This window comes from Pelecanus crispus, chromosome 6 (genome assembly GCF_030463565.1).
Source record: "Pelecanus crispus isolate bPelCri1 chromosome 6, bPelCri1.pri, whole genome shotgun sequence".
Taxonomy (NCBI): domain Eukaryota; kingdom Metazoa; phylum Chordata; class Aves; order Pelecaniformes; family Pelecanidae; genus Pelecanus; species Pelecanus crispus.
The window spans coordinates 56,788,971-56,860,560 of record NC_134648.1 but is presented as its reverse complement, the minus strand read 5'-3'; the positions used below and the strand labels follow the sequence as shown (position 1 = coordinate 56,860,560).

The 71,590-nt window shown below is 45.4% G+C and overlaps 2 protein-coding genes across 2 annotated transcripts; one reads left to right on the top strand and one right to left on the bottom strand.

Annotated features, from left to right (window-relative positions):
• Positions 1-25,748: 25,748 nt before the first annotated feature.
• Positions 25,749-48,771, top strand: ASB2 (ankyrin repeat and SOCS box containing 2). Its single transcript, XM_075713009.1, has 9 exons — positions 25,749-26,008; positions 27,593-27,697; positions 32,797-32,963; positions 33,641-33,796; positions 35,789-36,034; positions 38,316-38,487; positions 43,628-44,189; positions 47,723-47,876; positions 48,635-48,771. Exons 1-9 carry the CDS (start codon positions 25,764-25,766, stop codon positions 48,769-48,771), a joined length of 1,944 nt encoding a protein of 647 aa, XP_075569124.1. The 5' UTR covers positions 25,749-25,763.
• Positions 48,772-55,140: 6,369 nt separating this feature from the next.
• FAM181A (family with sequence similarity 181 member A) lies at positions 55,141-56,010 on the bottom strand. Its single transcript, XM_075713151.1, has one exon. It carries the CDS (start codon positions 56,008-56,010, stop codon positions 55,141-55,143), a length of 870 nt encoding a protein of 289 aa, XP_075569266.1.
• Between the last annotated feature and the right edge of the window lie 15,580 nt (positions 56,011-71,590).

Genomic DNA, 71,590 nt, shown 5'->3' with positions numbered 1-71,590 from the left:
TCTAATTTCTGGAAAACATGGTGATAAGGATGGGAAGGAGGAAAACTCTTCACCAAGTAAGGTGTTGCTCCATGAATAGAGAATGAATATAGCCAGAGCCTGTACTGACCCAACAAGGAAATTAATCCAGAGACTTCACACCAATGAATGAAATGGGCTTTTAAGAGAACCTGTGTGTTTTGGGTTTGGGTTTGGGTTTTGTGTTGGGTTTTTTTGTTTGTTTGTTTTGGTGGTTGTTTTTTTTTAAAGTCTGCATGGGGACTTCTGTGTCCTTTAAGCAGGCTATTCCTTCAAACAGACTTGACCTCACAGTGAAAGCAAGCCAGTGACTTTTCATGGCTCAAGGTCTAAATGTTGCCAAGAGATAAGCTATTTATAGGCTTAACATCTGACTAGGTGTCAAATAGCTCTTGCTGATAAACCTTTTGGTGCAGAATTATCACTTCAGACTGAGACTGGACTGAAAACCCAAAGACCTGGAATATTTGAAAGGATTCAGGTAGGATTTAAGATGCATTTAAGAAAGTGCATTTAATGCATCTTCTGTAACGTATGTGTAACTTAGCAGGATTAGAGACTTTGGTAATGATAGACAGGTGCTTTACCTGTACGTAAACAACATATCAGTGAATTTACTTAAAAGAAAATCACCTAAGTGTTTAAATGCAGCATTAAAACACAAATGGGTTTATCTATACCAAATGAGCCTTCTGCAAGCTGGATCTATGTCTAACAGCCTCCACTGGGTGGTGGCCCCCCTCGCTCTAATACAAATATTCCCTTGACCCTGGCATATTTGTTATAAAAGCAAGAGAAAAAAGTATCAAAGCTTGTTGGACTGACTTGCTTGTTTGGAGAAACTGACAGAGCGTACTTGACCTTAGACATGTGGGGGGGGTCAGGGAGCAGGACTGTATTAATTTTATAGTGTAATAAATGTTTCAACATATCACAACCCCCTTGGTTGCCTTGCATGGGGCTACAGGGATCACAACCAACTTGCTGAAAAACACTGAGCTATAAAACAGTCTGGAGCCTGTTCTACTGCAACTCTAATCCTCTAATAAATAAGTGGAGAAAAACAGAGTGTCGCTCACAAAAAGGTGGAAGCAGAAGTTCAGAGCTGTCTCCCATCCACACTGCTCCCATGCAAGCATGTGCTCTGGAGCCATTTTAGGGCAAAGTCCACAGTCACCCGGAGGGAAAGAATCCAACCATGGTCAAAACCTAAGTCCCGGAGGCCGAGGATGTGCCTGTGTGTTCTGAGAAAAGTGTTAAGCAAGGCAAACAGGCTGCAATTTGTCCAGGCAGGTTTCTTCAGGTTGGCTCTACCCAAGTGTTGTATGGTTGTGTGGAGCCAGGAGCACAACAGAGCTAACAGTCAACGACAGAAATGAGAAACAAGGGGGTCGGGAGGCTCGGGGTACTTATAACCACTTTCATTCCAGCCTGTGCTTGCAGTGATGCTGTGGTGGAGCTGTCCAAGCATCACCTGCCCTCTTCGTCAGGCACAGCAGCCCTGCTGACTGTGGTACATGGTTGGAGTCTGCAGGTCTAAGAGCTCCCTGTGCAAGAGGCATGCTTTAGAGCCCACCTTCAATAGCAGACAAGCTCAGCAAGGCAGAAATGAAACACATACTTTGTGAATCCTTTCAGCAACTTCATGTCATCTTGGCCTAACCCAATTCCCGAGCAAACAACATCATCAATTAATTGCTGTGATGCTGCTAAGCTGCACTATGCAGTCCTAACTTACTTTCTTCCCAAGCACAGTTGTATCGGTAAGCTGAAGATTTCTCTCTCTTGTGCTAGGGTCAGCTGGAGAAACATGTGCTCCTCGTTCCCAGCCATAAGGCTATGGTCAAACTGGGCTGCAGCTATTACAGAAGGGATCTGGCTCCCTTGTCCTCTACCTACAGCTTGACAGTGCTGACAGGCTCAGCCCCAGGAAAGTGGGTCTGGCTTGTTCCCTGCTGTTCCTGCCATCAGCTGCCAGCTACACCACCAGCACACCTCTCTGCACAGCTGATTGCTGGTGGCTGCATTTACCAGACTACAGCTCAGGAGCAAAGGGTGGCAACGGCAGTTACAGTAAAAGACCCAGCAGGTGCCTTAGAGTAACACTCACTGTCAGGCAATTTGTCACTGGTTTTCAGTAGGAAATCTTCATATACTTGGTATTTAGCAACCTTCCTCTCTAGCTTTTGCTGCCTGCAAAGAAAATGAAGAAATACACAAGACTATTTTAGAAGAGTTAGTTCAAACGGTGAGAATGAAATATGTTGTTAAAGGGATCCTTTGGTGTCAAATTTAATTGTGCTATGCCACACAAAGAGGATTTCCATGATGTTGGAGGAGTATATAAAAACAATTGTCCTTTGAGGGGGAAATCTGGCTGTTTTGACAGTTCAGCCTCCCAATGGCCTCTTGAAATAACAGGAATGCTAATAATCATAATACTTAATAAGTAATTATTAATGTCCTGTGGTACTAGGCATTAATGAGATCTACTGCGAAATACTGTGTGCAGTGTTCGTGAAAGGCAGACTGGGACCAGACAGGCAGAGAGAGCTGAGCAGAGCAGGGGAACCGAGAGCCTGTCTGGGACAAGGGGAACCTGGCTGGTTTAATGCTAGTGAGAAAGTGTCCCAGAGTAGAAACCAGTGCTTTCTATAAATAAAGCAAGGGCATAACACCAGGGAGAACGAAGAGCCAGTAGCTTAAAGGACAGAGTGGGCAGCAAAAGAAATAAAGGGCCATGGGTCAATTAGGAGAAAGTTTGTAATCAAAGGAGAGAGGTTTTGAACAATATATTGCTGGGTGTAATGGGAACTGGGGCTAGAGCCATGTTGGACACTGTCCCTTTGCATACTGTCATTGCAAGCTACAGCGTCTTGAAAGCCCTCTAATGCTGGAGGTGCCTAAATGGCTTAGCATTCTCCCATAGGCATTGAGAGTCTCCTGGGAGCTGCAAGCTCTGTATCCCCATCCACCCAGCACTGCTCAGGCTGAGCAGCTTCATGCTTTCGCTCACACCTGAGTGCCATCAGAAGTGGCTGATCATCAGCTGATGTCCGGGGGGTTAAACCTGGAGGGCTCCTCACTGTGGGGTTGCAGTGGGCTGTCAGGTCCAAGCCCCTAGCAATATTCATCAAGAGCCACCGTGTTTTAAACATGACTAGAGGAGGGGGAGGCACTGCTCCACTACCCACATTTTCACACAGCTTGTTTATTGACAGCCAGGCCAGATAACAGGGGCTAATCCCCACTGACTGCAGAAAGAACCTGAGCTCCCAAATCTCGAGTCCCCTTTGGCTATAAATCAGGATGTGCACTGCCCAGCTCAGCAGTTCTTGCAGCCCCTTACTGTGTCTAGCCCAGATTTCCTTGCTTGTTTTTGATGGGTCTTGTTATATTCTGAATGAGGATTGTACATAATGTTCGCTAACAACAGCAGGGGACAAGACTTAAAGATGCAATGGGTCCCCTTTTAGTACGTTGCTCCTATTACCAATACTGTACTATCATGCTAATTTGTTTTATTAAGTGAGTAATTGGAACAATGGAGATACATGAAGTTGGATGAGACCGTGTGCAGACAGAGGCAGCACTGTGTTACACTGTCTGATATTGTGGCAGGGGGAGCTTGGCTCTTATCTGACTCAGTTTTTCAAGCTCTGCTCCCAGTTTATTTTTCTCTCCCTCTTGTCATTTCATTCAACTCTATTTCTGCTTGGTAGTTTGCATTGCTGATTTCCTCTTCACACCGTTAGCCTTAAAAAACTTACCAAACTTAAAAGCTTGATTCCCGTTCTGGCACAAAAGAAATGAAATGGTGCATTTAACAGGTGAATGAGGCACCCCATTCAGGGACTTGGTAAACTGCCAGATTATCCAGTGTCCTGGATAGATTTATTAGCTTCCACCAGATCAAGTCCCAAATGATTGAAGTATCTACACTGGGAATGGAGCATGGGGGAAGACACTCATGTAATAACTGGCCCCAGTGTCATTGCTGAACCTAACCCAAAGAATTTTGCAGCACAAGCAAAGACCTAGGCTTCAGTCTATGCAGGCTGCAGCACCGACTCATGGGTCATGGTAAAACACGAAAGTCACTCCTGCCACTGCATATGGGATGTGCACTTGTGAGAAAGGGAGAGAGACAGTGAGCACACTACTCTGCCTTTGAGAAAGATTATCATTTGCAGCTTTTCCCTAGCTTCAATGGACTATGCCTGCTGCTTAAATTTTGTGCTGATTGCAACATGTGTGAATGTGCAAACATTCCCCATGAACAGCCAGAAGAGGGTCATCGAGGGATGAAGGAGGACTAAACCCTGATGCCAGGGCTCTCCTAGCACAGAGTGAGAAGGTCGCTTACATGTCGTTGCACTTGGCGGCCCACCTCTGCTCTCCACTGGGATGCAGCTTCCATCCTCACTTTAGTTTCTTGCCTCTTGACAACAAGCTCTGCTGTGACATGATTGACTTCGACCTCTCTCTTTAGAAATGGAGTCTCCTGGAGTGTGTTTGCACTGCTTTCCAGAGTCTTGCTGGGGGCCTACCAACAGAACTGGCTTTGCAGGTCGGTAGAGGCACACAGCAAATCCCTTTGCACTTGCATAAAGCCAAGTCAGAGAACAATAACTCTTTGTTCTAAAGCTGGCCAAACTCTCAAGTTCTACTCCTTCACCCTTGCAGTACAGGCATACACTTTACGTGGTGACCCCAAACCAGAACAAGAGTGTGACAGTTTTAAGAAGTTCCCATTTTGTCAAAATAAATCATGAGATCTCCTCAGGCCATGCTAGGAGCTATGACCCAGGGTCCCATCCTGCCACAGCCCCCAAGAAGCATAAAGTAGGAAGAAACCCTTCAATCAGGGGTGCAGCGAAGCAGCAGCAAAGGGGATGGCAGTGGGCTGGGCTGTACTTACACCGTTATGACTGGTGAGGCTGGTGGGATGCTACCATGTGGGTCTGAGCAGCCCTTGGAGTCTCTGACGTCTATGGAGCTGGCTGAGTCAAGCTGGGAAATACCCAGACTGTAGCCAAACCTCACTCAGTGCTGGTTTTATGCTGGTTTTGGTGCACGTTGATTTAAATGAATAGTAAGTTGTCGCACACTGGCTGGTGTGAGACAAACCTGCTAGATATGGGTCTAACCTCCAGAAAGATGTAACCTTGTGTGGCACTTTTAATTGAGTAGAGGGCACCCTGGTTATCTCGAAGAGGTGCCAAAGTTAGAAGATTAACCAACTCTGAAGCTGATGAACAAAAATAAACATCCTGAGAGGTCAGTGCAGTCCACCCAAGCCCTGCAGTGCCCAAGGAGGTACCATCTCTCTCTCTCCCATGATTCAGGAGGGTGTAAAGTGATGAGACTGTGGGGCATTGTGCAGTGCCTACAGTTACGTGGGATGAATCCGGACAAAGGAGCTGGGCAGGTGCCGAGGCATGTCCTGCTTTCTGCACAGAGGAGGGGGTACCTGAGGTAGGACTTGAAACATGTCATGAACCAAACAGGAGTTGTCCGTAACTACAGATGCTATTGTAGAAGACTTGGAACTAAGATTTATTTCCTTGACACAGTCTGGTTTTCTTCTTTGGTTGCATTCCTGATTTGTTACCTTTTTCTCATAATGAGTAACTGCTTTTGGGTTGCTATATGTATAAAAAAATGCATAATCTTTGGATGTATGGTTTTCTTTGAGGGAAGTCCATACAAAAATGTGGCTCAGCTCAAATTTGAACAGACACTTTGAATCTACTGTATGCTTGGCTTCCTGCACTCATGACACCTCCTCACCTCAACTGTCCATACACCGTACTAAGGCATTTTTCCTGAAGAACAGAGTGCCACAGGCTCACTTCTCTAGGGGCCCAAACTTGGATCCAAATGACAACAGACAAATAGCTGGAAACATCTGGGTTGAGCTTGGCTGACACACACACTGTGCACTGAGAGGGCAGCGGTTTATTTAAGAGTTAAGAGTTTTCTTTGATTTAAGGAGAGAATGCCGTTCCCTGAGATTCTCTGACATACATATGAATAGGCAAAGAGATTTGTCCGACCTCATGGATGATGGAGATGTGAGTGACACCTTTGTCTTCCTCTTCCCTGGGAAAATACACAACAGTCAATCAAATCAACCAAAGCATCACCCAAATCATGAATTTCTTACTCAGTGTTCACTTACCTGTGCATGGTGAAATGGCCTTTAGTTCAGCAGGCATTTTGCTGTCAGACAAGAGTTCATAGCTGACCTTCTCTGTGTAAAGCTGTTAAAGAAGACAGTCACCCAAGGATATGCAGAAAAAGCTGAATGTCATGCAGAACTGCCAATCCTTCTGGCCTCATACCCACACTATTAGAGTAATGAAAGCAAGACCCATCCTTCATCTCTCAGAGAGGGTTGGAGGTGATCACTTCTCCTCCCCTCCCCTGGGGACCAGAGGAAGGGACTGACCATATGTTAGTACTGATGATGCTGTATATCACCTAGGCCATGCAGGGCACAATTGTAGGTTGCCTTGGTTATTTTCATTCCAGACTTGGACTCTCTCTGCTGGCAGGTAACACCACCAATGTGGGACAAGGTGTTTGCATCCACCAGGAAATTACTCAATTGACACGTTTTTAAAAAATTAGCATTGTTTATTTGCCAGAAAAGACTGGTCAGGCAACAACTTTCATCAGGTTTCTTTTGATAATATTTCTAGTTACTGATTTCCTGTTGAGACCAATTTTTTAATTATTTGGCCAAGTCATAAGCTTAATAATGCTGATGTAAATTGTAAGGGAATCAGTTGTATTCATTGGTGTTATAATCAGGTAAGTTAGAAGAGCTGAGGGCAGGATGCATCTCCTTGTCTCTAGTAGATTTGCCATCAGCATACTGAATGCAGTGATGGTTTGAAAAGGTCTTTAAGAATTTATAAATTGATGACAAGAAAAGTTTAATATTCTGATTTTTATAAAGCTTGATTGGTTTCAAAAGCAATTACACTACTTGGAAAATTTTATTTTATGAAGCAAGGTCATTTCAGTGATTTTTGTTATTTCAACATTTCTTTCAGGTTCAATATTAAGTTAAATGGAAATGTAACAAGAAATCTGATGTATTTTATTAGCTTTTGCTTTTTGAAGAAAGAATACACTGCATGTTTACAAACAGATCAAGAATTTGATTCTGGAATCAGACCTTGTATGAGAAATATCAGCTTGCAGTGATAAGATTTTTTCCTAATACATTTCTTAACCCTGATAATAGTAATGATACGTGGTGCGTTGTCGTGACATACAATCACACAGCTCTGCTCGGTAGTGCATGATAGCAAAGATGAGAAAGGCTTGTGTTGAGACAAAGAAAAGAGTCTCTTTCACTGCGCTGGCATCAGCACTTTCAATGCCAAAGGGGTTTTGGTCTGAGCGTTTACAGAGATGACTGTACTTTGAAATGTTCTGCATACAAAATGAATGGGTGTTTTTATAAATATATATATCCATATGGGCAGGGCTCCTTATGAGGACAAAGTGGACTAAATACAGACTGAGGGAATATAAAACAGACCTGTCCAGCTTCTTGACAAGTTGGTGCAAAGTTATACTTTAGTACTGCACTCAGGGGCCAGGCAGCAAATACATTGCATCACATTGCACAATGGAGAAAGGCATTCAGGAGGCAGGCGGGTTTTCCAACAGGAAGATCCAACCCAGAAATTACCAACACAACAGCATTTATATAACTTTTCTCTTTTAACATCAATGTTTAACTCTGAAGATTTGAAATTTTATAAATCTGCGAGCCCAGATCTTACAGGCAAGTGTGACATATATTTATCAGTATCATTCAGAGTGCGATGGTCTTTTGAATGGATCGTTCTGTACAGATGGATGCTAAACAGCTCCTGAGGATTTTCTGCAGATGAAATGTTTGTCCTGCCACCTCTGCAGAGATTAATTCTGTGGACGCGACTGCTGGAGTCTTGGAGGAATTACCTGGTCTCATAGGTTTTACAAATGGGAAAATGAGATATGGTCCCAGCTACTAGTTTTCCACTGGGCACAGATAAGCCTGGCAGATATGAGATGAAAAATGAGGCTTCTGTTCCAGGATTAGTCCCATTCAAAATGTCTTAAGTGATCTTATGCATTTGATTTGTTTATGGTTAGAAATTTTGGTAGTCTAGAGTCTTTTATTACTGAGGGTGGAGGTCTTTGAGGGCAAGCTGCAAGAGAATGGTCTTGAAATGTGCAAAACTAATAGGCATGTCTGGTATGTTGCTGATTCTTCTGAGGACGTACTCTATCGGAAAGACGTGGGAAGGACTGTGCCCCTCAGATCTTTTGCACCATTTTGAGAAGGCTGGTGGGCAAGTCAACTAGATGTAGGCAGCTAGGCAAGTAGGTTTGGGCAGCAATTTAGATAAAGCAGGTCAGAGTTCTGTGGTATGTAAATAGACACCACAGTGGTGGGCACATTATGGTTGAAGGATGGATTAGATGGACTCACACGTGAGCAGCAGCTACACATACTCAGCTTCCCAGATCTGTCCTAGGCTTTTCTGGGGCTGAGTCAACCAGTTGTGCACATATGTGTCATATTATGCATGGTGTTGTTCTGTCTTTTTATTTTTATTGACTCCATATTATCTGCTATAAATTCTGATTTTGCAATAATGAATCATCTCACTGTCTTCTACAATCTCCCTTTCTTATGTTGTAAGACAGATTTAAGTTCAGTCAGTGCCTACTGACATCATCCAAGTTTGTTTTTTTTTTTTGTGGGATGCCACCCTTAAATGCACAGCACTATGTTTACAGATAGAGCTGTTTTACATGTACAGGAAAGTTACTACTCAGTCATTCTTCCTTTTATGTCCTAAATTCTTTAGAAACGCTGCTGTTTCTGAAAATCTCCAACCAGCATGGTCCCCATAAATGTTTCTTCTTTTAAATTCAAGGGTATGGTGGGGTTTGAAATTAAGTCACCTACCTGTATTCACCCAACTGGGTCAGCAAAACATTTCTTTTGCTGTTCTGCAGCTGCAGCAAATGCCTCAAGTGAGACTGCTGGGGACACCCAGTCACTCGTGATGAGTTGGGAGCACAGTAGGTGTCTTTCCTGACATGCAGTGCTCTATGCACTAAGCTGCATGTATTTTGATCACTTCTGCAAAGGGAAGGAGCAGAGCTGGGGTAGAAAAGTTTTTAACAGGCCCTGCCTGCATGAACGCAATCCAACCTCCTCTGTTTTAATTATACCAAGCTATGATTTGGAGCAATATAAATTTCAAGATGGATGCAAATCTCCTGCCGATCTCCGCTGAGCTGGGGGAGAGCTTTGGGGAGCTGCATTCCCGGCCATGGCTGCAGCCCCTGCTCCCCTAGCAGCCTTGGCTGTGTCCAGGCAGAGATGGTGGGGCAGGTGATCACAGGCCTTGAGGTTTGCCCTGGCAAATATTTCCTCTGCATGCCACTATGCAGAGGTCTGCCAAGTCATGTTAACACCCTTATCTGGGAAAATGTCCCTTCCTTGCCACACATAACACCTCGGGGAAATTTCAGCCTGAAAGCTTCAAAATCAATTGCAAAAAATTCAGTATAATCAGTTCCCAGGATACCTCCAAAATACAAATGCAAACAGAATTGGAGGGTTAGGGTTAGATTTCTTTGATTTTTCAGAAGCTGCTTGACTTGCTTGGTGCTGTCTCTTTTTACACACAGTTCCCAGTCCTCTCGTTGCATCTGTGTGTGCATGCGTGTATATCTACTGCAGTGTATGCAGATACACAAATTTTATGTTTTTTTTATCTTCCTCCAAACTGCAGTTCTCTCAGCACTATTTTGTTCGACTTGCACAGCAAAGTGTGTTTTTCATCTATGAAATAAGCAAAAGTTGAAGAGTCCCATGCTTATATCTGGGTTATGCCATTTTAGTTATATGTAATTCTAGCTTTATTTTTATGTAACTTCTTTTGGTTCTCTGCTAATATGCATACTGTGCTGCTAATCTTTATGACAATTTTTTCCTTAGCCAGTACAGAACTCTGACCTGTCCACCCACGATGGTAGACATATACTTCCTAAGACAACCTCTTCTTTCTGCTTGCTCCAATTCAGCCTAACCATCTGCATAATGCACACCTATTTTTTATATTTCATCGATGCTGTGCTTAGACAGAGTGGTGGACTCTGTGCACAAGTACGTCACCAGGTCCTTTCCAGCTCTATTTGCAATGGCGGTTGTCAGCAAATTACCCTGAACCATATGGGATCAGCAGAGAGCTTTTCATTAATCTCCAAAGAGCCTGAAGTCTTATTGTTTGTTTCTTACCAGACATAGGATATCACTCTGAAGTTCAAAAAGGAAAAGTGTTAATGTGTCATGAGAACTTCATATGGCAAGTCAGTGTATGCCATTTGCGTGTCACGTTATTTCACAGATCTGAGACACAATTTTAAAAATCTCTTGATTGAACGTACATGCCTCTCCCTGAAGTGCTTCTTGTGCGCCTCAGCCTGAGCTGCACCTTCTTTGGAAACAAGTAAGTACAGTTCCACTAAAATAAACAGGAATATAGTGATTTCTAGTAGCTAAAGGTCTTCTAGTTCTTTATATAAACAAATGCAAAATACTGCATTCCCTGGCCTCATCTGTCAGTTTTGCAGCATACAGTGAAGAACTTAAGGACAGATGGAAAGCACCTGGAAGTAGAGTTTTAGCTATATGAAGGAATTCTTTATCGGAAGACAGCTGGAGAAAGCCCACACCTTCTGCAGTATTTTCCCCAGCTACTCTCTTGCCACACTAATTTGTACCTGTAATGGATATCTCAGGTAAAGGACTTCACCCTCTTCACCCAACTATAGCAGATTTCCAGTCAGATATCTGTACACGTGAACATGTACATGTGAAGAGAGAGAGTGCTTATTCATGCGAATGTTCTGCATGACAGGAGGGTCAGAAGAGATGATAATGATTTGTCATAAATAATAAAACATAATTAAATTAGGGAAAGAAAAGGTTGGTAATACCTGGTTGATCTGTTCTTTCTTTCATATTTATGTGTGTTATTTCCAGCGTGTTATGAGAACTTAGTGGGTTTTGACTGATTGCTTTGTCCTCACTTACCCCAGTGTGACTCCAACAGCTTCTCTGGTACTGAACCAATATACCTGAGCATACCACTAAAGGAATGTTGGTTCCCATGCTTTGTTCTACAGATGTGATGCAGAGCAGAAACAAACTGATCCTGAGGCTAAACATGTGGTATGGATTGTGGTTACAAAGATCAGTGATGACGACAGCACCCTCCGATTACTCCAGTGGTTTCTGATAAATCTTTCCTTTTTTTCCCCCTTTTTTTAAAAAAAAAATTGTTAATAAAATGATTATGAAGCACTCCATTCATATTCACATCCTGAGCACTGAACCAATAGCCAGAGACATTTCATAACACTGGTGAAAATTTACACTATCGATCACTTTTTTGGGTCTTGCCAGACATGAATGTGTCTAAAGCTCTGCTGGTGCCATGTGCTGCACAAGCTGCCCCAGTGAGTGTGCTGGCAAGTTCATCAAAAGCTGCTGCCTGCAAAAGTGAAGTCTTAATGCATGTATGGCGTTTGGGACTTTTTTTTTTCTTTGACTATGTTTTACAGCTAGCCACAGTTTCCTGTGCAACATGAACTCAGTGTTCGCAGTATACCCCAATGTCATTTTGGTGTGACTCAAAGTGTCAAAAGCTAGGTTGTTGCATGCAGCCTTGCTTTCCCCTAGTGCCTGGCTCACAGTGCCAGCATCCATCAGTGATGGAGGTCCCTGCTCCTGGCGTTCAAAGCCACATGTGGGTCTCTGCTGGTACACAGCAAGAGGTTGTCAGAAGTTTGACAACAATAGCGCAGAAATGTGCTATTTGAGGCTCTGGGACTCATTGCTTCAAAATGTCACGGAGATAAAAAATTTAGCAAGATTCAAATTTGGGTTCAGCATTACATGAAAACGGGACTGCTGAGAAGTAAATAATCAGAAAAATATTTGGAAATATTGCAAAGCGCCAAGTTTTGAAGATTTAAACCAGTATTTATGAGCTGGCAGGATGTCTCTAAGGGGAACAATTTATCCTGCCAGAAGTTTCTTGCAAATGCTCCTAAACCTCCACTGTCAGAGTCAGCCTACGGGGTCTACTTAAGATGACCACTGGTCTGATGGATTTTTAGGTACCAAACAACAGAAAATAAGATTATATCAGAGATTAATCCATGATACATAACCGTGACCACAACTAATGTGACAGACATGATGTGCAATCGCAGCACAGAAAGCAAAACCATTTTCATGAAAAATAGAATGTGCTAACCAAGAAGTGACTCAGTCTTTGCAGCATTTCAATACAAATATCTTTGACACTCTGCATGCACCCACCTACACTCATGTATAGTGTGAGTAGCTTAAGACGTCTAAACTTGTCGCACAATCTCAGGTCAAAAGGAAATCACTCATTAAAGGAAAAAATGGTAAATGTTTTAAGTACTTTTGAAAGGCATTGAGCTGGCATGCCCTCATAGAAAAGTGCTTTGGTATCTGGAGAGCAAACACAAAGTGGATGGATAGATTTTCCTACACTGACATGGTAAGGTGCCTCACTCTAGTCCCAAAAGACTGTCCCACCTTGAGGTTGAGTTTTTTGGCTGAGGGGACCAGGCGGTAGCCACTGTAGCCCATGATGTGATTGATCATCCTGCCCCCACACCCAGACCAAGCCTGCGGGTGCTCCCATCAGCTACTGGGCAACTGTCAGACATTGGTCCCCTCCATTTGGGCAGGACCAGCTTTAGCCTAGTGACCCAGGGAGCTGTTTGTACCCCATTTCTAATGCCTTGAAAAAAACCCTCTCCTTGCTCAGCTGCCACAGGGGTGTCAGTTCCCTACACTCTCCCAGTGCTTGCTCAGCAGCACTGCACGCTGCCTTGGCGCTCTCAGTGCACCCTGATAAACAAGTTGATTTGCACATTACAGCTGTTGGCCACTCCGTTTCATGGCCAGCAGCCTTCAGCATTTTCTGTCTCATCCCGGTGACCCTCCCTCTGCCAGGCTGTAGCTCCAGGGGCATGGGTGGATGGGGACCCTGTGCACCATCTGGGCATCTACGAGGACATCTCCACAGCAAGGAGCCACAGAGGCTGCCAGATCCTCACACCAGAGGAGAGCTCGGCATTGATGGCCATCGCCCACACATGGCCAGAGCGCCTACAGCCCTGCTATCCAAGGCCTGGTGAAAACACCCTAACCTTTCCTATCAGCAACGTGGGCCTAGATAAATGCCAAAGGACAGACGCACAGCAGCCACTCAAATGGAGAAAATACGTCCTGCTTATCATTACAGCTCTCAGTAACATCAAGGCAGCTTGGCTGAAGTTCAGCTCTTTACTCCAGCCTTCATCCATGCTGTCGTGCTTGTTCTCATCTTATCCGTAAAGGTGTTAAACAGATTTTCCATCTCACTTTGTGGTTTTGACACTTGTATAACAGTTTTTTTTTCCTGTGCTCAGGTTTTCCCTGGAGCTATGATCTCCAAACACAGCTCAGGAAGCTAATGATGCTTAGTTTGAAGATCTGGGTCTCCCTGCCTCACCCACACTGACTGGTGCCATCTAGCCCTGTTGTAGCTGAGGAAAACATGTCTGTAGTAATCTTAACTGTAAAAGAATCTGTCCTCTTCTAGGCTTAGGTGGGAGTTTTAACAGCATTTAACTCTGCTCTTGAAGAATCAGAGATATCTCACTTTGGTGGGAAAAAACTCTACAATTCTTTTCACAATTCCGCTCTAATTTACGTATACATATCCTTTTTTAAGATAACCTAGACTGTCATACATAAAGTGCTATGGGACAGTAATTACTACTTAATAAAAAAAAAAGAACAAATACAGAAAAATATTTTTTTCCCATCTTCTTGCTTTTAGTGATGTCTCTTCCCTCAGTATACTTGCGACTCTTATTATTGCACTGTCTGCTTACCAGCTCAGTAGATAAAGTCCAGAAGCCTGCTGAATTAGGTAAGTGTATGGTTATTTTTAACCGAGTTGAGCGTTACATGTTTGTATGGCATGTTGTGCAACAGATATACACTGGTGTCACATGACATTCTGTCCAGACACTTGTCCTCAATTTAGCTCTAAATTTAACCTGAGAGATGTAGGGCAAATAATTAAATGTCAGCCCTGCAAAACAAACCTGTTGCATTGTGATTTGAACTTAAAGGAGGCATAAACCTCTGGTCCTCTCTCCTGCATGCTCAAAGCAGTCAGTGCAGGACAACAAAGTTTTCTCAGTGGTAGTATAAAGGACAGCTCATTTGATCAGGGCTTCAGATATTGTATTTATTACATATGAATTTGACCACACAGCAAAAACAGCACTGGGTAAATAGAGACGATGGGGCACTGTCCTTTTGGTTCTTTCGCTGCTCTCGTCTGCACAGCAACCAATGAAGTCCCAGGCCTGGCCATCTCATCATGGGGAGGAGGCCAGCGTAGCATGGCAGGAGTCAATGTGGATGACAGTTTGTCCCCCTGCTCTGAGTTCCTGTGTCCCATGGCAGCAAACTCACTTCCAGTTGGGGTGGCCAAAAGCCACCCGCATTCATCCCAAACCAGGCAGGAACCAAAACCACCCACTTCTCCCTGGAGCTGTGCACAGGAAAGGCTGCTCTCACTTGCCATTCCGGTAGCACCTGCTAGCCTTAGTTTTAACTCCAAGCATATAGAAAGCTGTAATTCCTTGAACTTCATTGTGCTCAAAGTTACAGACAACTTTAGGTAGGGGCATCTTGTGTTTTCCAAGGGCTGTTTATCTGTGGCAATAGTAAAGCAAAGACAGATGTGTATCTAGAAAGCCTGTTGTTCTCCTGTGATTGAGGGAAGGGAAGGAGAGCAATGCAACAGGTCTTGTTGCATACAGCAGGCACAACAGTTAGAAACAAATCAGTCTTAAAGGAATTAGAGGGTACAGGAGAAACGCATCAAAAGAGACTTTTTCAAAACTTAGCCTATGGTATTGAATGTAGAGTTAAACACCCATTGGACATTTCCAAAGACTGCTTTAAAAAAATCTGTGGAAGGGTTGTTTCCCATCAAAATTGATTTCACTTTTCCATCACTGCTGTTTTGGAGTCGCTGTTTTTCCCAGGACCTTTGCTATCCACAGCAGCTTGTGTCTCTTGTTGCCGTTCTCATCCTCCTGCTCCCCTGCAAGAGCCTCAGAGCAATGGAGTTGCAGCAACGTCTCTGAATTTTGTGGATTTTGTAAAGGTCAAGAAAAAGACAAGTCTTTCATTAGAATTCTTACTAACATACATTATAACATAAGATAAATGATATTTGCACAGCAAAGAGTAACAAGAAGATAATGTTTATGCTTTTCCTCTTCCTCCAAGGAACATATATTTGTTTATATAGTCCTTGGGTTGTGTTCGCTTCGTATTAGCATTTCATGTTCCCTCTGACTGATTCCTCTTTCAGTTTGAGTCAGTGGATGTGACCTTATGATGACATTTGCAGAGAGGCAGTGACTGCAGTAGCTGTGTGCTCTTCCAAAGCTCACTGGCAGGGCAGGTCCAGGCTGAGTCATCAGATACCTGAAATGGGGCCTAGGACCCCGGATGCTGGGTGTTCCCCTTTGTGCTCATATCATATTTCCAGAGGAGCGAGGACTCCTTTTTGTTTGTATCTGAAATCTAAAAATTTTCTGTGAGGAGCCACTGTGCAGAGGTGGAAGTTGTACACTGAGCTGAAGTCCACCCTGACTGGGGGGTGTAAGCCGGGAGCCATTAGCGTGGGATAAATTCCTCCAGAAAGGGGAATTATGTTCTGAGTAGAGTGATCTTGAAACAACTGCTTCTTTGCAGCACTGAAGTATTTCAGCAGCAGATTCAGCAACAAGTAATGTGTATTGTATTCCCTACCCCTAGGCATGCGTGACACCCTGCACCTTTTCCCATACAAGTGCCTCTGGCTCCTTGCCTTTCTCAGGGTACTGGGGCCAAAGCAATCATTGGTTCTTGCAAAGGAAATTGAAACCATCTTCCCCTGTGGAGGTTTCTATCTTGTTGTTATTTGAACGTGGGTTGTATAGCAGGAGGCACAGGAGGGTTGCTTTTGGTTCTGGTGTTTGCGTTCAGTCTTTGGGAGTGTCTGATGGAAGCACCGCATGGCAACACTGAATGCAAAGCTCTGCTCACTGGCATATGATTGCAAAAGGTATAGAGATGTGTGCCCTAGGTCTATGCTCTCAGTGAAATATGCCACCCAAAACATCTTGCTGTCTTTCTATGGTAAAAAAGTTCAGACAAGATATAAGTAACAAGGGAACAGTTCCAGGTAATTGGTGCACAAAGCAGTATGCTGTTCTGTGGCAAAGTATTATGAGGATTTTCTATGCAGGGACTGTTACTGTCACAACTAATCAGTATTTTCTTCCTTTCAGAACAGCCACCCATGAGCCAAGTGTTTGAGTGCAGTAGAGTTAGTCGATGGTAGTTACAGGCTATGGGCAAGAATACAGTTTGTGCTAATGCCCGTTCTCACCTGCATTTCATCATGTGATGGCACAGCTAAGGCAGCTCTGCACACAGAATGACTCTGTAACAAGCTCATCGGTCTCCCGGGATGCAAAATGAACATTGTTTTTCACCAACCTCAGTTGCCTGATTCAGTTTTGCCTTGAAACAAAACAGCACTTAGTAGAGCTGAAGGGCTACTTAATTCAGCTAATGGAAGTACAGACTCTGAACAAACCCAAAAATTAAGGAAATGTTAAATGTGCTTTCTTAACCTGACTTCTGCTCGCTATTTTGAGGAAACATGAAGGATAAAGCAAATCTTGCTGTTTATTTTGCCATTTGTTATTTTCATGTGGTCATCCTTCTTTGTCTTCTCTCTCTCTGATTCAAATCTCTTTTATTGCGCCCTGTTTGTGAGACCCGAGCTGACTCCTCCATCAGCATGAGTTGGCTATTGCCATCATTTTCTATTTAAAGAGAAAGCAAACAGATCTCATATGCAGTGTCTGAGTTTGAAATCTGTCCCGGAAAATGGTGTAAATTTATGTATTTATTTTTGCAGGTGACATTTTGTAATCTTTTGGAATCTCTTGGGGTTAAACTGAAAATGCAGATCCATAACTGTGCGTGCCCCAGGGGAAATATTAACAAATCTGATGAAATGCTAATAAATCATAATGATTGTTACTATTACGCTTTGAATATGTTGTAATAAAGACACGGCATTTTTTTTACGGAAAAAAAAGTCAACCTCCCAATGTATGATTTCATTCCTGTAGAGTAATATTTCTGTAATTAATATTTCAAATTTCTATGAGGTCTTCCTCTGAGGGTACCAAAGTATTTCACAGATACTAATTAAATAAGGTCTTACTCGGCAATCTTTATCCATATAAGTATTGTTGGTTTCCCATCTGCAAGGAATTTTGGACTCTTCTCTAAAATGAATACGTTTGATTAATTCCATTTCACTAATGTAGAAAATGAGACACAGAGGAGTTAAATGATTTACTCAAGACAAAAGAGAGAGTTAGTGGTATCTGAAAATAGATCTTCTGAAGCAGAGTCCTGCGCTTTTATCAGAAAATGGTGCAGCAGCGTTCACAGAGCGCAAAATACATCAAAGTGGTGCATGCAGCTTTGCAAGGAAAACCAGGAGTATGGGAGGGAAGGGAACGGCACTGTGCTTGGTATGCATGGCATGGGGAACCACCTGCAATGTTCATAGCTGATGGCACCTTGAACCCCAGTATCATTTTATAATCAAACAGTTCATCCTGGAAGACATAGGCACCCTTGCCTCTGTCAATTGTGAATCTGCATCACATAATTTTTCCTTGAGTTCAGTGGGACATCAAGCCAGTCATAAGAGTGCCAAGGGTGCGGATCCAATGGGAGACTGCCAAAAGGCAAGCAGAAGTGTTAAATGTGGGAGATATTCACTCTTGGTTTTAAGCCAAGGCTGGTTACAATCTTAAAGTAATATTAGGAAAAAACGTGCTGGGTGTTGTTTAAAAGTCACGGAGGGTTTAAAAGTCACTCTGTTTTCAAGGGTGTAGGAGTTTCACACCCTCGTGGTGACGACATCCAGGGCTCCTTTGCCTGACACAGTAACTGCTGAATGTCCTTAACTTTGGACAAAACAACAGCCCTAGCACTAGTTATGAGGGGCAGATGGTTTTGCAGGCAGCAGAGAGGGTGGACGTGTCAGATACTGGCCAACCTGTCATGCTGGAGCAAGTCGGACCAAGGAGCAAGCATGGAGAGGGAATGACATTGGGCCTGAAAGACCCTAAAAGCAAAGCAGGTGAGTTCGAAGGAATCACGTATTAGCGGATGATAGGGTGTTGCTAAATTGGTTTCCTTCAAGATTGCTCTTGTTAAGCCTTAGACAGGGGGTGTTTATGCACTGACAGGGTGAGTACAGCTAGCCTGAGCCTCAACAAGGTGCTCGGAAAGGAAACCAGACCCAGTGCAATCTAGGCTTTATTGTCTTTATATGCAATGTTTTGCCACAGGAATCAGTGAAGCAGGAGCTAAAGGAGAATGCATAAGGAGAATGCATAGGCATCATTTTGATACTGTATTATACTGTTTCCCTTCATTCATTGTATTAGCTGGACAAATACATAGAAACCTTCCCACACTGGGTATTATCCCCATGTTCCAGCTAATCCAACAGTGACAATTCTCCTGTATGTGCCTGGCTGTTTTCTTCTAGCTCACCCCTGGATCAGTGCTCTCTCTCCCTTGGCCAGCTTGCCCTCTGCCAGATGTGGGGGAGATGGCTACCATTTCATATTTATGGCCTTGAGGAGTCTGAGAGAGGGTCTGTCATTCACGTTTACGTGGTACGAGAGAAGTTCTTTCCCAGTAGTAAGCTCTTACAAATACTACTTGGAACAGGTTCACAGCTGCTTTTGTCATCTTTTGGAATCCTGAAGTCTCAAACTTGCAGCCTTAAAAATATACGAACCACTCTAAAACTTCAATAAATACCCACGTAATATTTGCCTGTTTTGTTTAACAAGCAGCAGCTAAAAGAAAAGTAAATTGCACTCCCTTCTCCCCAAGTAAATAAAACTCTCCAGGACAACATATCTTACTTCAAAATTATAAGGCTTTTTTTTTTCTCTTTAGGTTCCAGAAACATGTCCATATATGGTCTACTTGTCAGGGACAATAAATAATGATGTAATAGAAAGGTCAACTTTGTGTCATTTAGCTACAGGATGTTTGATGAAGTGAAGTTCTTCAGATAATGCAACAAAGAAGAACTTTAGGATGGGTAGAAGTTTCTGCCGTGCATCTTCAAACAGGAAATCTGAGATACAGAACAACTTATATTTTGGCTTGTATTCGCTGATCATGGGGTGATCCAGAAATAAACTCCAGGCTTCAAAGCGAGAGCGTTTCAAAGCTGTCCTGCAGTTGATCGAAACATCCAGGCAAAGCAGGGAGATGAATACCAGCAAGGATTTTCTGAATTAAGACCTAATCAAGGAGATAACCCATTTCAACAGTATTGTTACCCTTTTATTACAGAACAAAAAGGTAATGCAAAAATGCATGTGTTTAACTTATTTATCAACTTATTTATCACTTATTTATCAGTTTCCTATGTCTATGCAAATATTTATTCCTATAGCAGTTTGTAATCTAACACCCTAACACAATCTTGGGAGTTTTTGTGGTTTGCTTTTGGGTTTTTTTTTTTCTTCAAATAAGCCATAAAACACTCATGGGTGTTAAGCAGAACTGTAGCTCTGCCATTTCCTTATTTTTCTTTTAGTTACAGGTGATGCTTATATCTTTGTTCCTAGAATAGCTTGCTCAGAAATAATTGTCGCTGTTGTGACAACATGCTAAGGTACAACGTAGCGTGCAAGGCACAGTGTGAAGGAAAAATAATGACATCAGCAAATTATTTATTTCATTTATAAATTTCCAGCTGGTATGACATAAAGCTAACATTGCACTGATTGCTGTGTGAACTAATGCTTTCTGAGAAGAAATACAAGCTTGCAGGTGTATGCATTTCCAGTAAAGTATTTGCAGAGAGTCACAATTTGATGGCATCGTAACATATGCCAGACTGATAGGTGACCTGTTTTGACAGCTGGGGCTGGACAAGGAGATTTGTTTACTTGCAGGATTCTTTTGGGAACCCTGGCTTTGCTCCTTCAGCACTGGGCTAGAACTTGAGCAGTTTGCATAAGCTGTCGTTACAAAATATATTTGCCTGTTGCCACAGCTGGACAGCATGAGGCATCATTCTTCTAACATCCCAGCTCTGGCAGATCTGATGGGCACTGAAATCTTTCTGTTTTTAAAAAATCATTTGCTTCCCAGCAGTAGTTATCCAATGTAATATCCTTTGAGAACTGCAAAGATTTATCTGGAAACTGACCTAAAATACAGCAAAATAGTTATACTTTAAGTGCTGCAAATGGGTCTGGTTTCCTTTGCCAGCAGAAACTGGCCTGAAAAGTGCCACAGTAAGAGCTAAAGCGGAGGCTTGGTTTACTGTGAAGACTTCCAGCCACGTTTACCTTCCCCTGTGTGTGCTCAGAAGTAAAAAGGCAAACACATGGAAAGGCAAACACGTATCTGCAGAAGCTGGGGCTCAATCATTCCTTGCAAAAAGCAAAACGAGCAAGCTGCCCCTGCTCCCTCTCTTTTGCAGCCTCCAAAGACTTGTTTTTGTTTTTAGAAACGTGGTTTATCGCACGCTGAGCCATAAATACTGAGGTCCTGTATTGAGTTACAAGCTGACTGGGGTAAACTCAGTGCAAAGGCAGGCAAAGTCCCTGGCTCTGCTCCCTTAATGACCTTGTCACTCACCTGCCACCCTCCTCTGACAGCAATAAGTAATTCTGCTAATTCTGCTGCCTGGCATCTATTGAAGGAGGACAGGCAGCCTTGCTAAGCTTTTCTTTAAGGAAGTGCTATCAATGGGGACCAGTTGTTTCAGATGCTAATGGTATTGAATAGCACGGTTCTGCATGTTCAAAGCCAGCTGTAATCCTTGTTGTTTATTTATGTTGCATCAGGGATCAGAGGCCCATTCTCCCAAACACTGTATGTTGACAGAGCTTGTAGTCCAAATATAATAGCAACCTAACTGTGTTTGTCTGTGGCTTTTACCATGACGTGAGTCGTTGCTAATAGTCGCCCTGGTGAGCAGTACCTTTGGTTTCGAAGATCTGCCAGGTACAGCTGCCCATTAACGCAGGGCAGAGTGTCACAGCCTGGCCCTGGCACAAGCATTTCATTTCTAATCTTACCTTCTGGTCACTGGAAGCATCTAAGTTACCTCTGCATGGCACAGGCCTGATTTCTACATCTAAATAAAACAAACTCACACTGAAATAGGGATGGCAAAATTAAGAATCAGGATCAGGCCCTATGCGCAAATGATGATAGATTTAGATCCAGAAGATCTTGTCAGACTGAGCTATTAAATGGCAGCACAGGCAGCAGTATCCTAAGACGTCTCTGCCGAGAGAGATCACTAATGAAGCCATTCAGACCTGAAGGTAAAGCGGTAATGAATAATAAGGGCTCTATACCCACAGCTTTAAAAATCAGGTTCTGCTTTTACAGCGCATGCAATGCTGTGTGCTACCCACGTGTGAGGATGGGCTCTTGGGCTGCCAGACAAATGCAGGGGACAGCCAAACATTAAAACCTCCCCCAAAAACCTGAAGTTAGGGTGAACAGTAAACTCAACATTTAACTTGTAAATCTGATTCCAATATTTAAATCTACAGCAAGCAGGCTTAGAGCAAGTTGCATTTAGAAAGACCACTTTGGCCAGATCTTACTTACTTATCCAAACTGGTTCAACCTTTCCTAGCAACAAAGATTGATTTTTTTTTCACACCTTTGTTACAGAAGCTTATAGTCTAGTGGGCTTTCATAAGGTTGTGGAAGTTCACCACTGGCCACAGATGGGGTTACCTTAGCCCTGCTGTGTCAGCTGAGCCAGGGTCAGTCCCGGCGGGTGCTGCAGCGCCAGGCGATGCCACCGAGGTCAGCTGCAGTGAAGGAAGGTTAAACTGAATCAGGCTGCATTGCGTTAGCCTCCAGCTGAGGGCATGCGCTCGGCCTGTTACCGCAGCTCAGCTGGCTCACTGTGGCTTGTTACAGAAATAACTCGAGCCAGTCCCTGATCCTTGTGGCTCTGCAGCTTCAGACAAAAACATCTCCAGGTGGAAGGGGAGGGTGGTGGCTCTGCTCTGCTCTGCTCTGCTCGGGGCCGTCGCACAGGGAGCTGTACGGAGGAGGCACGTGTCGTACCTCCTGCCAAACTCAGACGTACCACGCAGGTCAGTCTGAGGTAGGGGAGAGAGGTGGAGGCAAGCAAGAACAGCTTGAAGCCCAACTGGAACCATCTTGGCTCGGGGTCAGGACAGCCAAGGCTGCTGTCCTTGGCTATGAGAACCAACCCAAAAGCTCCTGCAGCCCCAGGATGTGACCCTCGCACCTTCATTGGGGTTGTGCCAGTTAGATGAGCAGAACTGAAAGCTTTTTCTATTCTGGGCCCCATGACGTTTCTTCCTGCAGGATGAGTCAGTGGTGGGAGCTGCAGCCAGCACTGTTGTTTCTGCACTCCGTGGGACTCCTGTCAAAATATTTAGATTAGTGAGGACCACCAATCTACAGTGGAGGTTCTCCCTTTTCTCTGAGAGTGGGTGGGACCCAGTTAACCCATACAAAGAACAAGAGGGTGAAGTAGGAGTGATCCCCAAACTCAAAATCTTCCTTTTCCCTCCCTGTGCCTCAACGAGGTGTGAAACAAAACAAGGAGGGAGTGGAAGATGTCCAGAAATGGCCTTTATACCTAAACCCATTGGGAATTTAGTGCGGCACCTAAACCAGTTAGCTCCTCTATGCCAGAGTGCGGAGTCACATTGGCAGTGGTCTCCTGCGCACTCCTCAAAGCCCTGACTGTCCACGAAGGGACTCCAACACCTGGCTCAGAAGCATGGTGAGGCTGGACCCACTGCCTGCTCTGCCTTCTGTGCTGTCAGGATGCTGGCGGTGGCACTGGGGAGGATAAAGAGGAGGGATCTGTGCCCCATGCTCCACTGGCACAGGTTGCCCTCGGAGAGGAGCACTTTCGTCTCCATCCTTGCCTCCTCCAAAGAGTCATTGTGCATCACCTCCATTATGAGCTTACAATCAGATCCTGCCCTCTCCATTAACTGCGTGGTTTAGGTCTCTGAGTCACCACCAGGGCCAGGTCCCTACATTTAGGCATTGCAGTGCTGGATGCTGCAGACAAGTCCTCTGACTCCAGCCCGTGGGTTTCACTCATCTGCAGCGCACCAGTTACTGAGTGAGTACGTAGGCTGACGGACTATGAAAGTTCTGCCCAGCGTGCCAGGAGTTGAGCAAGCCAGGCAGCAGAGAAGCTGCTAGGAAAACAAACCAGTGTCATGGTTCTTGGCCAGGCGCAGGCTGGAGCACAGCCAAGGACAGGTACTGGAGCGGCTGGGGCACGGGGCAGGCAGCAGCTCCGTATGGGAGCTACCAGCAGTTTGATGCCTGGGCTTGGTTCCTTTGGGACAGTGAGGGTCATAGCAGAGCTCAGGCACACCAGCTCTCACTGGAGAAAGTAACCAGCAGCAGCCATGAGAGATCTGACTGAAAATAAAAAAAGAGAGCCAAACAAAATTGGGTTGCATTATTTACAGCAACAGAAGGTTTTGTTTTGGCAGTTTTCATGGCTGTAAAATACATACTTCATTGTTTAAAGTCATGATCAATCTGAAATCTGCTGGGCTTCCTTTAACCCTGAACTTTTCCCAATTCTTCTGGGGTGTGCTTGGAGTCTGAGGTGGCTGTGGATGTGGGATATATCACCATTTCTGAGGTGAAAAGTGTAAATCCAAGATTTTATGTTACTTACGGCTTGATTCATGCTCTTGCAATGTCTTCAAACTGTATTTTTTTTTTTTTAATTACGGTTAAAGAAACAAACATGAGTGTCTTGACATGCATAGATACAGCTCTGTTGCCATTTGGGGAGCTACCATTTCCTCCAGGTCAGGACCATCTCTTGGCCGTGCACACAGCAGCGAGGACTGCTAGAGCCGGGCAGTCTCCTGGTGCAAGGCTCGTGGCATGCTGGACCCCGCTGCCATCAATGTGGGTGCAAGTCCCTGGGAAGCCAGGCTGCCCTGGGCACTCGGTGAGCCGAGGGCAGCGCCGCAGCCTGCTGGAGAGAGCAGCCCTGCAAGGAAGGGGAGATGAAGGTGTTGCTGCCAGTGGTGCCCGCTGTGGCTGGAGGCAGGTCCCGAGCAGCTGGAGGCCGGGTGGCTCTGCCAGCCTCATGCGTGTGGCTCTGCCGGGGGGCCCAGCTCCACACGACCCATGGCCAGGCAGGGCAGGGCTGTGGGGAGCTGGAGACCAGCCCTGCTGTGGCATTGCTGGGGCAGGGACTGACAGCCCCAGGGTGGGGGGCAGGCAGCTGTGATGGCAACCACACTGGTGTGCTCAGCTGGCCCCTCGCCTCTCCTTCCCCAGGGCACATGGCTCCACAGTACCTTTCTGCTGGCTCCCTATCCTCCCCTGCCCTGCCCACAGGCAGCTTATACTCATTGCTCCTCGTCCCAGTGTTCTCCATTATTTTACACAGTTCTCGCTCACTGGTGTGCTTATAAAAAGCAAACCTATTACCCCTTGGCTTCATCTTCTTAACAGAGGCAAGCTTTCCCATCTCCTCCCATGAAATTACCCCTTGGCTCTTGAACACTGGTAGCCAGCGTATTCTCTGGCATCCGGATGAGATCCTGATAGAGCATCGAACCATTAGTACTTCCCTATCACTGCTGGAAATACCACAGTATTTTGGATTGTCTTTGCCTTTTTTGAGTCTACACTGCGGTGATGGTTCACAGTCATTCTGTGATTGCTGAGTGTGCCCTGATGTTACCCCCTTCTCTCATTTCCAGCTCTCAACCACTAGTTCTTAGAAGAGAGTTTGACCATAAGTCTTAAAGCTCATGACCCTGAAGTTTGTTCTGTGAAAAGCAAAAAAAAGAAGTGAAACTGAGCAGTGTCGTGTTGCTTTCCTAGCTGAGTGAAACAAAGAAAGTAACTTCAAAGAATAGCTTTGCATGTTGCTTGAGAGATCTCCAGATAAGGTGGAAAAAATTACTCCACGAAGTCTCTTTATGCTTCATGATGGAGTATCTGCCCTTGCGGAAAATCATCAAACAGACAGACAAACCTCTTCCCTTAATTTTCTGCAATTAAAGCAAGAAATAAAAAATAACCCAACAAAAAGAGATGTCCATTGACGTTCTCCTAAATAAATTCATTTCAAAGCTGTAGCTCTTTAATTTTACGGGGATTTCTTTTACCTATTTTTCTCTTGAACTGCGGTGACCAGAATAGGTAGATAAAAACCGGCCTTGCTTGCAGCGGCTCCCTTCCCTTTTTTAAACACCAGCTAAATCAGTTACTTCTATGTGATAGAAAGGAGTTAGTTCATTAAGTTTACATGCAGATTTTAGCTGATAATGTTCTCTCCCTGGTGAAGGATTTCTGAAGGGTTTTCTGGTGGGTCTAATCAAAAGGCAGAGCTGATCAAAAGCACAAGATAGTTGAGTTTCTTTCATTTTCCAGATTTTGATGATCACAATTTCCTTTTACAGGAAAGCAAAGAAAAAAAAAATAAAAAATGGCTACAACAGCAGCAAATACTCAAAGACAAACGATAGGCTGTGAGGAATACAGTCTGTACAGTAGCTTGAGCGAAGACGAGCTTGTAAAGATGGCCATCCAGCAGAGCTTGGAAGAGGACCCCACGGGTCAGCCAGCTGCCCAGAGCCACCAGAAGTCGATGGTGGCTGGTCCCAGCGAGGCGGCCGCCCCCAGCCGCCCCGGCAGCCACAACCCGCCCTACCGCATCTACCCGTGGCAAAGGTGAGTAAGTGCCTGCCTGAGCTGCGCCGTCCCAAAAAACACCCTGCCTGGGAAGAGCAAAGCAGCTTCCCCTGTCTGAACACGTGCTTTCTAATTAGCTTTGCCGAGCGGCTGCTCTGCGAGTCTGTCATTAGTTTCAAAGCCAGAGTCTGCTGTAAATCCCATGAGGTCATTTATGCCCTCACAGCAAAATGAGAATTTGCTTGATGTTGTCTGTTTTAAGCAACAGATAAAATAAGAAAAGGGGCACTGCTACAAGCTTTCCTGAACGACAGAAGCCCTGCGGAAGCCAGTGGCTCCTTTCACCCCACTGGCACACACGGTGCGCAGAGCTTAGGTTCTGCCAGACAGGGAGCACAGCATTTGTTATGGGAAAACGTAGAAGACAGGCTGAAAATAGGTATATAAGCCGGCGTGAACTGGCTACCTTTTAGATGCTGCAGTCTTCAGAGGACGTAGTTACTTCAGATCAGAGTCTGACCTGGAGCACACCACTCTCAGCCAAGAGCGGCTCCAGACACCGAAGCGTGGCAGCGTCCCCCCCCGCGATGCTGGGCTGTGGGTTACAGAGACCTGCTAACAGTTTCAAACGCAGACGTGTTCTCCTTTCATTTTTTAAAAGGCAGATTTCTCAAGGAGGGAGGGAAGAGGCTACAAAGTCACCCCAAACCAAGGAAAAATATCCTTTTACACTAATTTTTTTTTTTAATAAGCTGGGAGTAACTGAAGCTTTGTTCCTCCTTCTTTCTCATAACTCCACTGTCCTCTGGTGCCTCACTCATTACCACCTGTGATTGTTTGGTTTCCAAGGCTGGGAAAATGGGGACAATCTGATTAGCAGTAAGTGTGTTTCATAGCTGCGGAATCAGGATGGTGTACAGCAGGCAGTTCTGCTCCCGTCAAAGGTCGTGGCTTCTCAGTGTCATTACTGTGCGCTTGTACTGTCAGCTCTGCTGCAGGGACCCGATGCAGGGGAGAATAAGGGCTTCCCTGGCCATTTCATCCTGTCCTCCTTGGGGGTCCTTCAACACCTGCTATTTTGGCAAAAGGCAGCATCTGCAGTTCTGTGCGTTAACCTGTCCTGCCTTTGCCTCAGCCCAGCAGCTTTTGACCTCCCACTGGAGGGAAAACCTTTGCAGCTTGTAGCTCCAGATCCGTAGCATTGCCGAACTCTTCTGCCACCTGGGAGAGCTGAGCTGGAAACAGAGCCAGCACCCGGGGGCCCTGGGTCCTCCTCTGCCCCCACCTCCGACCTGCTTGCGTGACACTTCAGAGGTGATGAATGTCACCTCGCCTCGTGCCTGCTTCCTGTGTGGTGGTGGTAGGGTTAACCTCACTGTTGTCTTATATGGTCATTTGAATCCCCTGACACTTCCTCAGAGGGCCAAAAATAATCTCGAGCTGAGCGAGCAGCTGAATCCAGTGCAGAGCAAGCCGTGGCCATCTGCTTTTATTCAAAGCCCCGACCGGCAGGCTTTCTCGCTCCGTCTCTGTGGATGTGTGTCTCTGTTTCTGCCTCAACATGACCTGTTTCTCCTATTCGGAGTACTTCTCTTTATTTCATTCATGTCATCGCCACTCCAGATTGGCGGCCCAGCCGAGAGGCCGTGCTCAGCCGTCCAGCTCAGGGGCAGCCTGGGGGGTCAGGCGAAGGTACGACGGCAGCCTGTTCAGCACATCCCAGCCTGTGTAAGTGCCTCCCTCTCCCGCTTTCCCCCGCGGTCTAAACAAGTCTTGCTACCCACTCTCCCGCTAAGCCAGCTCTTCTGGGCAGTGATAGGGTCTAGTGGGGGGAAATGGTGGTGTTCGTCTGGAGGAGCTCATGAACTGCTTAGAGGGGTCTTGCTGATACCTGCACCGCACCCTCGCCGCCTTCCCACTCTTCCTTGCGACCTTCCAGCTGCCCCGGACCATGCCCAGGGTCTTGCGGGTGACCCATCTCAAACCTCCCTTATTCTCTTCTCCCCCTTCATCCCTCTCCACCCCTCCAGTGCATGTGTCCTGGGGAGTCTGGGTCGTTTGGTAGCTCTGAGGTGACAAGGACAGCAGGCAAGGGATGCCTGCGTTGTGGTTTATTTATATAGGCTGGCTCCCACATCAACACATTAGATGAGGCAGGCAGGTACTGATAGTAACTGCACTGGTATTAAGTTCATGGTTCAACAGTGGGAAAGAGTGGGGAAAACAAACATTTTATCACAGTATGTAAACAGGGTGAGAAAGTCCAGTTGTTCAAAGGAAATATTTTATAAATGATCCCAAGATGCCGTGCCTGTTCCCAGCAATAACTGCACGGTCCTGCCACACTGAGGAGGGCTACACATCTTGCCTGCCCAAGGAGGAAACCAGCTTGACTGACTTTGATCCTCCTGGCCATGTTTTGCTGTTGGCAGAGACTCTAAATAAGCTTAGGTGAACACAGTCATGGATGAGGAAAGCGGACAGGCAAGGGGGTGGCCCAAGCTCTGCCCCTGTGCGTGTAGTGGAAGTGTCTGGACCATGATGGGTTTATTACAGCTCTCTGGGGGGCAGAGTAGATGCAGGCACCTGCCTTTAGCTATCAGATGAAGACAGGAAAGTGTTGTAGGCAGCACTTCTGTGTCCTGCAGAAAACTCTTCCCTGCCTTTTTTGTCTGCCCAGTTCAAATCCACTTTGTTTTATCCACTTTGTTTTATCCAGGTCCTTCCCTGGATGCACAGTTGCAGTGACTACCCCTCCACCACTCTTATTCCTTTCATCTCTCACCCAGCTCTACATTCTCCCCCCACCTCACCTTGCACCCTGGCTGATCTGGGCTCTGTCCCAGGCTCTCTGCTGACATTGCCCTCTCTGACATATGTGAAAACCTCTTTCTGCTGAAACATGAAGCCTCCCTCATCTCTGTCACCTGCCAGCTCCCCTTGGCCACACTGAAATCATATCCTCTCATCAAGTACTCTGCACACCTTGCATGCCTCTCCTTCTCTGGGTGCGATGACTGGAGGGCAGGCTTTTCTTCTGCATCATGAAGCTTAATAGAGTTCAGTCCACAGGCAGACTGGAATAAGGCTGGGGTAAAGCTCTGCTGCTAGGTGAGAACAGAAATGTGGCTGGGAAGCCACAGGAAAGCATGAGAGCAAGACTGTTTTACAGCCGTGGTGTCAGAGCCAGGCAGGGGTGGTAGTTGGCTTCACCTGAGGAGATGTTCTTTCATGCTGCCTGCATCTCACCAGGCTGCCGGGAAAAGAGCGAGCTTCCTGAACCCTTCTGTGCTCTACTGAACCTCTTACGCAGCACTCAGAATTGACCCCACCATACATCTCTTCTGCAATGAGTATTTATTATCTTGGCTACTGGCCTTTGAAATGCAGTAATTCTTTTGACTCGTCTATAAGGTTAAGATTTCATCAGAACTTCAGGCTTCCTCTATAGTTCTAATACTTGTTTTTTCTATCTGATGAAATCCAAGCAACAGAATGTGTTGGGTTTTTTGTAACAGCCAACTATGAGCCAGGCAGAAAACAAGGATTTCACATGGAGATTCATTAAACTTTCTGTGCTGATCTGGAATTTGCTTGGCTAAAGCACCTACAGCCTGGTCCAGCAAACCCCCTCATCTTACTCAGGAATCATTTAAGGTCAAGGAGCCCGACAGAAGTTTGCTTCATTCAACATCTGAGGGCTTAAGCAGAATAGTAACTGATTCTTCACACATTTTTAACCCAACCACAGATCCAAAGTACCCTCTGCTTTCACTGAGGTCTCAGCTAACATGATTCACCTTGCATTTGCTGTGTGCCAGCCCCACGCACAGCCTCCTGCCATGGCCCACCTAGCATGCAGTAACTCATTAAGCGCTGGTAACTATCGTGTGCCTGAATCCCGAGGTCGCAGTGAGCAGCCCTGCGTGTGTAACATGAACCTTTGCACAGAGCAACAGATGGCTTCAGCAGCCTTGTGCCAGAGGCTTTTAAAGACAAAGATCCCCCACCTCCTCCTCCTCTCCCAGCCAAACGTGCCAATTGTCGCTGTTAACTGACTTCAACAAAATGCTCAATTTCAAACGCCTGTATAAGAATGCATTATCTACACAAAACCAGCAATTTTAGTTTTAGTCCCCAGGGAACTCTAAATAGTATGAAGATACAGCAGTGTCCCTGGGACCTCAGCCCGGCAGTTAACAGAAGGTCAGTCAGTTCCTCCTGGGTGGGCTGCGGCCAGGAAGGCAGTCGCCTGCTCTAGCTGCAAAACGCCTGGCTTTGTGTCCCATGTCTCCCCCCATTCCAGTGTTGCTATTTTTGTGACTCTGCTGTCTTGAGATCACTGCTTCCAGCTATAGAGAGGGAGCAAGTGGCACTAAGTACTTTTTCACCTGGGAAATGGCGTGTTTTCCTATTCCTTGGCACCCGTGTTGTCTTCACCTGCTTCCGCTCCAGGCCCTGAGTTTATCCTCAGAGAAGCAGCTTGGTGACTTTTCTTTCAGTGCTAACATCAGTGTTTATGGCACGGATTGGGTACCTCCGGGCAAGATGAAATTAATGGCGCCTGTGTGAGTTTCAGGCTGTTGGTCTGCCCAGCCCCTGCAAGGCAATGAAATCCAGTGCTGCTCCTGTAACCTGCACTAAATGCAGAGGTTGTACCAATGATCTGCTTTGTGAAAACTCTTGTGCTGAGCTGCCCATATTTTTCTGTCTCTGATCTCACTCTCTTGTGGCATTTTAGACCTTCTGTCATAACCAGAGTTTCTGGTTGTTCCCATCATCACTGCCCTGCATGACCTTCATCACATGCTGTATTCCTGCCCTGGCGATGCTAATGGTCTCTGAGACATGCACTTCCCTCCCCAGTCTCTCCACCTTCAAGGCTGCGAGATTTTCTCTTTACAGTTAGTTCAGACCACACACTCACCTATGTTTTCAACATCCTCTTGTTCTCTGTCTCTGAAAATATAGCCCACATCCATTTATTGCAAGTCCCCATTAGAACTGGAAAAATGCTTCTTCCTTGGCAGTGTTCGCTGTCCTGGAGCTTAACCATTTGGTGGCTGCCTTCTCCCAGCACAGCTCAGCAGAAGCAGGGCCAGGTGCTGGTGCTGGAAGGCACAGCACACCACCGTGCACAGAGCCACTGCCCGCACTGGCTGCAGGGTACCAGCTCCCTGCCTCTGCTGTGCTGTCGGCAGCCTCAGCAGGGGTGGAAGGAGGGAGGCAGGCCCTGCTACAGGCGCTGCTGATCAGTGGTACGGTGACTGTCAGGCAGCATTGTGAGTCCCGCAGAGCAGGGAGTCCTGCAGCTGCTCTCACTGTTGCTCTGCAGAAGGACTGGTGTGCCCAGGTCAGCCCTGCTCTGTAGTCGCTCTTACAGAGCTTGGAGAAATGGGTTGCTGCCCGGACTGTACAGAATGCATGCTTGGCAAAGGGAAGGCTTGTCAGAGCAAAAGCTCACTTGTAGGCTGCTCATTGTGTCTCACTTCTGGGTGGCATGGAGCACACGTCATGCTTTTTGTAGATTTTCACAATGAGCTGCTTCTTGAAAGCTTCAGATTTAGGTAGCATCAAAAAAGATGACTTCACATCATTTTTGGTTTTGCTGCTAAACACTGAAATACTACTTTAACACTTTTCAGTGATTCTACACATTTCAATGCCTTTCTACTCCAAAGAGGCTTTAAAATATTCCTTCCCTTCCAAATATTTTTTCATTCCTTTTACTCCCTGTGCCTAGAGGTTACTCGGCCCTGTGGAGCCTGACAGTGGTTTGCTGGGTTCAAATGGACCGTAACACAAACCACTTCACAGCTCACCACAAGGTCCAAGTTGGTGTTCCAGAGGCCCCTGACTCTTGCAGTTACTTGGGGAACTGCTAACTTGGCTAAGAGGTTTGCAAGAGTGGACTTGTTGATGAAGCTAAAGGGTCTGCTCCCCAGCAGGCTTCTAAAGACCAGATTTTCAGAAGTGTCCAGCACCAAACATGTCTTACTGGGACACCAAAGACACACTTTTGAAGGTCTATAATGTGCGAAGTAGTTATCATTTCTGAAAATTTGAGTACTCAATGTTGAAGTAACAGCTGGGTATCTCTGGGGCATGGTCATGAAGGGCAGATCAGAATTTCATTTGGGTAGGTGGATTTTTTCTTTTTAATCCTCCCTGGCTAAAGAAACTAGGGCCCAGACCACCACTGTAACGTTCACATGATTTAACTAGAGCTCTCCCTTCTTCATAGCTGGTCCAGCTAACTTCTGAAAACAGGCTTGTGTAAGAGAAATAGGAAGTATCTTTAAAATACAAGAATAAGATTTATGGAGAATTTCTGCTTTAGGGCTAAGCCACCTGCAAATCAAAGTTAAAATTTTCTTCAGGAATGAACAGAGGCAATTCTCTTCAAAGCTGATCTTGCTTAGGCGATCTCATATGGAAACACCTTGCCACATGGGAGGGTGATGTAATTATCACAACCATGGATGCTAATGGCATTGTACAGAACACAGGTAGAGCTAGTCTCCCCCAACTCCAGATATCTAACATATAAATGTTTTTGTCAGAGGCAAGTCACACCTACACTTTCCTTACACTCCGAGGAAAGAGAGCAGCACCTTTGGTCAGTGATTCTTCTGTTGTGAATAGCCAAATCAGAGCACACAAATTTTACCTCCACAGGCCCTGTAGCAAGACACCTTAGGGCCAGGAATACTTATTATATAGGCTGTAGGGATTCGCTACTTTGGCCAAATAATACAGTGATGTTGCTGCAAAAAGCTTCTCAGTAGTGAAGGAAGCAGTAATCAGGTTTTAATCTTGTTTTAAAGAGAACTTGACCCTGTAGTAGCAGCAATCAAGGATGGAGATGAAAAAGCAGTATCTAATATGATGAAATCAGGAAAAGACCTTTCTGAACCTAATAAGGACGGCTGGATACCCCTCCATGAAGCTGCGTACTATGGCCAAGTGGGTTGCCTGAGCCTGTTGCAAAAAGGTCAGTGAAGTTAAAACTAATTCATTACAAAAGGGAGAAGAAGAATATGAATAAACTAAAAAGCAGAATTAGCAGCAGCCTGATCCTTGCCTGGGACTGTGTGTGAAGTTTTTTTCCCAGCCTCTCTGAGTGTATATTAATTTCACCTTCTCTTTGAGAATAGGTTTCCAGACTGAAGCCTCTAAAAGTTAGGGTCTTCAGGAGAAAATTATATCTGGAGAGATCTTGCCAAGCCCTGGATTTCTCACAGTAAAGCCTTGTAGCTGAGCTCTCAGCTGTTGTGAACTGCTTGGCTGCCACAGCTGACAGCAATTACCCCAGGTCCCACTAGCTGGAGATCCAGCCCAGCACCTCTTTGCTGGTGCTTGAAGGTGGTTAACTACTGGAGTTTGTTTTCAAACTGCTACTAAGAGCAGTTACTCAGCAGCTTTCCACATCACTAGTGGCGATAGCCGAAGATTTTAATCTAAGCTGGTGACTGATTTAGATACTTAATCTGAGTTATAGTAACTTTATAGTATATTCTTAACTTCCTTTGCTCATGGAAAAGGAAAAGAAAAGAAATAAACAACAAAAACTCACCTAAAGCTCCAAGGATTTTTAAAGGTGATGGTGCTGCAGATACTTGTGTATTTACTACATGCCATAAAGACTTTGGGCTCGCCATTTATTCACAGCGTACCCCGGCACAATCGACCAGCGCACACTCAATGAGGAGACAGCTCTCTACCTGGCCACCAGCCGGGGCAACCTGGACTGCCTGCTCACCCTGCTGCAGGCTGGGGCCGAGCCCGACATCTCCAACAAGGCCAGAGAAACACCGCTCTACAAAGGTGAGTGGCTGTGTTTCCAGGGGTGCTGAGCTCTTCTGACACCACCAAGGCGGAGCCACAGGTGCTCTTGTGATATGGGGCCGAAACGCAGCAATTAGCTCCCATTTTGCACCTTCCTCCAGTAGTCCTGTATCTCCTCTGTCTGACCTGCCATGCCACGGCCTCTCTTCTCATCCATACCAGAGACAGGATTAGTGGCTGCCCTGCGGGCTGCAGGCTGCAGCGTGGTGCTGAGGTGTGACGCTTAGCAGGACCCTAAGCACAGGGTGCCTGCACAATGTCCCAAACTTACGGAAAGTAGAAAGCTGGACAGTACAGGAATATGTATGCTTTTCTAAAACAGGAGGACCTAAGTAGCTGTTAGAGGTGGGAGTACAGTAGCTGTAGACATGCCAGTGATCAATATACTGTGTGGGCCAGGCCAGGCTGTGTCCTGTGGGAGATGCATAAAGTTATAAATGATTCAGTGAGGTAGATAAAGTGTTTAACATGGACATATAACTTTGATGCTGGTCAGAGAGAACGCTTTCTTCAGTAGAACAGCATTACATTCATGATATCACAGAGATTCAGAGGAGATGATCTCTCACACCTTTGTGTCCCTTCCCCTTTTATTGACTGCTCCTGCCATGACTATTTTTAGTGCTCTGAAACATTAAAAAGCATATATTACCGGTTTCAACAGTAACCTTGCCTCCAACTTTGGATGCCTGACATTAGAGCCACTCAGTTTAAAATGCCTTAGTTTTAAAATTCTGGCTTATAGTCAGCTAAATAAAAGCTGTTCAACTGTGCATTAAACACACGATAGTGGTACTAGTAGTACTCATAGTAATAATAATAACAGTAATAAAAACAATAATATGAAAGCACCTTTTAGGCAGAGAAAACTTGTTATTAAGTATGTGGTAGTGTTGATGCAAAAATATTCTGGTCTATCCTCCAGCAAAAAAGGAGTGAAAAAATTGTCATAGCAAATCAGTCATCCCTAGTATGGAAGCACATTCAGCTCTTCAGAGCTCTGCATAGGTAATTACAGCAGCACCTAATAAGATAGTTGCTTTCAGTACACGTGAGTGACACCTGTGTATGGGAGAGGAAGCCATGGCAATGTCCCAAGGGAAGAATCAAAACCAAAAGGCAGGACCTCTGTGAGAAAAAGACACTATTATTTCAAAGAAAAAAACAATTGCTATGGAATGTGCTGGCCTTTCTTTCTGCACATTGTGCAACAAATGCTAATTGGGGGTTGTAAAAGTGTCTGCTTATTTTAGGTACCTTTGGTTTGGGGTCCCACAGTAGAAGTGTGTAGTAAGCCTCGTGATTTGGGATTCAAAAAGCAATGGAACAAATTGGTAAAATAAAAATCAATAAAATACTATTAATTATCAAGAAGATACCTTTAGCTGAACTATACATTGTTGTAGGCCAAGAGAGTGCTACTGACTCACAGCATTATTATTTTCTAAGGATCCTTTTCTGGCTACTGTTGGTTTGAGTTTGGTTTTGGGTTTTTTTTTTTCCTTGTCTATATAGAGCTTTATTTGCAGTCCAGGGCAGTAAGATACAGAGTCAGTTTGCACAGAATTTGGAAAGAAAGTGTTCAGGTCATGTGATTTCTGTAACATGTTTGTTCTTCATAAATTACCACCCACACCTTTTCACCTCCCTGTGTCACTGTGGTGTCCAGTTGGTACAAATGTGCTGGGCTGGATTGCCCTCAGTACCAGGCTTGGCACAAGTCCTGCACGGAACACTCAGTCCTCCCCCAGATCCTGGCTGAAGATTGGCTTCACTGCCACATCCTTTACGAGCCCCAGACAGTGTCATTTGGCAACCTCCTTGGCCCTCACATTGACCTAGATGGATCTTTGGTCTTACTCACTATGGTCTAGTTGTATTATATTGCCTTATGCTACATGAAATGGATACCACAACACCCAGAATCTTTTCAAAAGCCTGTTCTAATCGCTTTCCTTTTTTCCAAAACAGCCTGTGAGCGCAAGAATGCAGAGGCCGCAAGACTCCTGGTACAGTACAATGCTGATACCAACCATCGTTGCAATCGAGGATGGACGGCTCTCCATGAGGCTGTCTCCCGAAATGACCTGGAGATTATTGATATCCTTGTGAAAGGGGGTGCCAAGATTGAGTCTGCAAATGCCTATGGGATCACTTCTTTATTTGTGGCAGCTGAGAGTGGGCAGCTGGAAGCTTTGAGATACCTGGCAAAATGTGGTGAGTACAGTTGTGCAGTTACACGCCTTTACTCATTTCATTCTTAATATTTCAAAGTTCCCGTTAATTCTCCCTGGCTCAGTTTTTCTGTCACTGAAGTCAAGGCCTAGTTTGCAGAGGTACTGAAGCCCTGATGCTCCAGATGGCTGAATTGTGTAGGGTATTTCAGAGAGCATGGTCTAGACACATGCACTTCTTCAGCATTCATTCATGGTCACCAACTTTGGGAAGTAATATGGTGCTCTCTAATTGCATTGCCTGACAGCTTTCAAAACCCATATTACTGCACACATGTAGCCTAAAATCCAATCAGTCATAAAAGACAACTGTAGATGGTAATAGATGGCAGAAGTTAAACACTAGCCAACCCCATCTGCTCATGAACATGTGCAGTGATGGGCAAGGTTAGCTATCCTCCACTGATGGATTCTACTGAAAATAGATAAAGTACTATTGTATAGTTAATGGATTTACACCAAGGAGGAGCAGACTCGCTCTCCCCCATGTGTATGCGTTCAAGCACATAAACAGAGTGGATTTGATTCTGGTTTATGCTAAACCTAACTTTTACTGCTCCACTCATTCAAAACAGCTTTACAATAAGCACAACATACTTTACTACTACTTGGAGGCATATTTTATTTTCATTGTGGGCTAATATCTTCAATGTAGGTAAGAACTGGGTCCTGCACTTGTGAAACAAGAGCTAAACAGCCATGAAGATAAGAAAAACTTCTGAAGCTCTTAGTATGGCTAAGACAGATATGAGAATTGGGGGACAAAAAATGTGTTCTGCTGTCCAGCTAGCATTGTCAAGTCAGTTTTATATTACTGGCTAGTCCATCACACTGCCTACAATTTTAGAAACTAAGCCAGAATGTGATTTGTATTTCAACTTAGATAGATATTAGGATTTCCTTAAAGTTCAATTTTGAGAAAAATACACAGGAGAAAATCCAATAAAACTGTCCAATTGTTTCAAGCCCTGAAATGCTCCTCTGAGAATCCCAGGAATGATATCACTGCATTGTTTATGATGAGCAATGTTCATCATAAATAGGGTTTCTTTTTCAGTTCTTTTTCATTAGGAACATAGTCCTGTGTTATGTTTTGTCACTGTCATTCTCCTGATGTTTCCAGCTACAACATCTTCAAAGGGCCAAACACAACACAGATGTTTCTGTTTGGGGTGAGAGCACAGGAAAATGTTCTCTTTGGCAGGGAGTTTTCATGATCAAACAGGAGACTGATTGGCTTCTTTATTGGGGCTTAGAAGCAAAACTCCAATGAACTGTCATTCCCATTTAGGATACGAGCAACCTTCCTGAGGACAACATGGTACAGCATATTAGAGTCAAAACCCAGGCTGTCAGCCCTTAATATCTAGAACAGAAAAAGCTAGATTCCAAATTGTTTGTGGCCAAAACGTATTGGGTCTTGGTTTATTCTTGCATATTGTTTATTAGGCCAAGCACACACTAGAAAAAAATGCCTCAAATAATCTAGTAGCTCATTAATAATATTCATCTTTTTGTGGTAAAACTTACCATTTGGATCCTAACTTGAACCCTTGTGAAACGAAGAGATATGGCCTTAGGTGCTGAGTTTTGAAATGAAATATTCATTGACTAAGGCATACCCAGATAAAAGCTGATTAGAATTGTTGCTCTGTACTATGCAGATGGCATTTTAGAGAGTCCTTTTTTAGCCTGGATATGTACTAAAATTAAAATATAGTATAAATGTATTTAAAGTATGACTATGTAGAGTGTAAATAATATGTATAAATATAAAGAAATAGGTATCATAAATACATGATCATAGAATTTTGGAGAGCACCTATTGAGATTATCTGGTACAAACTCCTGCTCAAGAACAGTGTATATACATAGTGTAAACACATAAATACTAATGGAATTATAGTGTTCAAAGAAAAGGCCATGTTGTATAAAGAAGAGCACATTTTAAAGTTCTTGTCTTTGAGATACAGCTGAATAGAGCCTGGATTCAGGGCTGGAAGCTAATGGTTGCCACCCGTGTTAAACTCTCGCTCGTAAAATTCAGATCATAGTAAAAGCCAGTGGAGGTCTATGACATAACTGTGTATAACTGATATGACTGTATCACCTTTACTTTTTGCTCTGATATGACCTCATTCACATCCTCTTCCTGCACCTTTTGTAGCTTCAAGTGTCATGGAGACTTATGTGTTCATTCAAAGTATGTTGCTTCCATCTGATTTGAACCTTTCGGTGCTACAAAGATTTTTTTTCCTTCCTAGGTGCTGATATAAATACTCAAGCCAGTGATAACGCCTCTGCTCTTTATGAAGCCTGTAAAAATGGACACATCCCTGTCGTGGAGTTTCTTTTATCCCAAGGAGCAGATGCTAACAAACCCAATAAGGATGGCCTGTTACCTCTTCACATAGCAGCCAAAAAAGGGATTTGCGAGTAAGTTTTAGTTCATTTCATAGTTTCATCTTTCAGATAAGAATCAAAAGTCCTTATGAAAAGGAGAATGTAATGTCCTAGATCTAATTCTGAGCCTTGTGAGCAAGGTAGCTGCCAGTTGAGAACTGGGCTTTCCACTTGACAGAGATCAGGTTGGAAATTATAAACTGAAGAGTGTGTTTGCGGGTTGGGATGGGGTGAGCAGGAATGTGGGGTGCAAGATCCCTTTAGCTTTGCCAAGATGTCACCTATTACAGCTAAATAACTTCATGTATCTTGGAAGTGGATTAAACTGAGCTCCACAAAATATGCTTCAGATGGAATAAAAAAGCATCGGGGGGTGGGGTGGGGGGTTAGTCCTCAATAGCTATTGCAACATAGTTTGCAATCATTTTCCTACATGAGCCCATTGTGATTCTTCTGCACAAGCAGAACATGCCGCATTCACCTCTGGTTTTGTTAGCAATAATTCAGATGCTGATAGAAGGAAGTGGTTAAGTGAATCTCTAGGGCATTAGTGAGATTGTTGCTAGAATATGGTGTCCAGTTCTGGTATCCTCCCTTTCAGAAACCTTTCAGGAAATTGGAAAGGCTTCAGAAAAGAAGTACAAGAATTACTCATGGTCTAGAAAATATACTTTATTAGTGAATGATTAAATGACTCTTAAACGTAATGGACAAATGCATAAAAGGATCCAGTGATTTGTTTCTGAAATGAAATGTTTGGGATAGAGCTGAGCACATTCTTTAAACAGTGAGAAAAGTAACTAATGGAAAAAATAACCAGGAATGGGTAGATTTACCAGTCCTGTGAAGTACAGGCATTTATAGGAGGGGAAGAAACTCTACAGCCTGTGATAAAGGATATCAATTTAGAAGATTCTGTCTAGGGATGGGATTGTTGCACTGTCATGTAAATAGTGTTTACCTAGCTCTTTCAAGACCTGGGACATTGCAGCATGCTTCTGAGCCTGAACTCCTTAGCATTTACTTCTGATCCTAGTGCAAGTTTTTGCTCCTGCCTTTAACTCCTTGCTGCTAGAAGGGTGAGTGGCCCACAGCTATTTTTGCAAAACACAGTCACATCTTGCAGTGACAGACCCTTTTGGTGACTGTAGTGAACTCTTCTGACTATCACAGTTTCTACCAAAATCCTTTCAGCAATAGTCAAAGGAGAAAGTATATAGAATCATAGAATCATAGAATTGTTTAGGTTGGAAAAGACCTTTAAGATCATCCAGTCCAACCATTAGCCTAACATTACCAAGTCCACCACTAAACCAATTAAGGGCAGAGTAGCAATTTCATGTTTCCTGGCTTGGTGGCTGGATTATTTATAATGGAAGTAAAAACTAGGAATCATTAAGATTGGAAAGGACCTCTGAGATCATCAGTCCAATCATCAACCCAACACCACCATGCCCACTAAACCATGTCCCAAAGTGCCACGTCTACCCGTTTTTTGAACACTTCCAGGGATGGTGGCTCCACCACCTCCCTGGGCAGCCTGTTCCAATGCTTGACTACCCTTTCCGTGAAGAAATTTCTCCTAATATCCAATCTAAACCTCCCGTGGCACAGCTTGAGCCCATTTCCTCTCGTCCTATCGCTAACTACATGGGAGAAGAGACCAACACCCGCCTCACTACAACCTCATTCCAGGTAGCTGTAGAGAGCGATAAGGTCTCCCCTCAGCCTCCTCTTCTCCAGACTAAACAATCCCAGTTCCCTCAGCCGCTCCTCATAAGACTTGCTCTCTAGACCCTTCACCAGCTTCGTTGCCCTTCTCTGAACATGCTCCAGCACCTCAATGTCTTTTTTGTATTGAGGGGCCCAAAACTGGACAGTATTCCAGGTGCAGCCTCACCAGCACCGAGTACAGGGGGACAATCACCTCCCTGCTCCTGCTGGCCACACTATTCCTGATACAAGCCAGGATGCTGTTGGCCTTCTTGGCCACCTGGGCACACTGCTGGCTCATATTCAGCTGGCTGTCAACCAACACCCCCAGGTCCTTTTCGGCCAGGCAGCTTTCCAGCCACTCTTCCCCAAGCCTGTAGCATTGCATGGGGTTGTTGTGCCCGAAGTGCAGGACCCGACACTTGGCCTTGTTGAACCTCATACAGCTGGCCTCGGCCCATTGGTCCAGCCTGTCCAGGTCCCTCTGCAGGGCCTTCCTACCCCCAAGCAGATCGACACTCCCACCCAGTGTTATCCAACTGCAAAGGCTGTTTCTGCATAGTAAGCTATCTTTGCAGACAACTGCTAGAGCAGATTCTTATCTATTTCACAGTGTCTGAGGAATGAAAACTTTTGACAGCACTACACCTTCCCATAGCATCTTTTATCCTAGTGTTTAGGTCTGCCTGGGAATCCCAGTTAAGCTTCTCAAATCACTTTGATAGACCTGAGAATATTCATTTTGTGTAGTTGGAGTAGCCCTGATTCTTTGTGCAAGCTGTGTATTCTAGAGGGCAACCCAGCGTGAATTTATGTAATGGGTTTATAGGCTTACAGCGTGTACATGAATAACCTGCATAGACTAATGCAGGCATGATTCAAAATTTTCTCTGGGGTTTGAGTTACAAAGACATTTTCTTGAAAACAAACATATTTTGGATGAGAAATGTGCCAGAGACAGAACCCAGTTCCAGTTGCTCACTTTCAAAAAAGTTCTTCTAAAAGTACAGGAAGTTGGTCTGAATCCAATTTGTATATAGAATCTGGACCAGCTCTCTGAATCTTTTGCTCCCCTCTATAGTTCCACACCCCAACGTGAAAAGAAATTTACATGGAAACTCTGCAACCTGACTCCATCCCCATGTCATGAAAGAAAGGGCCTGATTCAGACCTCACATCTATTATAACAACCAGCAGGATAAATGAGACCAGAATTCAGCCCAAACTCTGAGTTTCTTCACTTGTAAAACACTGAGCACAAATTTTTGTGCACAACTCCTGCAAACTAAGTGCAAAAGAAAGAAAAAAGAAAAATATTTTCTCTTATAAATATTTATCTGAATTACAAAGCTTTAGCCCAATTGGCTGATCATTCTTAATTCCTTTGGTATTCAGTAAAATAACACCCTTCATGGTGACCTCTTTTTGTATTCCTGCAAATTTAATACGTAATTCTGCAGGAATTCCACGCTTCAACTTTTTGCCAGAGCACAAAGACTCCCTACCATCAAAAAGCCAAGAATGTGGTCCCAAGGCTCAACTGTCAACTCCTATGGCTTGGTGTTTGTTTATTTTAAATGACACCTTGTCAATACTGACCTGAAATTCATAAGGGTCATCTCATCAGTTGTAGGACAATCACAAGCAGTCATTTAACTCCTTCCCCCACAGAACTGAGATGCTGAGAAGGGAAGACTTTGTGAAGTGTGGGCAGATTTATTAAGTTAATGCAAGTCAATAAACTCTTGGCACACTCATACTAAGGATAGTCTGCCGCCTCCTCCATATAATTTTTAACAAATAGAAATTGCAGAAGCAGGTGTCAGGGATGAGGGGAAACCCAGCACTATTTTGAAACTGTACATGAAGATCAGCCCTGTGATAGAAGTGGGATGCGGTCTGACTTGTCTGGCCTTGGCTGCCTTCACTTGAGCTGCCTTATCCCTCTAGATAGACAGGAAAGACTGCAGAGGTGGAGGCATCATATTACTGAACCAACCCACTTTGGAGGATGAGGAAGAGAAACAGGTTCAAGCTACAAAATTAAACTCTAACACAAATTTGATGCTTCCTGCTTTTTCTCCCAAAATAAATCTGGGGTACAGGGAGTGTACTGAGATCTGGGACCTGCAGCATTTGGATGCAGAGCCTCAGTGTGGCACCCCTGCGGTGAGGTTCAGGTCCCCCTTGCAGACAGAAATGACATGGTGCCTCTTTAACTCAGATGTGAAGAGCTGGCTGAAGAACATATGCTGGAGGGAAAGAACAAAACAGACCCTTAAATCTTCAAAACAGTTGATCATGGGATGACTAATGCTGGCACTTGGCATGGTGTCCTCACAGTGCTCTATGCCCTTTTTGTTATTATGGCTCTTACAGAACATTTGCTAATGGTGAGAAGTTGCCAGCTCGCCAGCACCCAAACCTCCTGCTCCCTGGTGAGCGTCACAGAGCTGGAAGACTAGTGAGGCTGCTTGGAGAAAAAAACCCTGCACTTAATTTCCCAAGATATTTACATAATTTAAAAAGCTTTTTTGTTTAAAAATGAGAGGTAGAAGTAACTTGGAGACATCAGCAGTCCATCATGTAAATAGGAACATAATCCTGTAAAGTGTTATGCATCTTCAACTCTTATTTCAGCTCCTGGGAGCGTTGGAGGCTCAGTCCTTCACAGGATCATTCAGTGCATCACAGACAAAGGGTTTCCTGAGACTAGCACTTATATTTGGCTTAGTTCATTATGTAAATATATGTTTGGGGGCCCAGTGTTGGGACTAGCCATTGTAGTCAAGCTGAAGACATGCAGCATTTTAAAGGAGACACACTACATGGTAGGAAACTGAGCTTTGCATGTTTTTGTGTTAGAAGGGCTTTTGACTGCTAGATAGAGGAGTCTACATGGAAGGAAGAAGAGGAGGAGAAGGTGTGCTTGGCTTACTGGGTCCCACAAATTCCCTTTTTAGATATCCCTCTCTCCACAGGCATTATATAGGGAGCATGGGCATCTCCTGAGACAGTAGGCAGACTCAGGTTGGATGGTCCCTAGTCTCTTTCTGGAAGTAGCTTAAGGTGATTTGTCTGTATTTACAGAATCAATCTAGTGCCTTGGCTAAACCACCCAACATTATGAGCAGGAAATGAGGGTTTAACCCATGGGGCTGGTCAGGTAGCTCCAATGACACCTATGGAAACATAAAAATGATCATGGATTTGTGACTGTTTGAATTTCACATTATATAACGAGAGCAGCTTGATTTATGTTGCTGTGTTTAAGGCCACACCACACTATCCAATAGCAATCCCTGATTACTGGGGTTTAGGACTTGGCTGTACCTTTTTTCTCCCTGGGCTAAAGCTTGGAACCCAACCTGGAAATATTTTTATTTCTTTTTCTCCCCTTTTCTAATTGTGTTTTTGGCTCCCCATGATCTGGTATGTTCACTGACTCTCCACCTGGCAGGATTGTCTCCATGCTGATCCCTGTGACCAGCCGCACCCGTGTCAAGCGCAGCGGCATCAGCCCCCTGCACTTAGCAGCCGAACGCAACAATGATGACATCTTGGAAGAGCTGATTGATGCTGGCTACGATGTCAACACCACCCTCTCCAACGAACGGTCCTGCCTTTACGAGGACAGACGCACCACCCCCCTCTATTTTGCTGTTTTTAACAACAACATCTATGCCACAGAACTCCTGCTGCAAGCTGGAGCCAACCCCAATGTTGACCTCATCAACCCATTACTCATCTCCATCCGCCATGGCTGCCTGAAGACCATGAAACTGCTCCTTGACCATGGAGCAAACATCGATGCTTATATATCAAGCCATCCCACCGCATTTCCAGCTACCATCATGTTTTCAATGAAGTACCTTTCCGTGCTGAAGTATCTCCTCGATTTGGGCTGTGATGCAGGTTCCTGTTTTGAGTGTCGGTATGGAAACGGCCCACATCCTGCATTAAATTACAGACGGGACAGACTTAATGATCCTCAGCTGCCCAAGGAGCCAACCATAGTACAGGTAAGCACTGCCTAGTCTACCTACAGTAGCTCTGAGGATGTCTCCTACCCATGTATCTTGACAACTTGAATGTATTTTTTTCTCCCAACTTTCCTATGAGAGAAGATGCCTTTATTTACAGGAAAAAAAGTTCAGTAAGAGTCTGTGAATGTTCCAAGTCCATATTCAATGAGAGCAGGATGGTAGGCAACAACCGCTGTGGCCCTAGCTTGAATTTGCAGGGGATTATAGCCATCTTGACAGCCTTGCAGTCAGATCTACAAATATGCTTTTCCTCTGAACCTGAGGTGCCAGGAGTGAAGCATGTTTTCCTGACCGGCAGTGTCATATGGGTGGTAGCATATGGGCAGTAGCATATGGGCAGTATAAACCTGCTTGTTTTATTTGCCCTGTAAGATTTGTTTTGTCTGATAGGGAATTTAAGCTCCCAGTTAAATTAAAATTGTCTCGTGCTTCACTTCATGAGGGTAAAGTAATGAATGTAAATACTTGCAATTTCCAAGTCTACTGGATAAGCAGCCCTGGAGAGGGGCTTCAACATGCAACACAATAAAGAAATCTGAGCACCACAGTCTTTCTATTTTGCAGAGAATCAAGGAAGAAATAAATCAGCTTCTGTCTAGTTTAGGAGTAGCTTTGAGAGATTCAGAAGAAAGTGTCATTTAGCGCAAAGAGATGGTCACCTGTAAATGCTGCTTGGTGGTGGAAAGAATAAAGGAAACCATTAAAAGATCCTAGGAAATCTTGACCTTGTTATCAGTCCTGTCTTCCAAAAGACTTTACTCTCCAGTAACATGTCTGGGAAACAAACAAAAAAAAGAAATCCTAGAAAAAGGTTTGTAAAAAACCATCAAAATAATCTCTTATCCCAAACAGAGCTGTCGTCTTCTTGAGAGTGTTTGTCACAGTAAAATTGCTCCAGGACACCACATTTTTGTCAAAGTAAAATTAATAAAATATATCACCTCTAGTTCTTGAACCATGATATGGTAGCATGTAGAGTGAACAGAGGGCTGGAATTCCAAGGCAAGGAGAGAGGGTTTGTCGGTAGCCCTCTATTATATTCTAGCCACTCAAAAACTGTTCTGGTTTTGCTTATTTAAGCACATTATTTCCCTCTGGATCTCACCTAAAACTACTTCTAGTGCCTAACAAAATATTAGGTCACTCACAAACAGAGTCATCACCTCAAAGGTCAGACCACATGAGGCAGAGATAGCAAAAGCTGTGTAAAATTGTATCTGTGCCTAGAGAGCGACCGGTGAGGGACAAACGCATACAGAGAAAAAGCAATCCCTTCCCTCTGATATTACTTTAAATTTGCTTCTTACTGCTGGGAATTTGCCTAATAAAAGTAAGGCCTGTATGGTGCAGCTTCATGATGTAGCTGCGATATGGTTTGTATTCTGACGTATTGAGGATCTTATGAAACTATAGCCTTCTCCACGCAAAAGATGTGCACTTTTTATTTTCTTGTATAAGATTAGGAAGGATAACAAATCTGAATGATTAGTCTTTATACAGTAAAGACTATGAGCTACTGGAAGTGGATTTGAAAAATGAGTAACTATAGATCATTACTGTTGCTACTAAATTAATGTGTCCTGGAGAAAGAGAATGCAAAAAAATGGTTGCTGCCTCACTCCACATTTCCAGAATTGCAGTGTCAAAACCGTGAATGTGGGGAGTGAAGTATCGTACGGCCGCGAGAGGGCATTCAGGGGCCTACCGAGACTGCAGGCAAAGTATGTCCCAGGCCCAGAGTCAGTTTGTCCCTGAGTCAGTCCCATGGGCTGTAGTTGCAGGTTTGCATTGTTTTGCTTTGTTTCGCTGTGCTTCTTTTCCTGAAACATGTTTTGGGACATTTTTATTCCAGAAAACATTTTTGTAGGCTGAGCTTGTGAATAGGGAAGAGAGAAAAAGGCAGGCAAGGTCTTTGGTGGAGACAAGAAGAGGAAAGCCGTAAGATCGAGTATTTTATTGCCCTACGCATGTGTCCTCATTTAAACTCTGACAAAGTGGCGTTACTGCTTGGAGGCGGTAGTGCAGATCCCCACTTTGCACATCCTATGGGTAACTGGGTGGCAGTTGCATATGCACTGGAGAATGACAGCCAGATACACTAAACTGAACTTCCTATAAGTGGTCCAGGTAGGAAACTGGGGGTTGTCCCACTGGGATACTCCCAACATTACTGTATCTAATTTTCCTGGGAAACATTACGTGGTGATTCTCAGCGGAAAAAAAAAGTCAGAAGAGTAGAAAACACCTCTGTGAATGCTCTCACCTTGAATAAAATGGCCTTATAATTTTCTGCAGCTTTGTTCTTTCCTAGGTGAGCTGATATAATTTTATTTCCGAATAAGAGTATCCATGCAAGAGTTTAATGCATTTTGAGTTAGGGCTCATGAACGTATAAACAAATGTGATCTAGCTACAGGAGCTTAAACTGAAAGAGGTTTAAGCTGGTGCATTTTCTTTCCTCTTTGGGGTCATCTTGGAGGGTGCCTGCAGACAGTCTCAGTGACTAAGCTGATGGATGGTGCTTAAGCCACTATCATTAAATTGGGTTCAGCCATGTGCCTGAGTTCTTATCCACACAGTGTGATTTAATTAATCTTAAATTTTCTGACTGCTCACATGCAGATAAGTCCACAGATATCTTCATCATATATAGCACCCTAACAGATAGATGAAGCTATCTGGTATAATATACATATTTACATTAAAGTAGGAAGAGAAGTCACTACTTTTTTGAAATGAGACTGCTTAAAGTCAGGTCCTTAAGTCTGTTCTTCAGTATCTCCATAAGCAACCCTCCATGCAATGGCTCTGAGTACTCTGCAGCTCACACTGGGGGCAACAGAAGATTTGCCTGATCCAGGACTGAGTAAGGAAGATGCTTCTGTTCTGTATTAGGCCCAGGATAGTTCTCCCATTGGCAAGTAAAACTGCCTGAGACTCATCTCTGCAGAGATTTCCCCAGACTTGTTTCTAGTGAGGTGTTTGGTCCCCAAAAAGCTGCAGATACCAGTGGGTTCACCAGAAGTAGGAGGTGCAGTGCTCTGCTGAATCTCTCTCTTTCCCTAAGCCTCCTTTGTGCACAGCTTTCCCACAGAGCCCCTCCCAAGAAGGGAAAGGGACCCAGCACACTGGGTCATGGTGCCCTGGGCTGCATGGATCTTTCAACAGCTCCCTTACTGGTTTGGGACAAAGCTGTGAGCACTCCTCTGCCCTCCCATTTCTGTGGAAGTAGGACTTTTGGACCCTGTAAATAATTCAGCATCCTTCCCATGCTCCAGAGCTAGGACTCCACCAGGGGTTTGTGTCCTCCTGTGGTTGTAAAGAGGGGATTCTGCCCTCAGTTGCAACAAAAGAGGCTTTAATTGAAGTTCTGAGGGGAAACTGGTAATTGCTCTCACAGCTGGTAGAAGGGTGGGATCACCAACGCAGTCGGGACTGTTGCTGTTGTTGCAGTTTCCACGGGTGTATTCATGTCCCACTGACTGTAGTCAATCTGTTTTTCCTTGAAGTTTTGTGAAATGGTGTCTACTCCAGAGATGAGTCGCTGGGCCGGGCCAATCATTGATGTTCTCCTGGATTATGTGGGTAATGTGCAGCTCTGTTCCCGGCTCAAGGAGCATATCGACAGCTATGAGGACTGGGCTGTAATTAAAGAAAAAGCAGGTATGGTCAACCAGGAGAGACTCTGGCACAAATAGTCCCACTATCGGACTCAAAACCTCAGTCACCATCTCCTCTGAGTATTCATCCCTTAAACTTGATAGGTTTTCCCTGCTGAGACTGAATTACATTTTGGACCAGGTATGAGGCACTAGAAATTGCTGGGGTGTCACTGACTCTGTGATGTTAAATGTACAGCAGCTGTGCATCTGACCCACTGGGAATGAGCATTGCCAGTGCAGGAAGACCCATTTGTCTGCACCTGGGGTGCAGTTAGATCTGGGCAGGTGGGCAGCCTGACTATCTCCACAGCAGCCCAGCAGGCCCCAGTGGCCTTTAAAGACTTTACTAATATTCTGCTCTCCTAAACATCCTTTCTCTCAGGATCCCAAGTCTTTCATAGACATTACCAGAATTAGTTTTCTGGCACCAAGCTAAATTTGGTACATAGTATATTTATTTTCTGTGGGAAGACTGAGTACTGTGAAGTGGCTTGTTTAAATCCTCCTAGAAAGCCCATTGCTAAGGCTGAGGTGGGGTACAGCACTCCATCTGCCAGCCCCACTTCCTTCCTTATGCCATGCCTCAGAATAGATGAGCTGCCACCAATGCCAGATGCATCATCCCTCCATTAGAGAAAAGCCCCCCTTTTTCATTCTTCCTTCTCCCATTTTCCTCTTGCCACCATCCTGGCAAAGCCAAGCTGTCCCTCTCAAGTTTAAACCTGTTGTGCTCATGTTTCTGACCTGCCTGTCTTTCAGAGCCCCCACGACCTCTTTCCCATCTTTGCCGCATCAAGGTACGAAGCCTGGTTGGAAGAAACCGCATTAAACTTCTTGACACCTTGCCTCTCCCGGACAGACTGATTCGATACTTACAGCATGATTACACACAGTGACTCCAGGCACACCAGACATGCAGCGGCTTCCCAGCATGGCACGCAGCGTCATCAGCATAGCAAGGGCGCACATTGTGCATGGTGGGGAGGAATTGCTGCTGGCTTGGTCAAGCACCCTCCAATGACTAATCTAAGAAAAATATGTTTCTGAAGCATGAGTGAGAAGAAAATGGAGGAGACAGAGAGCTAAACATAGGACTGTTGTTAGGTTTTCCAAGAGAAAACCCATATGATTCACCTCAGAGCTTGGTCCACGAAGAACAAGAAATGAAAGCCAGCACTGAAAAATGAATAGTGCTGAAGCAAGTATCAATGAGGAACTCAAAGGTATCCTGGGGTTGTGGTGGAGCTTAGCATCCTTGCTGTGATCACAATTCAGAAATTGTCAAGAGTCAACATATTTTGGAAAACAATCACATTTCCTTCACTGACTGAGATTTTTATTTTAGTTTCTATTCTACTTTATGGATTTCTGCTAAGTGTGCCGGTTGCTTATTTCTGATAAGTTGACACCATCTTGCTAACACTTTTGCTTTCATTTTTTGGACCTTTCTTATTGAGTACTTGATTTCTGAACATTCAAAGCTCAGAACATTTTAATAGACTAAAATCCAGAAATGCTGATTCCTTTAAAATTCAAGGGAAGGTTTATTTAAAAAGGATGTAAGAATTGTATTTGCACATAGTAAATACAGTTCATGTTGTATTACTTTTGCAATAAGAAGGAGGTGAAATTCTGCTTGAGAGAATTTCCTGGACTGGGGATGTGAAAGCAACTCTGAGCTCTTTTTTTTTTTTTTTTTTTTTTTTTTTGGTGTATATTTGTCGTAGCTGCACTGTAACCAGTACCATTACTCTGTCATGAAGCTTGTGTCAGAACAGAATAAAGCCCTAGATGAGCATGAACAGTAAGTGATGTGGAGGAGACAAGTGAGGTACATAGGGAGAGGGGCAACACTACTAAACCAACTTTATCTGTTGCTCCACTAGAAGATCTTGTCCCTACAAAGCCCAGCCTCTCTTACCTCCTTGGGCCTCCATGGCTATAACAATACCATCACTGGAAGAAAAGAGAGATTATTTCAAAGTTATGAAAGTCAGACTTTCAGATTTATGAAAACAAATTCCCAGAATTAGGCTTCCAAATCCTTATTCAGGTGCCTAAACAATGCCAAGCTGCTTGCGCCAGGTGTAGTTCCACTTAAACCAATAGGACCACATCTGGTGTCAGATATTACTGAGGCAGAATAAAAGTCTTAGGATTTAGCCCTGAATTTCCTGACTTTAGAAGTTTGAAGTATCTATTAGCTCCCTTTGACAGTGATGAAAGTTATTATCTCAGCTTCTTTGAAAATTAGGTCACCTATTTACAGCTCAGATTGACAACTGATTTATGGCAGCTTAACAACTTACCATCTATCAGCTGAACCGCTATAATTGTCCGTGAAATTCTTTTATTGAAGTTTTTAACAAGTCACATTCCCTCACAGCTGGGGAGGCCGAGGAGCCCATGAGCAGTAATTGGCAGTGACTACAGCTCAGTTGACAGGTGTGACTTGCTGAACCACTGATTTGATGAGTGCCTCATTCCTGACTAGGCACCTAAGTAAGGATGGAAGAGCCTAATTTGGAACTACATCTTTGCATATTTTATTCTAGAAGCACACTCATTCTTACCTTAGGTGACAAAAGAGCTGTGCACCGTGGTTCGTTTGGATTCCCCACCAGAGACCTGACAGATCAGGTTTTGTTTGTTGGTCTGCATACCATCCATGGAATCAGATAGAAATGTAAGTAGGGAAAATGCATTGCACCGAGTTTTATTTGTGTGGAGTTTTATACCTTAACACAGGACTAAAAGTGTGTTGCATACATACAAGTCTATCTGGGCACAGAAGTTCAGATTCTGTGATGGTTTTGTGTGAAATGTGTTCAGTACTTGTGGGACAGGTTGTGAGCAGAGTAAGAATTGGTTACAGCTATGGGCATTCTCTCCATAGCTGTCCCCTTCCCAGATGCAAAAGAAGTTGAAAAACCAACAGTTTCATATGACAATGAACAGTGATCTTCTTGCAAAGCTTTGGAAAGTCAGGTGAGATTCCCCCACTGCTAAAATTTCATCCAGTGACTTCCATTACTACCAGTTTAGGATCTACCCCCTTGTTTCCTGCAGCATGAACAGAGAATTGCATCAGGTTGGAAAAATACTGGGCAGAGGGAAAGCGATGGGGAACAGGAAATCTTTAGACTGGTTTTGCCAGTGAAGGCCCTGCATTGGTAAGCGATAGCTTGAGAGAGAGAAAATCACCTGTGGAATCACCTGTGGAGTTCATGCATCTCTCACTTTACGGGGCTGAGCAGCAAAGGTCTGGGTCTTACTCACATTGATATAAATCAGAAGAAAATTCCTTGAAATTAAGTGAGTGTAACAGAGTCGTAGAGGGTGATGAATACAGACACGACTTGGTAGAGACCATTTACTTAAGCGCTTGTTTGGTGTGCAGTGACAGCCTGGGAGACTGCTGACTGATAGAAGGATTCACAATCACCAACTGCATGTATAACCACAGGGGTGGGATTTCGTAAGCTACCCCAAAATGGGAATTTCCCCTGAGCCATCATTGTTATGTATGCAAAAGTCTCGCAAGTTGCAATTTCTTTTTATGTCCTTGGAGAAGTTGAAACTGGGATTGAGTGGAGCAAATACAGAAAGTCCATTTCTTCTTTCAACCAAGAGACCTTCATCTCTATTGGGAGACCGATGTACTGGTTGCTCTTGACCATCTGTCATGAGCAGGAGAGTTTTTGAGCTGGAGAGCACTGGTCTGATGGGAATGTACCGCAACTGCGGGAAGGATAAGGGCACACTGAGCACAGAAACTGAGAAGAGCCTGTTACAGGGGGAATCTGGTAATTGTAATGTTATTAAGTCCTTTCTGCTTGATCCTTACAGCACATCTTCACACACTCGGTTTACATTTATTTGCACTGAAATGGAGCGTGCTACCTCTCCACTCCTGTCATTGACAAAATATTTTGTGCGCAATACTGAATCTGCACAGATTCAATGTGCATTTAATGCATCTATCTAGAAGTTACTGTGAAAAGACAAATACCCCAAAACCCAAACAAACCAGGCTTTGTAAGCAGATCAGTAGTTCTAGTGCAAGGTAAAATGGCTTGTTTTTACTGAGTGTGATAGATAGATTCCTTCAGAGATGATGACTTTATGTGAAATGTTCTAGGAATATTTCATGACCAGGTTACTGTACTTTTTTTTTACTGCAACATGTGCAATTCACTTGATGTTCTTGTGCACTTTTTTGATTTTTTTTATTTCATTTTGTATGAAAGCTTTTTCATTTACCTCTCCTTTCCTGTTATTTATAAAAGCTATTGTGGTTTTAACAGTTTAAATTTGCATTGTTGTAGTAAATAACAGCTCTCAAATGTTATGTTTCCATCTTTCAAAGTATGAATAAACAAGTAGATTCTGAAGGGCTATCAGCTGTCCTGACTAGCAACATTGAACAACCAAACACAAAAAAAGCCAGGAAAAGTCTGAATCAATCCAAGCTCGAACAATTAATAATTTTGATGTTAATCTCAGGGGTGAGAGAACAGTAAGTATTGCTAGAGAGGAGACAGAGCTGCTATTCTTTGCAAACCTTTCGGAACGTCTCACACATCCCCATTCAGTGATTTCGAATATACTTAACAATTGTCTTCTGTTCATTTGCGTTTTACTTCATTGCTGCTCCAGTTCAGAGCCCCAGCAAGGGCCACCGCCTGCCCAGGGCTGGGGATGGAAGTTCCACATCATAAAGGATTTTAAGGATTTTAAAAAGTAACATCAGTTTAAATCTGAGAGTAAGTGTATAAATATCTGTGTGTCAGAGGTCATTTGGAATAGTCTGATTCAATCCTTCACTGCAACTTAAAAACATGCTATTCTACTCCATGGAAAATGTACAGCAACATACATTCAAATAAGAAACAGTTTAAAAGAAGAAAAAGAAAACAAAGAATTTAATATCCAAAAGGTAGAAACTTGATTTCAACTCTCTTCTTTCTCTGGATTTCTTCAGAAATAAAATTTCTACAGAGGTTATCCACTTTGCCAAGTATTACAATTTTGATAGAAATCCGTATTCTGGTGCAATACACAGCACTTTCAAATTTCCCTTCTGAACTCAAGCAGGAATACTTGTCCACAGTAATCACTGCTATACCTGTGGTTCATTCCATGACCTGCTCTGGTCACCCAGATGGAAATCCAGTCTAAAGCCAAGGAGGCTGCTCTGCATTGAGAACACTGAGACAGAGTTCAGCATCTGGCTTCATCTAGATTGCAACAGTGACACAGAGCTATTGGTGTGAGAAAGTGCCCCTATTTCCATGTAAAAAATTCCTTGCCTATAGCTCTGCAAATTAAGAGCCATAGCTCTCCTCCCATTAACTTAAATGGGGGACTGCCTCTTGTTTCTGTTAGTCTCCTCGTGGAGAGGGACAGAGTCTCCTCATGGATTTTTTTTTTCCAAAAAGACAAAAACAGAAAGCCATCTAAGTATATTCATATATTCACTTCTGGATCAAGAGCTAACCTGATGTCTTTAACCCTTAGATCGGCTCTTTACCACCTTGCACGTTGCATGTAGTTGCAGGTATGTGCTACCAAAGCCATTTCCTGTTGTCTCTCCTATAGGAGTAGTCTATACAGGCTTGATACATATATTAAGTGCTGGTAGCATGGAGAAAACAATGAAAGCCACCTCCATTTCTACTTTTGGCCAGCTGGACTAACACTTTACAGCCATTGTTTCCATAAAAGTAAACATTGGTGGGATATACTGTCAGGTTTGGGGAAAGAATGAGCTGGTTTTAGCCTGAGAGTAGTTCATGTCCTAACAGAAGTTGCAACCTAGTTACAGAACACCAAGCCCCATCAGAAGATCCAAAATGATACTCATCTTAACATGATAATTTTTCATGACTGCAATGTGCTCGAAAGAAATGTTGCCTGTTTCTCCCCTTATGGAGATACCAAGAGTCACAGGGAGCTACACTAGCCAGAGACCAAGCCAATTGAGGCCGCTTTTTATTGAATCCTGGGAGAAGTTCCCATTAGCTTCAGCAAGAGCAGGTTCAGGCCCTGGGCCATCACAGGTGTCCATTCTCTGGCCCTCTTCTCTTGACCTCAGTGATTTACTCCAGTATAACTGAGTAGATACATAGGCCTGCAGTAGTAAACCTTTCAGATCTCATGTTCTGTGCTTTAGCACCACTTTCTCCATGGGTTTAAGAGAAATCTACCTTTAAAAAATCCCCTATTAATTTTCCAATGCCAATTTGTTAAAATTATTGGGAAAATACTGGGTGAATCATTTGTAGCCAGGTCTTGTGATAGCATCTTAAAATCAGGCAAAATAAAAGATTATGAGCCAGAAATCAAGGCAGGCTATTCGATAACCATTTTTCTTCCGTCTATTTTATGGTTTTGTATTCAGCTAATTATACAATTTCTCATTTGTTCTGTTGATGCAGAGCAATTCCTGATGCGGAAATTCATCCTGCTTCTGTTTGCACCAGCTTAACACTAGCTAATTTCCCAGCCCCAGAAGAATTACTTTTTATTTACTTCACTCTGAATAGACAGAGATTTCAGCCCTCATATCTACCCACCAGTTGCATATCAAACCTGTCCCTACCCGGTGGGGCAAAAATAAACAGACTGCATTTGCAGAATCACCAAAATAAAATTACTTCCTTTCTTCCCTTAATTTTTCCTTTTAATTCTCTCAGTATTTACATACAAGAAGAGCTTAAATCAATTCATAAGCGTGGTTTCTACATTAAATACTGTCCTTCCAGTCTCTTGCACGCAAAAGGAAGTGACCTGAATATCTTGACTTCTCAGGAATTACTTTAAAGTACAGAAACTCTTTGAATGGGTTTAATTCATTTCATTTCACTGCTGCTGCCGCAGGGCAGCCCCGGAAAGATGTTCCCACGTGGAGGAGGTCTCCTAGGTGTTACAAGTGCGGCTATGAATGGCCCGCAGCCCCGCTCACCGCGGCTTAGACAATGCCTGTCGAAGAAAGAGCCCTGGTTTGCCTCACGCTCCACGCCACCGGCTTCGTAAGGCTTATTCCCGATTTACACCCGTGTACTGAGAGGAGAGTGGAGCCCGAGTAGCTTCCCAACAGTTATAATTTGCTCCCGCCCGCCCACGAGGAAGAGGGTGCGATCACCGGCCTCCTTCCCCCTGCAGCTCCACGCTGCCAGCAGCTCGCACCCAGTGCCTGACCAGGCGTCTCAATTCCCTCTCAGGAGCTGTCATGTTCAGCGCGACTCTGATACCCGCCCCAGCTAAAGATAGCCAAAAACATTGAAAATCGGCGGGGGGACGGCGGGCTTGGTGGGGATGGGTTTCAAAACCACGGGCCGGTAGAATTTCTGCCCCGTGCCATCGGCCTCCTTGCAGAAGGGCGGCACCTCTGCCGGCAGCGCGGCCGCACTCTTCCTCCACAGCCCCAGCCCCGGGAAGGGCGACGGGGGCAGCGCCCCCGGGGGCTGGTAAACCCCCGGCCCGGGGCAGGGGAAGGGGCAGCAGGTCCAGGCACCCACCCGGCCCGAAAGGACCCCGGCAGGGTCCGTCTCCCCAGTGTGCGGGGCAGACTCAGGGGGGCTCCCTGGGCCGGCGGAGTCTGAGCTCCGTTTCCTTTTCTTCCCCTCATAGAGAGGAGGGTCTCTGGGGGCTGGGAGCCCCTCGGGGCCGGTGGGGAAGGCCCTGGCTGGCAGGCTCTGGGCCGGCCGCGGCTCTTCCCAGAAGGAGGCAGGGAGCTGTCGCTTCCTCATGGGCACCTGGTCTGGCCTGGCGGCCTCGGGGTTTTGCTCCTGCAAAACCCGTTCCCCGGCGAGGCTCTCCTCCGCCTCGGCTGTCTGCAGCACCTTCTCGGCGGCGGCCCCGCTGTGGGGGCTGGCGTCAGGTGCCTCAGGCTGCGGGCCCCGGCCCCGGTCCTCTGCCCCCCTGCGCCAGCCACACTCAGGCGTTTTGCTGGGGTGGCACCGTGGGATCCGTGAGTACTTCTGAGAAAACCGCTTGAGCTGCTTCTGCAAGTATTTTCTGTGGTCAACCGACCGGCGACAAGGAGCCGATTTATCCAGAGCCGCTTTGATGTCACTGGAGGCCAGGTTGACGAAGTTCAGTAGGGTTTTTACCTCACTGTCTGATGCCATCTCACTGGACGCACCGTGCAGAGTTTCCCATGAAAAGTTTATAATCCGCCTTTGGACCAACCTTGGCAAACCTGCGAAAGACAACAGGCAGACTTAAGATCAGGAAGCCTCTGTTCAAATAGCACCAAGCACCAAGCAAATGAAGGGTGGGGGGACACGTCAAGCTTCTCAGCAACGCAAACGAGTTGTCCATCAGGTTGCCACCATCAGCGAACTCCCAGCAGAGCCGCCACATTCCCGCAGCCCACCGCCCCACACCACTGTCCCAGCACGCACCGGCACGGGGACTGGCTCACGAGTGCCGGCCAGCCTGGCATCTAATCTTGTTAGGTAGCACTTAGGTTGGGAAGAAGCTGGGACGGCCGCTCCCGCCTCCCTGTAAGCAAGCACGGACACTCACCCGGCGTGCGGCGGCTTTTCTGGCCGGTGCTGGTGGCTGCGGCGTCGCTGCGGAGAAGAGCCCCTTCCCCGCTAATCTCGTTAGGCAGGTTACACACCGCCAACCTCGGCGGAGGCAGCCGGGGCCCGCCAGTGTTTGGACGCAGTTTAGCAAGCACTTGAGCAAGCTGAATGAATATCGACTCCGGCGAGTTCGGGGCTCTCCCAGGCCAATCAGAAGCCACTTTGCCAAATACAAAGCATCCCAATCAGGCATCAGCCTCCCCTCCTCGCATTCTTTGCCATCACAAATTGTCGCCATGGGGACAGCCACAGAAAGACAGCTAATAAATACAATCATTTCCCCACGATTTCTACCATTCTCCCCTATCCTCTTCGCCCATACCGAGGCCTTTCTTTTTAAAAATGACACAATCCAAAGCAAAAATGCTGAGGATGAGTTAGGAAAGCTTAGACACCCTTTTCTCCGCACTCCCTGAAGCTGTCTGAGGGCTGATACTAACCATGCTTCATTGGCATAGGACAATGTAATACGGGGGACCAGGCTAGCCTACTTTTAACCGTTCCCCATCAGAGACTTTTTTTTTTTTTTTTAAGGGGAGGATGATGTCAGAAAAAGGTAGGAAAGGAACAAATCTCTAAAGAGATGTGCAGATATCCATGGAAAGGGAGCTTGAGCGCTCAAGAATCTTGTCTTTATGTTTGCCCCCTCAATTGAGTTACACAAAAGCTGAATTACCCATTCAAACTACCCGGACAAAAGGATGGAGTTGGATAGTACTCTTGCATCTGTAGTCAAACAGTTAGAGACTTAAATCGAGTCGTCATGATGGAGAAAGAGTTAGACAAAGCCCATAGAATTGCCATCAGCAAACATTTTCCTGTGTCATATTAGTGGGTCTCCATGACTCCCCCTGGCCTGGGGACAATAGCACAAGTTTGCACACTCGACTACTGTCACCCTGCCAACGCTGGCAAGGAGCAGAAACAGGACAATCCTTTAAGGGGAAAGCATGCCCGCTGCAGGGAAGGTAAGAAGAGAGGGAAGAAAAGGCGTGTGAAATGCTAATTGAGCTGCTTCCTTTACTGATCTAGAGTTATGTGAGCCCTCCGCCTTCTCGCAGACTTGTCCCTAAGGGGTGGCAATAACTTAATAGCAGGAGAGCTGGAGGAAGAGGAGAGCAGAAGGGCTGCCCTCGGTGCGCACCGGACACACCGATGACACAGAGCTGGCGGCAGCCTGTGTGCCAGCCTGGGACTCGCTGCCTCCCACGGCCGGAGCAGCACTGCTCCCGCGCTCCAGCCGCAGCACCCTGGGAATGAGAAGAGTGTAGAGGGGCACAGGACATGTGCACCCACCGTCTGGGAGATGCTGCCAGCTCTGGACCAAACACACGCACGCCCTGGGGAAAGCAGGGACTGAAGTCCAAGCCATTTTGCAAATAATCTACCTTATTCATGTGAGGGTAAAATCTACCTTACTCATGTGAGGGATCAAAGGCCTGAGAACTGAGGGTTGAAAACAGCTACATTTTACAGTCATTTTACTGTATTTCTATCACTCTCATTTTCCTCAGAGAAGGACAAGATCCAGACTATGCCATTATACTAAACTCTGGGCAGAGGCCTCAGGGACAACTCTTCAGTGTCCCCTTACTGGTGTGCCCAGTGCTGCCATCCCTATTCACATCGTTTCTCCCAGTCCGGCCAAAGCCACATGTGCCGGTGTCCTGGTGCGGAGACACCTGCTCAGGTGTCTCAGGTCTAGGGAGACCCTCAAGCCAGGGCATCCTGCAGCAGAAGGTGCTACAGAGCCTTTGGCACCATGGCAAGCTGTAACACAGCGGCTGATTTGCCACTGTGCCTCTCTCCTTCCAGTTTCTATTTCAGAAGCAGTTCATTCCCTGGGAGACCTGGGGCAGGTAGCCCTGCCTGCAGCCTCTATCATCTGCCTCACACCAGCTTGCAAATCTCTGCACAATCTCCATTCGGCTCATTTTGGTGGGGGCAATTTCCAGTCACCTGCCTGAGCATCTATTTCAGGATGTGCTAGCTGGGGCCTGGCCTCTCGGTGACCCAACACAGATCCTTCTGTGCAGCTGAGACAACAGGGAGGGGTTTTGTCTAGCTCATTGAAAGAGATGCCCACCAAGGGATCACATCTCTGCTTGTAGAAACCAGCTGCCTCCTGTGCTTGAGCATTTGAACCCAACCTGGACACCATGTTGCACAGTGCTTCTCTTCGACAGACGTAGTTGGTTGCCCAAGGGGGTGACAAGGAGAGACAGAGAAACATGGGACAGGTGCCTGGAAGCAAAGGATTGTCTCAAGATGTTAATGAACTGTGTCCTCAGAGGCCTGGGAAACTCATGCCACATATTATGAGACCCTATAGCCAATCATAGGAGCTCAAGACCCCTGGGCTGGGCTCTGAGACTGAGGGCTAGTGGGCCAGTTAGATTGAGGAGGGTCAATATGGCTCGCCTGCTTACTGGAGGGAGGATAAGGGAAACCCCTCCAACACACACATTGTAGAAGCCCTCTCCAAGCTCCCAGACACCAGTCATGCCTGTCCCCTCCTGGAAGGACGCTTCCCAGGATGCAGCTCCTTGGGCACAACATGGCAGCAGTGGAGGTTCCCTGTGCCCCGCTGCGCTCGCTGCTCCAGCATCCCATTCCCCTGCAGCTGAGTAACGGCAGGGAGCCAGAGGGGAATGAACTGGTGAGTAGGATTTAAAAACCAGAGCAACCCACCCTTTCAAGGTCAGACTCAGGTTGAGCTGCACAGGGTTTTCTCTAAGAGGCCACCGGAGCCCTTTTGTTCCTCGCTGCTCTCGCCGTGTTCATCCCAATGTACATGTGAAAGGAACAATTAACAATAGGGCACTCCTCTCCAAGGATCCAGTGCACTTTGAAGTGTCCACCAACCAAAGGCTCAAGAATGATACATCATTTTCCACTGTGAACGTGTCAAACTAGTACAGCAATTGAAAAAATGTCTCCACATGCCTTCCCAGCATGCAGACAGGGACCAGCTGGAGAGCCACTTCATATCCGACATGTCACCCCCTGACAGCTGTCTTCTTGGGAATTTTTGGTATGTGAAGTTTTCCAACTCCTTTTTTTAAGTAAAGCACAAGAATAAATCCATTCACTTCAAAGTTGCAGCCAGGCCTCTCCTAAACATGCAGTATTTCCTTCAAGACTGAATAAAGGAGAGAGAAAAGAAGATTTGCTTACACAGAAATACCTGAGAAGTGGTTTTAAAGTGTCACTCATTGTAAATTATGTCAATCTTTATCCACTTCTACACCAAAACCTCCTACAGCTTATTTCCAGGCTGAGGAGCCCATTCAGCAAAGGTATTCCAGCATCAGGCTGCCCTGGACTGCGTGAGCAGACCCACTAACTGCAATGCACACCATTAACTGGGGTAGGGATCCCCCCACCATAAGTGCCCAGAGCACTGCAAATAGCATGAACACCCAAATCACTGCTGTTATTTTAATGGTCTGTAAAGCAAAGAGCAGCTCAGTGGACAGCTGAGCAGTACAGAGATGATACAGAAATCCCTGTTTTGGCACTACTTTACTCAAAATTCTTTTTCCTCCCCTAAAATGGAGCTTTTTCTCCATCCTAGCCTGAGCAACAGGTGTTGTCACAGGGTTCACCCCGCTGTCAGGATAACAGCTCTGAGTATCACATGGTACACTTTCTGGGCAGGCCTGGGTTGAAATCAGCTCTCGGTGGCTTCTTGCCCTCCCTGAGTTGGGGTATCTATTTGTCTGAGGTACACACCCGTATGGTAAGCACTGTTATTCTCATCTCTTCCCCATGGGTGTTAAAACTAGGCAATCTCCCTTAATTAAAAAAAAAAAAAACCTTTCAGATTTTTACTTGAAAAATAAGGCTTCTTAACAATGGTCAAAAGATTTTCTTTAGAAATTCCCTAGAGGTTCTGCTTGGTTTTGTTTAGGAGAGGAGAGGAAAAAAACAGATTTCCATTGTTTTGTGGAAAATTTCAACTATTTTTCCCCATTTGGGTCACAATCCCGTGACTCCTTGTTGAGCCTAATGAATGTACACTTTGAAGCAAAGGGAAAATGGGGCTCCAACCATTTTGAAACACAATAAGAAAATAAGCTGGAAAATTCCCAGATGGGCCACCTGTGAATCATCCCTTTTCTTTGTCCATTAAGGGCAGATAACAGCAAAGACATTTCAGTTGCATGGTATCTTTTCATGCACCTGCTGTTTCCTAAGCTTCTGCTCTGCCTTCACACTTGGAAAAGGAGAGAGCAAGGGTTTTGAGAAGAGCCAGGAGCCTGAGGGGAGGCGATGATGGCTCATGGTGAAAACAGAAGTATTGGCCTGGAGGGGAGAAGTATTGGGATGGAGGAAGACCACTAAAGCTCTTCCTCAGGGGTCTTGATTTCAGATTTGTTGTTGACAGTGACTGAAGTGGAGGGTGTTAATGATGTGCTGATGGCATAAAAATAGAAGATGTTATTTAACATCATACTGCAAGAACTGGGTGACCTTAGGAGTGAATGCAATAGGAGAGGAAAGGACTGTAGTAACTCTAAGCCATGCACCTCAGGTACTGATAGCAGGAATTTCAGCCATGAGGAAAGATGTCACTGTCCGGAAATGAGAAGAAAAAATAGGTCATAGGATGAAAATGAATCCTCCATCCAGTCCGACTTTCAAGGGGGGGGGGGCACTGATGGTGTTCAGGCCTCCAAATAGGTTGTTCTCTGGACTCAGAGCCTGGCCCCAACCTGGAACGTGAGTCTGTCCGTCCCAGGACCTGCAGGTTCATTCTGAAAGGGAAAAAAACCCTCTAGGTTACCTTCATAAATATTTCTGAGGATGAAATTCATCTGTGAGAAAACTGGTGTGGGCAAAGCTAGCAGCCTGGTTCCCAGTCCAAGGACCTGAAGGACATCTGGGACAGGTAAATGGTGATTACAACTGCACGTCTGTGGTCCCTGTCACCAGCCCCCAAGGGACATCTGACAGTGTGTGCACAGGGTTGCAGCCAAAGCCCTCGGCATCCCTTTCTGCACCCCAGCATGCAGGTGCTGCAGACAGCAGTAGGGACGTCTCACCCTGGCACTGACCCTCACGCAGCCTAGTGCTGTCCCGGAGCTGAGTTCTCAAAGCTCAGGGAGGGAAGAAGGAGGGACTATATGGGATTTCCCCCCAGACTCGTGCTGCCCTGTCATCCCCTTTGCTCTCCCTCCTCATGTCCTCGTTGGAGCCAATACCTCTGCTCCCAGGAGAAGAGCAACCTGGCACCCGCACCAGAAGAAGCTTTGACTCTTCCCCCCCCACTTTTTTTTTTCTCCTCATCACAATCTGCTTTGACCTGAGTGACATCCTCTCTTTGCTTTCAGTCCCCGATTTTCTGCACTTGGGGACAGACTTTGAGCAGGCACTAAGTGCTGAGGCCGCGCAGAGGCAGCGAGGGGGGGCCACTGCTACCCTGCAGCCTGCCATTCAGGCAGATGGTGGAGGGGGCCGGTATGAATAGCTCCTGTCAGTCTCATAGAGCGAACTTTACAATTGTGCTACGTGTTGGACTGCACGTGACTAATGCCATTCTTCTGCAGGCTGCAGGCAGGACACAGCTGTTTTCTAAGGAAAACTTTGTTTTTCTGGGCAGAAAAAAACACCCCTGGCAATATTGTATCCATGTATCCAATATTACACTCCATAATTAGGCATGATCAAAGCCCATCCTGCCTTTCACTGCCTCTCTTTCTGGTAAATTAGATAATGTTTAAAAATGAGCGTGGCCTTGGTTTGGTCCTTCTGGAGGTTTAAATCCTGCCTCCCCACACAGCAGGTACGCGCTGAGAAGCAGCGGCAGGGCCAAATATAGGTTTCTTTACATAATTCTGGAGTAATTAAGTATTTCAAGATCAGTGACGAGTTCAATGCCAAAAGCTAAACAGAGCTTCTGTTGACAAAAAATAGTGCAGCAAAAAGGATTTTAAAAAATGCAGAAATTAATATGAGCATGTGAAAAGCTTTGGCATCTTAAAAGCTGCCAAAAAAGAAACACACAGTGAGCTCTGGACAGCAGATGAGCCTGGATCTCAAGCCTATGGTACAGGGTAGTGCTCCTCCTGCCCACATTTTCGTCAGGCTCCACTCTCTTGGATGGGGCTTCTCCACGTGGGTGTTTCTGCAGTGAAATCAGTGCCAGGCTCTCCAAATTGGGTGCAGCCAGAAGCACACCCCTGTCACTCCTGCCCCTGTTTTTCCTTAGCAGAGGGCATGCCCCCGCCCCACAGCCTAGCCAGGGCTGCACCTGCAGCCAGGCAGCCCTTGGCAGTGGGACAAGGTGCAGGCAGCCCCAGGCAGCGCTGCCTTGAGCTGGCTGCCTGCGGTGGTCCAGCCGTGAGGCTGCAGGCGGGCAGCTATCTAGCAAGGCACCGGTGTGTGGTTATACCCCTAACATTTCCTTCCACCTGCCTCTCGTTGCATTTCCAGACACCGTGTCTGCCCACCAGCACTGCTGAAACACCCCATGGAGTGTAGAGCAGGGCAAGAGCTTTAGTTTGACTGGTGGGTGAGCATCACCTGCAGACCTGTGGGTGCATCGGCTCAGCAAAAGGGGAGTTCAGAGAGGCTGAGCTTTTCTCAAAGTGCCTTTGCCATCTCCATGGAGGGTGAGCAAGGTAGTGTCTGAGCAAGAAGGGTGTCTTTGGCCTCCTTCCTCTCCTCGTATTGATGGGCCACAACGTCTGTAACATACTGTGTTTCTGTGGCATTGCAGTCCCAGCTCAGACTGTGTTTGCGCACCACAAATTGCCCTCAGACCCCCACTTGTTTGAGGTACTTCACACATAAGATTGATAGAATAAAAACTAACCCTAACTGCTAATTAATTTCTCTCTGTTGAGAAACAAAGTTAGAAATAACATGGGTCATTATTGTAAAACCAAAAAAAATCCCTTCTAACCTATAATGACAGCTAGAAATAGCTGATGATCTACACCCCTCTCCTTGGACCAGGTCTTCAAACTCTCCTGGTGGTCTGAAATATGGGCGCTACCAGGGAGCTCTTCCAGCCCCAAGTGTCCCTCCTGGAGGGATGCTAGGATGAAGGCTGAGTGTCCAGCCTAGCTGCGCTGAATTATCCATCCAGAAGGCCTAGCAAAAACTCTAGAGAGACCTCTAAATCTTCTCTATGCCATCTGTTGTCTTGACTCATAACTTCAGCACTGTTCATAGTCTGGGGCATTCAGCCACCTTTGCTGTAGGCAACAGTAGCTTGAGGAAGTAGCACCAGCCTGTACCAAGTTCAGTGTCATCCCTCCATCCCAGTTTTGGAAATGTCCTTCTCTAAAGTTGTCCTTATGCTTCAAAGGAGTGTGGAAAGGTGACGAGGGTTGCAGTTGCTGATGAGGACCACCCCGGGAACCCCTACAAGCGTCCCTGGGAGGTGAGTGCCGGGAAATGTGAACACCACGCTGCACTTGCCAAGCAACCTGGGGACAAGGAGCCTTGCAGGGCCCGCTTTTCTGCAATATGGGTGGATGGAGAAACTTCCCAGGGAGAGGCAGTGGTCATCATATGGACCGGAGAAACAGGTGCTTCTCTGCTGGATGCTGCCATCCTCACTGCACTGACGGTGCCCAAACCTGCACCCCTGCGCTGAGCACCTCGGGGCTGAGCTGGTGTGCCAGGGTCTGCCTCTCGGCGTGATGCAGTTGATGCATGGGCTGCGCTAACACAGCCACCTGGCCATCAGCTGGGGAAAACGCCTGCCCGCTGCGCGCCTCCGCGGTGGGCACCCGTGTGCCTTTCCCGGGGCTGCGCTGACGGTATTTGTAGAGCGAAGCCGCAGAGCGGGAGGGAGCAGCGCTCACGCCCCGATGAACCAGCTCCAGGGGAGGGCAGGATTGTGGGTGTTCAGGAAGGGAGGCACCGACTCCCAGCCTGGTGGCACAGCAAGACCCACATGCCAGCAGCGCGGGCACGGCTGCCGGCTCTGGAGCGGCCCGGGGGCAGGCGGGAGGCTGCCGGCCCCGGAGCCGGGGGCAGGCGGGAGGCTGCCGGCCCTGGCCGAGCCCCAGCCACGCCGTGGCGCGGCGGCGCCGCTAGAGGGCACTGCGGGGCCCGCCTGGCGCCGCTCGGCTCCGCTCGGCTCCGCTCGGCTCCGCTCGGCTCCGCTCGGCTCCGCCCGCCCGAGCGCGAGCTGCCGGTTCTCTGGCCGCTGCCGCCCCGTCCGGGCGTAGCGCTGGGAGGATCGCGGCAAGGCCGCGATCCTCCCAGCGCTACGCCCGGACGGGGCGGCAGCGGCTAGAGAAACGCTATTACTCCGGGCAGAAAAGCCATCATCAGGGTTTTAATTGTCATTAACGTAAAATTCCCCTACCCTCTTCTCACCCTTCACACCGTCATGCCGGAGCGCGTCCGGGAGGTGTTCTCCTGACACAGTACTGCTCCTTAAACGATGCGCAGTAGGAGAAGCCATTGCAGGCAAACAAATGAGGCTCCCGTGTTCAGGAGCCCCTTGCACAAGCAAAAGGTTCAAAGATGGCTGAGTAGCCTCGAAGCTCCCTCAGTTCAATGGTGCCTGAGCGTTCTCAGCACCTTCCAGGTGCTCAAGTCATAGAATCATAGAATCGTTTAGGTTGGAAAAGACCTTTAAGATCATCCAGTCCAACCATTAACCTACACTACCAAGTCCACACTAAACCAATCAAGGGTAGACTAGACTAAACCATGTCCCGAAGTACCACATCTACCCGTTTTTTGAACACCTCCAGGGATGGGGACTCCACCACCTCTCTGGGCAGCCTCTTCCAATGCTTGACCACCCTTTCTGTGAAGTCCAGCTCTTCGGGACCAATGCTGCATTCATAAAGCATCAGGAAAAGTTTCAGAGGAAAATAGGATCTGCAGTACATACTGCAGTGAAGAAATTTAACAAATCACAAAGCCAATATTAGGAGAAACATCAGTGATCAGAATCAGTCTCTGCTGGAGCTCAGGTGTGTGCTACAGCACTTCTGGGCTCGTTACTCCCACTGAAGCCAAATTTGAGCTGGGCGTGGATTTCTACAGGTGCCAAATTAGGCTCCCCCACAAGTTTTCTGTTAAAAAACACAAGAGATGGGTACTTGGAGCAGATTAGCGCTCTGCTTGTCTGGGATACCACAGTGTATGTCCATTGGTATCCCATATGTGGGTGTTGATGGGAGGCAGCAGGGTTTGGCATGTGCTCCTGCAGAATGTAAAGGACTTAGAACAGGAGATCAATGTGTTGAAATTAAAAAAAAAAAAAAAAAAAAAAGTTTATTGGCCCTAACACAGTCTCTTCAACCATCTTTTGCAGAGAGAATGCTAATAAAGAAACAAAATGAATATTTTATTTGTTTATGACAAATAGCAATAAGAATAGATTGTCCAAGTTGGGTGGCCATGCCAATTTTTGCAACTCTGATGCCAAGTCTGTCATTTGTCTTCTTTTCTTTCTACCCCCAGTGGATCTGATACATAGGAAAGTCTGTCACTGTTGCACAAGCTAGATCTGTGCATCAAGCTGCCAGGCATGTGCAGAGCTCCACATGAGAGACAGTGATACTGGAGAGCCTGGTCTGATCCATCACAGGGACCATGGAAATTAATCCAGATAGATGATGCTTTAAAGTAGCGCTTCACTCACAAAATTCTATTATCAGTGGCTCATGGTGAATGAGAAGCATTTGTAGCTATTTCTAATAGTAGCTTATATGTCTATTGCTTGCAGTGTGATTTGCACCTTAGCAACGAAATATAATAGGCTTTTATATCTGATGAGGCTTTTATATCTGAGGAGGCTTTTATACCTAAAATACTTAGTCATAATTTGTATTAATTTATTCATAAAGTGTATTGTGGAGCCAGGCTGCAAGGACAGCAGAGAGTGGTATAAGCAATACTTTGGCAACCCTCAACTTAGCGATTGCTGTTTGTTCTAGCACAGAGGGGTGACACAAAGTTAACTAGAAGAGACCAGTGGCTTACCAGTTTGCTAGCCTGGCTGAAGCAAAGCTCTGCATACGCTTATCAGAGAAAGATCTGTAGACCATAGAGCTGCCTGCACTGAAAGTAAATGGGAAAAGGAAAGGTCAAAACGCAGCTTGCTGCCCTGCTAGGAGTCACCTTCCCACCTACAAGAAGAGGTATAACCATATATGTGTGTTGCTATAGATCCCAGTTCAGGGGAACACATGAGCACGCACTTATGTGCAACTCTACAGGTGTCGACACACACTTACTCAGATGGACTCTACTAAATTAGGTAGTTATTTCAGTTCAGCAGCCAGTTCCCCCTACCCCCCTTTTTTTGGACAATAGTTCTCAGAAGGACATTACTCCACTGTGTTACATGCTCAACAGAATGCTAATTCCAGCAGCCCAGGTTTGCAATGCAATATATTTAAAACAGATATCCAGTTGTAACTGATGGAACTTAGATTGTGGGTACTGAAGGAGTCCCCCGGCCTGAGCTGATGGACAAATCACCCTCAGTCTAAGAGCTTAATCTAGGTGTACAGGGCCCTTCTTTTAGGGATTAGTTTTGCTGGAAGATGCCAAAGGTTGACATTTTCTGATAAATAAGTCATTACACTGGCATTATTCCCAGACCTGGAGCTTTGACGGTGAGGTGGAACATCTTTGGTCAAAGAGAAGCACAGACAACCTCTGGAAAGCAGACCCTCTTGGATAAACTGACCTGGATCAAACCATGAGAACAATATGGCATTCAACTCAGTGTGCTGGAAGAGCTCAAATATGAAACTGCTGAGCTACCGATGCAGAGCTTACGCCAGCCTTCACCCCAAGCAACAAAGGTGAGTAATGTGATAGGTACTTGTATGAATAACAGAATAAATAAAGCAATGTTTCCTCTGGACTGGAGGCAGATTTACCAGAGGAGTGCCCCAAGGGCTTATGCTGGATCAGTGCTGTTCACCATCTCTGTATGTGGCATGTCAAAGCGGGTGAATACTGACAAAGTTTGCAGATGATACAAAATTATTCATAATAATCAAAGCTAAAGCTGGCTGTTGCAGAAGGAGCTTATAATACCAACTGACAGTGAAGTGCCAGATGAAATTCAGTATTGACAAGTGCAAAGTAAGGCACTTAGGGAAAAAATAACTCTACTTATACATCTGCAGTGACAGGCTCTAGATAGCAACACTCAAAAAAGATCTTGGGTAACTGAAATTAAGGTATGAGGTTTCTGAAAACATCACTTATTGCCCTGCAACAGTCAAAAGGCAAACTGGATAGTAGGAATGGCTGAATTAGAGAACACAATAAAATAGGACAGAAAACAGTATTACAGCACTGAGCTAATAACTTCAGAAAAGATATAGAGCAGGTAGCAAGGATGGTCAGAGTTTTGGAAGAGTTCCTTTTTAAGGAAAGACTAAATTAGGCCTTTTCAGCTTGGAAAGAAAACTACCTGAGGAGACTTGATGTAAGTGTATAAAATCACCAATGGCATGGAGAAGGTAAAGAGAACAAAGTGAATTTGTGTTTCTCCAATGCAAGAATTATCATACAGTAGGTCTAAACCATAAGGAAGGAATTTTCCACATGATGCATTAAACCGTGGGACTTGTTGCCAAAGTATAAATGAGTTTCAAAAAGAATTAGACAAAGTCATGCCATCTAGGACCATTATTAACCTGGAAAATCTTCCTTCAACCTGTAGCTCAGGGACTCCTGAAACTGTTGATTGTCAAAAACCAGAAGAGGATATTAGGTACTGATCACTGTGTACTTCCCCTGTCCTTGTGTCCTTCCTTAAATGTCCACATAAGCTGTCATCTGAAGTGGGATACTGGACTAGGGAGACCTTTCAGCTCATTCACTAGAGCATTTGTTATCTGAAGGAATGGGAAAATGCATCCTGGGTATGATTGTGCAGTGCGAGGCAAGGAAAGGGTGTACTGGAACAGTGAAAAACAAAGTCCCATTTCCTTCCACCTACTGTTTACAAGTTTGTTTGGGGCTATTCTGCATTCATAGCAATTTTGTTCTGATGCTCATAAAAGGAAGTCTGCAACTCAGAAATATTTACTTATGATGCTTGTTTAGAAGAAAGATGAGGTTGCTCTAAGGGGAGCTAGCATAATTCAAAGTGCCATCCATCATGAAAAAAAATGTTATTTTTTCAAGAAGATTTTGTTTCGGTTGCTGTTGTATTATAGTCTCAGTCGCAGCATTTTTTCTTAAACCAGAATATACAGTATTGAGCCCATCAAAACAAAAGCCCCAGTCCAGTTCTGAAAACAGCCACACACATGCTTACCTCTGAAGCCTCTTTCCAGTGTGGCTGGAAGTCAGGGTGGCCATTTGTTTCAGTACACATGAGTGTGCATGTGCTTGCAGATTTGGGGCCCAGGAGAAATCCAAGCCAGAGAAAGAGACATAAAATTACATTCATTCTTGTTTATTGGTTTGCACCCCATCAAGGGTTCAGATGCACTAGTTCAGTGGCACAGTGTCTGCATCCAGGGCTGCCTATGGCGTCTAAGGCATAAACAAAGTTGTTGAGGGCAGCACGCAGTTGGCAGCAGCCAGATGTGGGCTTGGCGGCAGGAGGAGCCAAGCTCCATGTTCGTGGGGCAGCACAAATTCAATTTTGCTCAACTTGCTGCTGAGTCTCGAGCTGCTCTGCCTGGTTTGCAAACACAGGGGACGTATGTTCCCGCTGGAGCTAAAAAGCACTGAGATGCTTAGCGCTGTCCCATTTTATTCACACAGATTTCATGGCTACATTTGAGGAAACATTTGATACATAGACAAAAGTGAAAGATTTTGAGATTTCCCAGGAGCATGACAAACACCCATCCTCAGCCCCATGAGCCTTCAGATACAGTAACAAAATGTTTGGTAGGAAACCTTTGGTTGCTTTCCGCTCCAAACGGCTCAGCTTTGATAAATGCAGCAGGACTGATCTGTGCTGTGTGTCCCTTAACTGAGTTACGATGTATAATCCTCCGTGGAACAGAACATTTACATTCCACTGACCTAGTTGAAAAAATGCATTAATTTAAATTTATGCAAAATTCTCCCAATAGAAGACTGAAAGGAGAGAGACAATGTCTTATTTGCAGTCTTTGCCTGCTTGGAGCTAGAAGTGAAACTTATTAATCAGGATTTTTGAAAATGCTGAAGCTTTTCAATGGGTGGCTTGTTCATGTAAATCCAGATACAGCTTTATTACCTCCCATATTATCTCGTGGGGTCATGAATAAAAAATGTGTCGTCAACCTGTCTCCTCTCCACTGAGGGATGACTCTCCTCCTCTGGGGACCACAGGGCAGTGGGGCACCAGGGGCAGTTTGACACAGGAGCGAAAGCAAAGGCTTCACCCAGACACCTTACTTCAACTCCCCCTGTTGCATATCTCCATGGAAGCTGATCCCATAGCACAGGGATTGGGGAGCTTTGTTGTTGAGGCAGGAGGTAATGGTGCCTCTTCCTACATCAGCTGACCTGAAGAGCCCAGAGACCATGGTTAGCCCACAGCCCAGCCCAAGTGCCCACAAAGGAAAAATGGCCAGTAACACTTGCGAGAGTTGGTTGTGCAGCCCAAACTTTGGCTGTAGGGTCACCGCATCTGTCTCAGTGAGACAAGCACCACAGGTACATTTAGAAAAGGGACTGAGTGGAGCATGGTTTTGTACTCCTTCAGCATGGAAGAACAGATGGAAAGATGCCTCATGTTAGAATTCCCTTTAGTAAGAATTACTTGTGGAGTGTGGACTCAGCAATGTTGTTCCTACTCCAGCCAGCCAGCCCCGTTTCCACATGGGGGGTTGTCAGAGCAAGGAAGGGGTAGGAGCCATCATTATTTGCTCAGCAGGCTCTTTGGTTGCTACCAACATTACTTGCAGCCAGTGGGAAATAAAGCCAATTCAGGAGCTTTTCATACCAAAACAGCCTAGGATCAGGGGAGCAAAAATTATGTCCAAGTCATATTTTCCTTCCTTTCTTAACTTCTGCATAAAAAGTAATTTTGGGGCAGGTGAGCATGGGGTCCTTTCTCTATGCCTGGAGGCTCAAACTCAGCCTGCCTCATTCATGCTGGCAGCCCAGCTGTGGCCGAGGGGATTCGTCTTTCCCTGCCCAAAGCAGGAGCTCCGCAAGCCTAAGTAACACCACAGCTGTCCACAGGAGCCTGTATGCAACCTGAGAGAGCAGCTCAGAAACCCACTGATTTGGGGAGGTGTTTGGATCCAGACTCTGCCATGAGCCCTGATCCTAAAGCAGAAACATCAAACGCAGCCTATGCTCATGCAGTGCTGCTGCACAGCATGTTGTCTCATGTAGCCCTTGACAAAAGTTGCCATGTAAACACAGGAACAAGAACTTGGGTGAGCAAGAGAAAAAAAAATAAAAATTGAAGTATTAGCATACAGCAACCATGTAATTATTACATCTCCATATCATGTAGTACCCCTGCTGTTTACAGTCTTACACCTTTCTCTGGTTCAAGATCATCTCTGTTATGACTCCAGGAATGAGAAAAACTTCCCTTGTAGGTGTGAGTAAGCATCTGTGTCTAATGGAGATATCTCAGGGAGGAATTTTATCACTAATGGCAAGAGCCACCGTGCTTTCAGGAGGCCACTGCCCACCTGACATGATACTTTTTCTTGGTTGCTTGTGTCTTAGCTTACAGTAAATCTCATTTCAGATGGAAAGTACTGTAGATGTTTTGCTCATTACCAATGGAAATGTGGTGGTGTGTTCTCAGTAAGGCTCTGAATATGCTTATCTCCAGCTGTTTAAGGACACATTCGTATTACTGAAGAAGGGCAATCCCTACACTAGACTGCAACTGCTCAGCGAGATACAGTATCATAAAATGCAGACAGTGATTTGTGACAATAGAGAAATTTTTCTTTTTTTCCCAGCCAAAAAGCAGTCATTTTGCACTCTACCTTATGCAACATGAAAAAGCTATTATGGAAAGTAACCTTTCCTTTCCCTGTTTTCTAATAAATGGATACCAGCAACATCAGGGGTACAATATCAGGCAGGTATAAATAATGAAAGGCAAGGAAAGCAGGATGAATATTGTCCACAAGAGGAAGTAGCCCATTAGGTCCCAGAACATTTCCAAAGATTTATTTGGTCTGGATGGAGATCAGTG

Coding starts and splice junctions, on each gene's coding strand:
- ASB2 (XM_075713009.1), top strand. CDS start 25,764: ATGGCTACAACAGCAGCAAATACTCAAAGACAAACGATAGGCTGTGAG. Junction 26,009..27,592: donor CGCATCTACCCGTGGCAAAG/GTGAGTAAGTGC, acceptor TCGCCACTCCAG/ATTGGCGGCCCAGCCGAGAG. Junction 32,964..33,640: donor CCTGAGCCTGTTGCAAAAAG/GTCAGTGAAGTT, acceptor ATTTATTCACAG/CGTACCCCGGCACAATCGAC.
- FAM181A (XM_075713151.1), bottom strand. CDS start 56,010: ATGGCATCAGACAGTGAGGTAAAAACCCTACTGAACTTCGTCAACCTG.